This window comes from Zootoca vivipara, chromosome 3, assembly GCF_965207765.1.
Source record: "Zootoca vivipara chromosome 3, rZooViv2.hap1.1, whole genome shotgun sequence".
NCBI lineage: Eukaryota > Metazoa > Chordata > Lepidosauria > Squamata > Lacertidae > Zootoca > Zootoca vivipara.
The window spans coordinates 5,740,608-5,811,742 of NC_142586.1; the positions used below are offsets into that span (position 1 = coordinate 5,740,608).

At 44.4% G+C, this 71,135-nt stretch overlaps 2 protein-coding genes across 7 annotated transcripts; one reads left to right on the forward strand and one right to left on the reverse strand.

Annotated features, from left to right (window-relative positions):
• Window positions 1-3,006: 3,006 nt before the first annotated feature.
• On the reverse strand, window positions 3,007-15,706 carry CENPQ (centromere protein Q). Of its 2 annotated transcripts, none has more exons than XM_035110385.3 (8): window positions 15,566-15,706; window positions 12,222-12,279; window positions 10,569-10,698; window positions 7,512-7,580; window positions 5,720-5,849; window positions 4,851-4,970; window positions 4,055-4,132; window positions 3,007-3,593 (listed from the first exon to the last, which is right to left on the reverse strand). In XM_035110385.3, the coding sequence occupies exons 1-8, from the start codon at window positions 15,626-15,628 to the stop codon at window positions 3,468-3,470; spliced, it is 774 nt and encodes a 257-aa protein (XP_034966276.1). In that variant the 5' UTR covers window positions 15,629-15,706; the 3' UTR covers window positions 3,007-3,467. The 2 variants fall into 2 exon arrangements, with proteins under 2 accessions (XP_034966276.1, XP_034966275.1); XM_035110384.3 differs by lacking the exon at window positions 15,566-15,706 and adding an exon at window positions 15,169-15,304.
• On the forward strand, window positions 15,396-30,351 carry MMUT (methylmalonyl-CoA mutase). 5 transcript variants are annotated; one of them, XM_035110380.3, is made up of 13 exons: window positions 15,396-15,561; window positions 17,202-17,619; window positions 18,309-18,676; window positions 18,778-18,935; window positions 19,481-19,652; window positions 20,354-20,602; window positions 22,159-22,270; window positions 22,914-23,029; window positions 24,291-24,406; window positions 25,115-25,246; window positions 26,651-26,798; window positions 27,943-28,110; window positions 29,912-30,351. In XM_035110380.3, exons 2-13 carry the CDS (start codon window positions 17,241-17,243, stop codon window positions 30,038-30,040), a joined length of 2,247 nt encoding a protein of 748 aa, XP_034966271.1. In that variant the 5' UTR covers window positions 15,396-15,561; window positions 17,202-17,240; the 3' UTR covers window positions 30,041-30,351. The 5 variants fall into 5 exon arrangements, with proteins under 5 accessions (XP_034966271.1, XP_034966269.1, XP_034966268.1 ...); XM_035110378.3 differs by having other exon boundaries at window positions 15,413-15,561; window positions 17,188-17,619; XM_035110377.3 differs by lacking the exon at window positions 15,396-15,561 and adding an exon at window positions 15,581-15,721.
• The last annotated feature ends 40,784 nt before the right edge of the window (window positions 30,352-71,135 follow it).

Genomic DNA, 71,135 nt, shown 5'->3' on the forward strand with positions numbered 1-71,135 from the left:
CCATCTCGTCCTCTGTCGTCCCCTTCTCCTAGTGCCCTCCATCTTTCCCAACATCAGGGTCTTTTCCAGGGAGTCTTCTCTTCTCATGAGGTGGCCAAAGTATTGGAACCTCAGCTTCACGATCTGTCCTTCCAGTGAGCACTCAGGGCTGATTTCCTTCAGAATGGATAGGTTTGATCTTCTTGCAGTCCATGGGACTCACAAGAGTCTCCTCCAGCACCATAATTCAAGAGCATCAACTGGCAAGTTTGGCCCTGGAGTTCAAAACGAAGCAGAACAAAATATACAAATATCCCACACAACCCTCATATATCTAGGTCGCATACCTGGGGCTGATTTTCAACTGGCTGTTCAGATATAGGAAACAGCTGGAACACTAAGAGGCACTTTCAGTTACATAGATTTTCTGGGAGCAGGTGGAAGATGAGGAGGAAATAGCCACACCCTCGGAAGGAGGGACTTACAATACAAGCTTTAAAAGACAATTGTAAAGGTCAAAAAACTCAAGAGCCCTGCAAACGTGCCTCATTGCCACACAAGACATTTGATATTGCAGCGTTGTTTCTTGTAAGATATCCCATTCCCATATACTTTAAAACAAATTACAATGATTATTAAGGAATTATTGAGCAATTACAATGGTGTAACCAGACTTCAAAGAACTAGTCACAGTTCTACAGAGTCTTGTGGGAAATGGTCTAAACTGTGCAAATAGAAATACATTGTGGGAAGCAGAAGACCTCTGTGCCTTTGAAAGCTCTCCATTTCCCGTGTTCAAAACCCCATTTGTTCGGTTAAGCTCTTCCTAATGCAGCGCTAGCTTCTTCCCACAATCATTTGGGCCGGACTGAATCTGCTGAACAGAAACTGACTAGAATGTTATCAGTCAGGAAAAAGCTATGCATCTCTTGAGAAGTCATCTGTAAGAAGAGATCCTAAGTCTTATGTCTGGAACAGGCACATGGAATAATCCTGTGTCCATCTATTTATTTTTACCTTGTGAAAATTCCTAAACTGAAATTAAAGTTTGGAAGCAGGCCAGTTGCATACCCCTTCCAAAGGCAGGCAACAACTTCAGGAATCAGATATACCATTTCATTGTTCTTTAAAGCATTTAACTCAGTATCCAATTCTTTACCACAGATTTCATTGCAAAAGACACTCAGATAAGCTGATTAAATACGAGATGTAGGAAATATGGCTGATTTACAACCCGCTTAAAACTTATATAAATATGAATACTTCTTTTGAAAAAAGCAATTTTAACTTCTAGCTAAAATCTGTCTTACATATACCCTAGGTGTTGAAGTCTCATCCTTGGCAACCATACATGCACTTTTAGTTCCCTGTGGACCGCAGGCTAGAGCACATGTTTGTCATTAAACAAAACCAAGATCAGTAGCATGTAAACAAACTGCTTCGACAGTTCTCTTAGCTGTAGTGTTCTAGCAACATCTTTACAGGTGTAGCGCAAAGCTGTTTCTTTTATTCAGGTTTATTTCAGAAGATGCAGAGACACAAATATGCAAGCCAGAGATGTGATATACCTGTTTTGCTTGTTTTCCAAAACTGAATGGCACTTGACAATTAAACCTAAGAAAACAGAATTATAAGAAAGGAGTTATACCTTAATCTTATGGTTCCTAAACCTAAGAAATGCCAGGTGTGATTTTCCTTATTGAAAAGAACCAAACCCTGCTTTGAAAATAAAATGTAATCCTTTGATTTCAGTTTTCTCTCCCCTTTTGGCATTAGTTCCAATATCCATGAGATCCAATTTAACTTGAAGAGGGAACTGCAAGTAGGTAAAATTACGGTATATTTTGTAAAGATTGCAAGCAAGACTTTTTCCTCTTTTAAAATGCAGATAAAAGCCTAAATCATTCACAACCCTTCCCATTTGATATAAATGAAATCCTATTATTGTGCCTTACAATTTCCATGAGAAACACAGTCGATTTCTAGAGCACTGGGGCAGGAAGCACTGAATAGAACCCTGACAACTTACATTGGGGAGCTAAACAGGGAGTTGCTCTGCTAGATTGGAAAGTTCAAACTTGCTTATCCACCCTTCTTCTGCACGCTTACCGTACCTTCAAAAGCAGAGGCACTTGGCAGCTGCTCCTTCTGCTTAGAATCAGCAGAATATGACAATGACTTGGGATGGTGGGAGCCAAGCTCAATCTCCAGGATACTTACTGCAAGCTTCTCAGCTTCTGAATGTAGCACACAAAGGAGAGGCCAGGTTGGCTCATCCAATCAGGAAAGCCCCCCCCCAATAGTCCCTACCCCTTAATGCTGGTTGATGGAAAAGGAAGTGTCTTATGCAGGCATCCCCAAAGTGTGGCCCTCCAGATGTTTTGGACTACAATTCCCATCATCCCTGACCACTGGTCGTTAGCTAGGGATCATGGGAATTGTAGGCCAAAACATCGGGAGGGCCACAGTTTGGGGTTGCCTGGTCTTATGGGCATAGCTGTCAAGTTTTCCCTTTTCTCGCGAGGAAGCCTATTCAGCATAAGGGAATTTCCCTTTAAAAAAGGGAGAACTTGACAGCTATGCTTATGGGTTGGGGCACTGAGACCCCTTAAAGTATTGTGTTTTAATTTGTTGGAAGCCACCCAGAGTGGCTGGTGCAACCCAATCAGATGGGCAGCATATAAACAACGTATTACTACTACTACTACTACTACTACTATTAAAGGGTTAAAATGTCCAGCATGGCATGCTTAAGGTCATCCTCTTGCAATTAATCTTTTAGAACTCTACCCTGCTGCTCCCCCAGCCTGGGCTACAACTGGATGATTTGAAAGAGCCATAAACAATGCCTAAGCCTAACTTGTTCACACTTAAATCAGCTTGTTGATGAGATTAGTAAACCAAACTGCTGACTGGTTTTACCTGCAGCACCACATCATCTGACTTGAGTAGCCGAAGCCAACCCTATTTGTAGCAAGGATGGCTACACACAGTTACACAAAAAAATGTGACTGCATGTCACAAAAGTGAAGCAGATGCTACTTTATTCATATTAGACCCAGCAATCAATACAATACATATTTAAGTTTTTTATTTCATTATCTGGAAAAATAAATATAAATTTATAAAAGCAAAAGTCTCATAGAGATCTTTTGTGTATAGCTAGTCTCTTCAGTTCTTTGTAGCACTAGAACTGAAGAATATTGCACTCATTTATCAGGATTACTGCAATAAAAGGGAAATTTCTCATGATACAGGCAAGCAAGCTACAAAAATATATACATATTGTCAGATAGGGTAGTTAACTTTATCTCGTTCAATTTGTTATAAAAGTCTGCACAATGCAGATTGTAACAATTCATCACTTTCCTGAAGACAGTACCATCATAACCATGTTTTGAGAACAAAACATTCATGGAAGATTAAAGCACCAAGAAATAGGGCTAATCCTTGTTCTTCAATAAGTAATGCCCTTCAACTGACTTTCTTCAGACATCCACATAGTCATATGCCTGTTCTAGGAAGGCAAAAAAAGTCTTCATTTCTTCTGATTCTTGTATGGTGTTTATGTCATTAAGAAGACCTTCTTGGTTCCTGACCTTCAGAAGCTCATCCTACAGAATGTGAAAAGGGAGAAAGTTTAAGATGGTATGAGGAACACAAAGGATTTTCAGGTAGGAAATCAATGCCATTTCCAGCAAAGCTTCAGGTAGCTCAAGCATGCAAAGAGGACAGACAAAATTAAGGTGCAGCAAGCCTTAATACACAAGAAAAAATAGTTTCTGGACAGCCTTCCCCACCCTGGAACTTTTCTAATGTTGCTGGATTACAGCTCCCACACCGCTGACTGCTTGCTATGCTGGCTAGGATTGACGGGAGCTGTCCATCATCATCTAGAGGGCACCAGGCTGAGGCTGGGTTTAGGAAATACCATTTACGTAATCACTGTGTGAACAACAAGAAAGGTGCTGGTTCTGGAACAAAATAGAAAAGATACTTTTGCAAGAAGGGGTTTTTAAGAGCAACTTCCTCTTCACTCTCGGGAGGCTTCTGAAACAGCCCTCCTGCCACTCACCTGAAGAATGGGTGCTGTGAGTCGGTACTGTGCAACATCAGGAAGACCAAGATCATCACTGCCATTTGTCTGGAATAACTAGAGAGGGAAGAGAGGAAATATCTGCATCTGTACTGGATTTTTTTAAATGTTTCATCTTTTGCCACCCTGGGATCCTTTGAGAGGAACGGCATGCACGCACACATGCATATATCAAACATCTACCTCATTCCTCCCCTTGTGTACTTGTACTAAATCATATCTAATATGTTATTTGTAATATAGTTATGCCGCTATATTCCACTATTTTTAACTACAGTATACCTCCTTCTCAAACTGCTGTGTCAACAATATGCCTTCAGCAATCCTGAATTCATTCTTCCATAGACTCAAGAGTCTAGGCAGATGGGGCTCATCAACTTGGGGGGTAGTTCATCTAGGAGGACAACTCTGATCCTAAACCTCCACTGCCTTGCATTCCCATATTTGGGAAAGAAGGGGTAAACCTACACAAATCCAGACCTAAGACAGTTGGATGGCGCCTTATATGCCGCCTCCTGGCCACTTCTGCAGCCAAGCTGGCGTCAAACATATTGCTCTGCTTTCGTTTGGACCACCTCAGTGAGGCTGAGAGGCAGGTCTTGTCATCAGGACAGCCCAGGACCTGCATGCACACTGCCCAGGCTTGTGCCCCGGAGAGGTAACTTCGGTGCTGCAAACACAACAGTTTGACTTCATCCCCAGAGACACACTCAGTTGTCCTTTGACCCAGTTCATCGTGCCCAGACTCAAAATTCCATCCCCATCTCAGAGATACCTCATTTGCTGTTGCTTTCTCTGCAGCCAGCTGACATTTTAATTTGTGTATTTTTTTCTGGAGGCGTTGAATATTTCCATCATGGAGCTCTGTTGTTGATGAAACTTTGTTTATTTCTTCCTGCATTTAAAAGGAAAATGTAATTTAAGAAATATATTTAAAGCAAGGAACCATGTAGCAAACATTCCTCCAGGATTAGATAAGCTCCCACTGCTACATATCGGTTATGAGGCTGAAGCAGCTCAAGTATTCACCATCTTTCATGATTCATTCTACAGAATAGATTGCAAAAGATCTCTTTTCTACTTGAACAGAAGGAACACTTGTCTGATAATACATAATGGTTTATAATATGTAACCGGGGAAGAAGGGCTAATTTAAATATTAACTCTTATCAGTAATTTGTGGTGCCATGGTTGTTATGACATTTAAAGCAGTCCTTTACTCCAATTTCCACCTCTCTTACTTTGAAGAATGCCATAAAAACTGACAGCATGAAGCAGTTTTTGTATGATAACCAATAAAGATTTTGTATGATAACCAATAAAGATTGTCTAGGCATAATGACTTTGGAAAATACAATTGCTCCATCTGTACCAAAAAGCTTTACATTTTCCCTCAAAGAGGGGTGCAGAAGTATAGCATTACGGAATGAAGGGGTGAAATAATTTGAAATATCTTGCAATAATAACACAAAACCTTTATGAATACCAACTGAGGCACTACAGAGTACTGTGAGGAAGCATTCAGGTTTCAAATCACCTAAAGCTCATAATCTTCTTAATTCACAGAATGGATTAGTCCTTCGCTGTGCACTTAGATGATGTGCCATGTAAATCCCCAAGATGCACCCTCTCTTCCTTCCTCACCTGCAGATTTGCCAAACCCTCTTCAAGAGAAACACTCTTTTTCTTTTCCTCTGCTAGCATCTTATGCACATTCTTCAGGCTGCTCTGCTTCTCCACAGGAACTTTTAGGGTCTCAAAATGTTTGACAAGCCTTGAGCAAAACGATAAACAAGATTCTCACCTTGTGTAATATATATATATATATATATATATATATATATATATATATATATATATATGGAAAGGACAATACCATATTACTGTATTACTAGAGTTCTCACGAGCCTTGCTTACTTGGAAGTACTGAACAGCACAGAAATATTTTCTACTTTGGATTGAGGAGGAAGAGAAAGTTCAATATAATCTAAATGGTCAACCCATACGGCTAACTTCTGTTTTCACTTTATTCTCCAAACAACAGGCTAAAAGGTCTAAATCAGGGGTCCCCAAACTACGGCCCCCGGGCCGGATGCGGCCCAATCGGCCTTCCAATCCGGCCCGCGACGACCCCCGCCGCCCGCTGCCGCTGCCCGCTCTCACGGCACTCGGCGCAGCGACGATCTAAAAAATCGGCAAAAAATCGCCGAAAATCCTTTGTGCGCATGCGTATGGGCCTCTCCCGACCCGGAAGAGGTCATTTCTGGTGCACTTCCGGGTCGGGGGAGGCCCATACGCATGCGCACAAGCGATTTTCGGCGTTTTTTCCCCCGCCCGTGTGCGTGTGCGCATGCGCACGGGCGCGCACTCCCCCGCCCTCCGGCCCGCTGCGCGTGCACTCCCCTGCCCTCCGGCCCACCGCGCGGTCGGCGCGGCGGGCACCGGCCCGCCGCGCGGTAAGTCTGGGGACCCCTGGTCTAAATGTCTTTTATCACATAGACTGACCCCCACCCTCATGAGCAATCTGGCTCCATAATGACCTTGGCACCATCTAGCAGAAGGGTTTCAAAATTAAGGAACCCTGGAGCATAATTATCTCAAGGAAAGGTTTAACGTATTTTATTATGAGTGAAACTATATCTATTTCACCAGCTCCTTTGACAGAGCGGTAATAGGCTTCCAAGGGAAGAAGTAAAGCAATATAATGTGGGACCTAATCCATTGGGACGCCAACTGAGACATCCTAGCATTGGAACAGTGTGGGGAACCTCCGGCTTATGTGCATGACTAGGATTGCAAGGTCTTGGAGGTTGCCCATCAACCAATTTTGGCCAACCATATACACCTTTCCCAAGCCTGACATCATGTATGACATCAGGTACAGCAAAGTTCAAGATGCAGCTGCTGCAAAGGAAGAATAGAGTACCACAATGTGCTCCTCATTCTTCCTTTGCAGCTGTACCCAATCACTTGATGTCATATAAGATCTGATGATTGACAGATCCATGGCACCCCCACCTGTCAAAATCGCCCAAGGGGAGGGGGGCCTGGACACATCTGGATCTGGCACATCCCTGCATTGGATATTATATCTTATAGTGTTTATAACTCACTGTTCCTTGGAGAAGCTCTCCCCCATTTTATCCTAACAACCCTTTCAGGTAGGTTAGGCTGAGAGACAGTAACTTGCCCAAGGTCACCCAGAGAACTTCATGGCTGAGTGGGAATTAGAACCCTGGTCTCCCAGGTGTTAGTCCAACACACTAGCCACACCATACCTGCTCTTATACCTTTAAGGCTGAAGTCCTAAAGATTAATGGATGTATACCAGGGATTAAAAGTAACTGAATAGCATTTATGTATGTAAACATGTTCAGCGTCATGTTGCACAAACACCTGCAGTCCTTTCCCCCACTTGCTATGCTATAGTCCTTACCTTTTCCTGAGGCAATTTAAGTGCTTTTCAGTTTCATTGTTATTCTGTGTAGTTTCATACAGAAGAGATCTGGCAGGAAAGAGATAACATATTGATATTTTACTTCTCCCTTGCAGAAAAATGTTTGCTGAATTTGCTGCTGCTCTCAGATAAGAACTAGGTTGATCTGTTTTGTTTCCTGATAGCTATCACTGTCTGTGCATGATAAGGGTTAAGAGCTACCTTTCAGAGAGCACTCTACATTTTCTTTCTTTCTTTTAGTTTCTTTTATCTTCTTGTACTGTATTAAGAAAAAAGTTTATTAAAATTTTATAAAGAAAAAGAAAAAAGGAACAGGTGGGTCCAGCACTGTTCTCTTCTGGGCCTGTCATTATTCAACATTTTATAAATGACTTTGATGAAGGAATTGAGGAGATATGCATCCAATTTGCAGATGACACCAAACTGGGAGGGGTAGCTAACACTGCAGGGAACAGGATCAGGATTCAAGATGACCTTAATAGATTGGAGAACTGGGCCCAACTAACAGAATGAATTTCAATAGGGAAAATATCACGTTCTGCATTTAGGCAGGAAGAACCAAATGTGCAATTATAAGAGCCATGACTTGCCAGGAGTACTTGTGAAAAGGATCTCGAGGTCTAAATAGACAAGCTTTACAGAGTCAATAGTGTGATGCAGAAGCAAAAAAAATAAAAATGAATGCTATTCTGGGCTGCATCAACAGAAGTACTCCACTGTATAGTGTTCTGATAAAGGGAAGTTATAGAAACTGGTCTAATCTGCCTTTGTCAGACCTCACCTAGAGTACTGTGCCCAGTTCTAGGCACACTTTAAGAAGGATGTTGACAAGCTGGAATGTGTGCAGAGGAGGGTGACCAAGATGATCAAGGTTCTGGAAACCAAGTCTAATGAGGAATAGTTTAGGGAGTTCGGGATGTTTAGCCTAGAAAAGAGGAGACTGGAAGGAGATATGATAACCATCTTCAAACAACCAGAGGGCTGTCACATGGAAGATGGAGCAAGCTTGTTTTCCCCTGCTCCATAAGCCAGGATCCAAACCAATGACAAAAAGGGAGATTCCAACTAAACATCAGGAAGAACTTTCTGACTGTAAGACCTGTTCAATGGACTCCCTTGGAAGGTGCTGGACTCTCTTTCCTTGAAGGATTTTAAGCAGAGGTTGGATGGCCATCGGTCATGGATGCTTTAGTTAAGATTCATGTATTACAAGGGGTTGGACAAGACAACACTCAGAAGTGCTTCCACCTCTACAATTCTATTATCGTTAAATGAGGGTACAGACTGTGTGCCTGTAAGCACAGCAGTTGAGCTGTTCACTCATACCATTATTTTGCTGGCATGCAGGTAAGTTCTCTTGGAGAGAAGCTCTCTTGCAGAAAACCAAATACATTTCCTTCGTTTGAGTTCATAGTTACCGTGTTTCCCCTTTTTTAATACGTAGTCATAAAGTAAGCCATGGCAGGGTTTTTATGCATTCGCGAAATATAAGACATACCCCGAAAATAAGACGTACCTTCTTGCTTTCCTTTACAGCCTCGAGAGGCTTGAAACCAGTTGGGAGGGGGTGCATGAATTGAGCGCGTCACCAGGCGAGCCACGCTGGGAGCCTTTCCGCTCTTCCCAGGACTTTTTTTCCACTTGGGCCAAGCGCCCGGAAGGGAAAACCCCTCGGCGTCGGGAGCCCTGCTGGCCCCTTCCGCGCCGCTGGAATGTTGTGGGGCCGCATGGCCCGAAGCAGAGCGGCGGCGGGTGACAGGCAGCGGCAGGAGCCACGCCGCCGAAAAGTTCTGGGGCCGCATGGCCCGAAGGAGAGCGGCGGCGGGTGACAGGCGGCGGGAGGAGCCGCGCCGCCGAAACGTTCTGGGGCCGCATGGCCCGAAGGAGAGCGGCGGCGGGTGACAGGCGGCGGGAGGAGCCGCGCCGCCGAAACGTTCTGGGGCCGCATGGCCCGAAGGCGAGCGGTGGCGGGAGGAGCCGCGCCGCCGAAACGTTCTGGGGCCGCATGGCCCGAAGGAGAGCGGCGGCAGGTGCCAGGCGGCGGGAGGAGCCGCGCCGCCGAAACGTTCTGGGGCCGCATGGCCCAAGGCAGAGCGGCGGCGGGAGGAAGCGGGAAGTAAAGGGCAGAGCCAGGCAAAAGAGCTCGACACTTGCGTGTTGGTTCGCCCTGGTTCCCGCAGACCCCTTTCCGGCAGAAAAATGGCAGGGGCAACCGTGGTGGTGGCAGCATTAACGGCGCCAGGAGGAGGCGGTGGATGCAGTCCAAGGCAAGGCGCTGCTCCGCTCGCCGCCTGGCTCAGCTCGTTGCTGCGGGCAGCTTGTGTGAGTGGGTTTCTCGTGTCTGGGTCAGTGCGCCTGAAAGGGAAGGAGGGGAGCCAAGGAGGGAGAAAGCAGGGCGGGAGAAAAGCCTTTCCTCTTTCCTGCCTTCATTTGTAGCGCTGCTTTCTTAAAGCAGTGTACAGTTCTTACTAGTTGTAAGGAGGTACTTACAGTAATAATAATAAAAAGACACCCCCCGAAAATAAGCCATAGGCTTATTTTCTTGAGTAAAATTAATATAAGACGGTGTCTTAAAATGTGGGAAACACGGTAAGTCATGTGTTCCTTTAAACCACAAAGGGGCACTGCTTATATAACAATCCAGCCACCACCGCTAAAAGCTGAACCGTTTTGTTTCCTGTTTTCTGTCTCATCTCCACGCACATTGTAAATAGTTCCTGCATCAATAAAGCATTTGAAGTCCAGAAACTGTAAGTGATTCTTCCAATTTAATTCACCCAAGATATAAGGTCTGCAAACAAGTTTTATTTTCTAAAAGAGTGGAAGAAGGCTAACTGAATATAATGGGATGTAAATTGAGATCCCCATATTGCAGGGAGTTGGACTTAGATGGCCCTCGGGTCCCTTCCACCTCTACAATTCTATTATTCTAAGAACTATAGCTATTTACTGATGACGCAAATAAATGTATCAACATAGCTGAAGCCTCTCAAAGGAAATTAATCTAGTACTGATGTAAAAGTCTTTCATACTTACATTATTAACCAATGCATCATGGATTCCAACTGTTCTCTTGTGTTCTTTGGAAGTGGCCGCCATTTTGCTCTTTGGCCTGCAGTCACCTTTACTACTTTTGAAGTAATAGTAGACAGTGAAGTTGTTTCGGCTGGCAAAGAACAAGCAAGTTTGTCAATATCACCAATGTGATGGCTAGAAGTGCCCAGAATGCTGTGCCAACAACTTCTTAACCAACTTGCAGGGCAACAGAGTCACTGCCTTTGCAAATCACCCACACTTAATACTGCCTATGTGTCCCACCCTCCCCTTTGCATAGTAAAAAAGGAACCAGGAATGGGCCAGTGCCTCCTAAGCAATGGGGATCCTTTCAAAATTCCTCAATACTGTACACACCAACTCTGGCCTGGTTGTGCTAGAGCAGTGGTTTTCAACCTTTCTGAGTCCATGCCTCCCTTAACCAACCACATTCTTTCTGCAGCTCCCTTGTGGGAGCCACTTACACCACGATTCTGTTACAGGACATGTGTAAATGAGTATTTCTCCATTCTGCCCCGCCCCTTTACTGGCCCGCTTTTGGTGTGTCTTTAAGTGGGAGCACACGTGCCAAGGGGAATCCAAGCAATGTCACTGCTCTGCAGGGCTAATACACACCACATGGCAGTCCCAGACTGCCTTTCCTAAAATTAGTGTGCAGTATAGTGGTGGAGAGAACAAAACAAGATCACAAACAGAAATAATTTGTTATTACAGGGAAGGAAAGCAAGAAACACCCAGCACAGGATGGTCTTTTCCCAACTATCCCTGTCCCCATAAAGCTGGGTGACTATTAAAGAGGAGCAGGGGTTGCCTGGGATGAGAGGTAAAGATGAAGAGGGGGAAAGGGATGCTGGGAGTAGGAGAGGACACACCCTACTTTCAGGGTTCTTTTTAAATGCCTCCTTGTAGAACACAAAGCAGCTTGCTCCTCCCACCTGGTCATTCTTTGCTGAGGGGCAGGCAGCCACATGCCCTTCAATGAAGAAGTTGGAAGGAGCCCCCACTGGCTTGCACAGGTGGGAAAGGCTGTTTGAGTTTTGACCACAAAGCTGGTCAGGTTTAGGGTGCAGAAAAGTCCAAGGGAGAGAAAGAGAGCGGGAGAGAAATAGCCACCACCATAAAAAAGGATGGGGTGGGGGAGGTTTAGATTTGAAAGAAAAGGGGAAGTATCCTACAGAAGTTGGTAAGAGAAAAGGGGTTGTTACATTTTGACAAAGGAGGAAGGAAGGAGAGCAGAATGGAGCCTGCAGAGACAGGATCCAAACACAGAACACTGCCTCCTTTTAGAAAGGGTCTGGATAGGCAGAAGGGAACACATGGGGGAAATATCCAGACAGTAAAAAGGAGAATAATCTGGGCCAGGTTAGGGCAGGGAGGAAGAGGTCAGTGGAATGCTGGGATTCCTCCCCATGGATCAAACAGGCAACAGCCTCTTAGAAGTGTCAGCCATTTTAATTGCCCACAATACATCCAAACTAAACACCAACAGTGTGTGGACGCATTGTGACAGTGGCTTAATTTTTCATACACTTTTCATGTAGTATATCCCTACCTACAAATTCACAATTGTAACAGAGCTTTGAGATCTATCTCTGTGCTAATTAATAAGATTATGACTAATACCAATACTAATACCTTCAGAAGACTGTACTCTCTTCTGCCTTTGTTTCTTCTGAACTGCTTGCGCACCTTGCTATAGAGAAACATACAGAAAAACATTTTTACAAATGTAGTATACTTCCTGCCTGATTCACAACCCACTGAAGCCCACAGTGGCTTCTTTATGAGCACCATATCAAGTTTAAACATATTCTTAATGACCACGATTCTTCAGTGCACTCCCATGACCACTTATCTGACAGTAAGCCCCATCAAATGCAGTTGTACTTCCTTCTGAGTATGCAGGCACAGAATCTGCACTATACATTGCTTTCTCTCTGTTCTTCCAGTCAGCCCCTTCACTTTTTTAAAAAATAATTTTTATTATTTTCTCGGTTTACAAAAGAACATGCATTGTCTCTTTTTTCAGGTTGTAAGGTCTTTTCTACAGAAGTTACATTTGTTGTGAGATATTAGTGTTGAGTACAGTATAAGGTCAGGGAAGGGGGGAAAGGAGGGGAGATGAGGGGGTGAATCTTATTTTTTATAGAGTACGCGTGGCGTTTTGTGTCAGCATCAACGGGATACAGCGTTTGAAACTCCCATTGTTATAGTCACATTTTGCGACAGGGAGTACATTAGCTCAAGCAGTTCCTGAGCTCTGGGCGCAGTACTGCAACTAAGATTTCAGATTAAAACTGCAGAGTGGAAGGAAAGGAGGACCTTTTTCTGCCTCCCCACTTCCAGCTACTCTCTGAAGACTGGAGAAGAGACCCTCTTAATAATGTGTGTGTGGTGGGCAGGGAAAGGACTAGACCATGTGAAAAATGAACATAGTATTTTAGTATTTTAGGTGCAGTTCATTCATTTCCAGCTTTGTATTCTTGTTAATAAAAACTGTGCCTAGACATTCCGTTGTTGCGTCCATAACCTAGGTTTAAGGTGCCATTTAGCTCCTATTGTTCATATCTCAGTTTCTAACGCTGACTGGATAGGTTCTCTTTCTATTTGCTTGTTACATTTCCTTGGTAGTGAGAGGGATTAAGGAAGCCCAAGGTGTGGTTAATTGGTTGTGGTTGGCTGCAGTGAGGTTTGTCCGCATTTGTGAGGGGGTTGGGAGTGCTTGTTGGGTCAACTAAGCCAAATTGATTTGTATGTCAGTGGGTTCTTGTTGTCTTGTTGGGGTGTGATGTGATTAAAGGGGAATCATACTGAAGTGAAGGCGTCCTCTTCTACTTGTTCTCTTGTCAGTTTCAGTCTGTTGCTTCTGAGTTTTAAAACACTTTGCGCCCCATGTTGTATGAAGACAATATGGGCAGAATGCTCCATCCACAGTAAAAAGAAACCTGTAGTGTTGTCATCATACAAATTGGCAGTCAAAACTGAAACCTGCATAAGAATCCTACAACCATGCCAGGACATAAACCAAATATCACTGGCCCATGTCCAATAAAGAAAGATTTTAGTGAATAGCAGGTTTTTTCTGTGCAGCAGAAAGCAGAACCTCCTTCTCCATAGTTCCAGCCTCAAAACTAAGTCTAGGCTAAAGATCTTAACACTTGTGCATCAGAAAATACAGTGCAACTTACGAGTTTCTTGCAATAGGCAGGAGCTAAAGCAAAGATGCTCGTGATAACCATCCAACTTTCGTTGAATGACCGAAGCGATCCTCCCCACAAACATTTATGTACTGCTGGATACTTCTGCTGCTTTATTTAACAGCTGTATGGCTTGCCCAGTTGCACATCTCTGGAACAACTCAACCATCTAGTGGCCAGTTGAGTCTACCATCACTGTAATTTGGGCTTTCCTATGGTCATACTACATAGCACTCTTACAGCTATTTAGAGCAGGCTTCCTCAACCTCGGCCCTCCAGATGTTTTGGGACTACAGCTCCCATCATCCCTGAGCACTGGTCCTGTTAGCTATGGATGATGGGAGTTGTAGTCCCAAAACATCTGGAGGGCCGGGTTTGCCAATGCCTGATTTAGAGTGTACAAAGCACATCACATACATGATGTTATCATGGCTCCTACAATCACCTTCTAAGGCGGGTCAGTTATACTGCTGATGGGTGGGAGGGCGTTAAGGCTTGCATTCTTGAGTTTATGGCAGAGGTACAGCAATTCCATTGTACAGCAATACTGTGCTTCACTCATAGCTTGTTATACAGCTTCAGGATACTAAGAATGCAATCTTACTTACACACACACACACACACACACACACACACCCAAGAAACAAAACTGTGTACACGTAACACTCATCTTACTCAAGGGTTTGGTTCCAGAGGTCCACACGTAAACATGAAATCATGTAAACCAGTAACCCCTGCAACTCACTTCCCGCAAGGTGGGGAGGGTTGCTTACCAGGGGCTGGGAAGGTTGTGGGGAGGCACTAGGATGCTACCAGATGAAAACCCACCAAGTGAACAGGTGTGTGCATGTGGGAATAAATAAAAGGGGAGTGGGGACAAGTGGGTTCCCTCTGCTTTCCATTTCCAACCCGCCCACCCCAATCCGTGCAAGGCTGCGATGGCATGGGAAAGCAGCATTCACGTGAGAGTTACCTGCGCCGAACCATTCTGCACCTGGCCTATCCTGGAAATCTATCCGGGTAGACTCCAACACAGATGAAAGGGCGGAAAGGGGCTGGTCGTGCGAGTACCCCGCCTCTGAAGCGCTGGCATTCGCTTAAACAGCACTCCATCATCATGAGCTTCAATGCTGGACAGCATTTCTAGCACAACTCTCCGCCGAGCATGAATATGTATGTATACACACAGACAGACACACACACACACACACAGACACACACACAGCCTTGCCTCTTTATCATTCATGTGGTTTGCCATGAAACAGGTGAAAGTCTCCTTCTCATCGGTCGAGAGATGAACACCATGGCTTTATCCACGGAGAGGGGACCTCAAAGAGCAAAAGGGCTCACACTCCAACCACTGCACCGCACCGCCGCCCGCTTACTTTCCCCTCAGGCGTCCTCTTCGGCCGCCTCCCGCCAGCTCCCCCTCTCGCGCTGGAGGGGCCTGGCCGGCCGCTGGGCCCCGGCGCTGCCCTCGCCGCTCTCTTCCCCGGGCGGCGTTTCATCGCTCCTGACACTGAGGGAAACAGACGCTCGTTCCCCCTCAGGGCCGTTGGGCGGCTTCCCGTGCTTCCGCCCACTCTCGCGAGACGACGTTCCGAGAGCCGTTAGGCAGGGGACGGGGCCACACAAACAAACAGACACAGAAGCCCCAGGCGCCCGGAAGTGGCTCGCTAGAGCGGAGCCTGGCCGCAGCGGCGCCTGCGCGTTGCAGTCCGACGGCGCCTCCGCCCGCCCTCCGCTTCCCTCCCTGGCTCCGCAAGAGGCTTTAGCAGGTACCGTAATGGGCGGGCGAGAGGCGCAGCCGGTTTTCTCTTTCCTTCCTCTCCGCCGTCCTGCCATCGTCCTCCGCCTCCTCTTCAGCGTCTCCCTCGCCGATCCCGCTTGAGCCTCGTCCCTCAGTCACGGAGAGCCCTCGGGCGTTTGATTCCACAGGTGCCCCCCCACACGCCTCCTTTGGCCCTTGAGGAGAAAAGCGGGCGGGGATGACCCGATAAATCAGTTTCCCAAACGCTGTGTGTCCAGCTGCCAGTGGACTACAGTTCCCATCACCCCCGGTCGCTGGTCTGGCTAGCGAGGGATGATGGGAGTTGTAGTCCCCCCCCCAAAAAAAACCAGCTGAGGACCCAAGGTTGGGAATCCCTGGGTTAAATCCTTCAAGCGCGCGTGCGCGGAGGGGGTGGGGCGTTTTGAAAGACAGTACTGTACTTATTTTAACTCTGGAATGTTGCGTCGTCCTCTTTTCCTTTAATGACAGAAGCTTCGGCTAGGCGAGGGAACGGTATTCGCGTGGCAGCCCCGGCCCTGCCTCGGAGCCAGAGGGAGGACGAGGAGGAGGGTGCCTCTGTCCATGAGCAGAGTGCATAAGGGTTGTTGTTGTTTAGTGAGTGCATAAGGGTAGTGATGCTAAATAGGCACACACTTGGCTGTTCCCTTCTGCGCAAAATGGGGAGTCAGGCAACCAGAGGCCAGGAGCCCAAATTGAAGGGGGGACCTCAAAACAAAAGCTCATTCTCTTCTTTATCGAACTCGATGAAAGTCGAATATCTCTGAAATGTTAGCATTGATTAAAAAATATTACTTATAAATTCATGACCTTTTAACAAGTTTGCAAAAATAAGGCATTAACAAAGACATTCATGCCTAACATTCAAAGGGAAATTGTAGCTATGTGGTAACATTATACTCCAGACAAAATCAGGCCAGTCAGAGGCTCCTATGTCACGTGTTTAATGTTACAGAACAACTGTGCCTAGATAGTAAAATATGCCTGTTTGTTTGTTTGTTTGTTTAAAAATGGCAAGAGGCCCAATTCACCCCTAGATTATGAGGCACAGACTACAGCCCACTACTCAGCCCATTGTACATCTGGCACTGCTCAGAGTTTAAAACTAGCCACTCCAGTGCTTTCTTCCCCAGCAGCTGTGTTCCTGCAGTGGTGATCTAGATCGCGTTCTGTCACCCTTGAACAGAATGAGTCCATGGACTGCGCTCCCCATCCCCTCCAATATTCATATTCTGATAGGTGAAGAGAAAGGTGCTGCCTAGCTGCCTCCCCACTAACCTAGTAGTTGATCACTTGCTACGATAATGTCGGCACACAAACTGAACACTCCATGTCATTCAGCTGGTGGCAGGAAGCAGGCTGTTGTGCTCTCTCTCTCTCTCTCTCTCTCTCTCTCTTTCTTTCTTTTTCAAAAAAGGAAAACTTCAGTGCATAAGAAAAATCTGATTAAATTGCCTAAACGCCTTCATTGTGCAACAAGGCTAAGGGTGGCTGCAACAAAACAAACTTCAAAAAATAATAATCTGCAAACTTTATCTGTGCCTCCTTTCTAGCACACACAGTTTTTGATGCGACTGGTACTCACAGTCTCACTATGTCATTTTGTAATATTCAGATCTCAATCCACAGGCTGCATCTTAACAGCTGCCACTTCAGTAAAAAGAAATAATGTTACGTGCCAAGAATGGACTTCTGTGCCTCTGGCCCTCCTGTTACAGGAAAGAAGCAGGGCCACACCTCCGTGAGCAGTTTTGGCGCTCGCTCCATGGACAGGTACTCCACCCAGAGTGGGCGGCCATGGCCAAAAAGCAGTTAAAGGGCAAGAATCCAGAGGAGCTGATATGGCACACCCCAGAAGGAATCGCCATCAAACCGTTGTACTCTACTCGGGACACAAAGGACTTTCCTGAGGAACTACCTGGGGTCAAACCCTTCACCCGTGGTCCTTACCCTACCATGTATACCTATAGACCTTGGACCATCCGCCAGTATGCTGGTTTCAGTACTGTGGAAGAAAGCAATAAATTCTACAAGGACAACATCAGGGGTGAGACACAGGGCTAAGGGAATGGGGTGGGGGAGAATATTGTCTAGAGCAGGCTTCCTCAACCTCGGCCCTCCGGATGTTTTGAGACTACAATTCCCATCATCCCTGACCACTGGTCCTGCTAGCTAGGGATCATGGGAGTTGTAGGCCAAAAAACATCTGGATGGCCGAGGTTGCGGAAGTCCTAACCCCACTAACCTGGGAGTAAGCCCCATTGAATTCTGTAAGACTTACTTCCGAGTAGGCATGATTAGGATTGCACTGTACTTTTGGGACCAAAGTATTTCATGTATAACTGAGAGCAATCCTAGGCATGCATACTTAGAAGGAACCCAGGACACTTCTTCTAAGTAGCTATGGATAGGATTCTGCTGTAAGATTGCATCACTCTGCACCCTTACTTGGAAGTGGGGAGCACTGAGTTTGATGTGCAGGATCAGGCTTATAATTTATAAGGGTAGGTCTGGAAGCAGAATATTTGATCACTTGCAGATTCTTACATTAGCTCTCAATGGCCAGGTTTTTTTAGTTAGAAACTACTGCTAACATTTATTGTGCGATTCTTGTTCAAATGCTGCCAGAACATGTGTAGCTTGTGGTTCAGTCTGACCCTTAATTAGGATGTGTAATATTAGCGGGTTTTTTATTTTAACTCTTTTGTTGTTGTTGTTCTTGTTTAATGAGACTAGCTGGCCAGCAGGGTTTATCCGTTGCTTTTGATCTGGCAACTCACCGCGGATATGATTCAGACAACCCCCGAGTCCGTGGAGATGTTGGAATGGCTGGAGTTGCCATTGATACAGTAGAAGATACCAAGATACTTTTTGATGGGATTCCTTTGGAGAAGATGTCCGTTTCAATGACAATGAACGGGGCAGTAATTCCTGTCCTAGCTACGTTCATCGTAACTGGGGAGGAACAAGGAGTGCCACAATCCAAGCTCACTGGGACAATACAGAATGATATACTGAAAGAATTCATGGTTCGAAATACATATATTTTCCCTCCAGAGCCATCAATGCGGATAATTGCTGACATATTTCAATATACATCAAAGGTATTGTTGTTTTAATATCCATTAATTATCATTACTATGTGTAGCATTCATAGGTTGATGTCTCTTGTAGAACAAAGCTGTATACTTTTTTTTTATTGCAGCACATGCCCAAATTTAATTCTATTTCCATCAGTGGATACCATATGCAAGAAGCTGGAGCCGATGCGATTTTGGAATTAGCTTACACTATAGCTGATGGCTTAGAATACTGCAGAACTGGACTCCAGGCTGGTCTCACTATTGATGAATTTGCACCAAGGTACATCAGTCGGTCATCTTTGTCAGGGGGGATCTAGTGTTTAATTTCAAGACTGGGCTCTGGTTCCAATGTGTAAAATGGTTTGGTGCTATAGCAAGGGATGTACAAACCTTTTGTTCTTCTTATGCCGGAATCTGCTCTGGAAGGTTCCCCCAGTCCCCTGGAGGAAGAGATCTTGAAGGGGGGGGGGTCTGCAGAAGAGGAGGGAAGTTCCATTGCACAAGTGGAAGCCTGCTGCTTGAAATGGAACAACAGTGTTAGATACAACCTACCATTTCCAACCCCAGGATGAACATGGCCATCTGGTGGCTTCATGGGATACTTTAAGGAAAGATTGGTCTATCAGCCATGACTGTTGGTCATGATTAGAACTTTCTGCAAATGTACTCTTGAAAACTCAGCTATCCCTTTAGTATTTCAAAGACAGGCTGAAGGACACATCTTTCAATTTTGGATTCAAGAACATTGTTATTTATGTACTATAATCCACAGTGTAATCTGTTCCTTATTCTACTCTGTTAAGACCATTTGTGCTCTTATTCTAGGCTGTCTTTCTTCTGGGGAATTGGTATGAACTTCTACATGGAAATAGCTAAGCTAAGAGCCGGGAGGCGGCTTTGGGCTCATTTAATAGAAAAAATGTTTCAGCCCAAGGACACCAAATCACTTCTCCTTCGAGCTCATTGTCAGACTTCTGGGTGGTCACTAACAGAGCAGGTGCGAATCACATTTTAATCATCTACCCCAAGTGTAATATTCAGAGTAGTAAATACAGTGGTGCATGCTCACAGATAATAAAGCAGTAGCCTTTCTAACTGGGTGCCTTCTAACAGCTTCTGTTAAAAGACCAAGAGAGGAAGGAATGAGGCAGTAGCATTGACTACCTAATGTCGTTGCTAAATAATATTTTGCTCAACTTTCCTACATCCTGATATTTAATTAAATTTATTTTAAATGTACATGCTCTTTAAATGTATTTAAATGTGTGGTTAACAGTGGTGTACATTTAGGAGGAAGTCATATTTAGATGATCAGCAATTCTGAATACGGCCAAACAGTACAATTTCCACCTCCAATCTCCACCATTGAAGGGGTTTAAGATAAGGCAAAGGGGACCCTTTGCCATCAGGGAGGGCTTCGTTGCTGTGGTAGTCCTCTCTGCCCCAGTGGGGCAGGAATCTACCTCTGGCAGTGGCCTGTGGACAAGCCCCAAAATAGGGCATTTGAGGATAGAGACAGGACACTGGCAGGTTCGGATTGGCTGGATTCAAGTTTCTGTGAATCCCCTGAGAGGCCCAAAAAAGAAGAGAGCAGCAAAAAAGAAAAGGTAGGGGAGGCCCAGTTTTTTAATTGCTAATTACTGCACTCTGTATATTGGTGTACTATATTCCTTACAAATGCTCTGTTTTTTCTTCTAGGATCCTTATAATAACATCATCCGCACTACAATTGAGGCAATGGCAGCTGTTTTTGGAGGTACTCAGTCCTTGCATACAAATTCATTTGATGAAGCTTTGGGATTGCCGACGGTGAAAAGTGCTCGAATTGCCCGGAATACCCAGATTATAATACAGGAAGAGTCTGGGATTCCTAAAGTCGCAGATCCATGGGGTGGCTCATTTCTGATGGAATCTCTCACCAATGATCTGTATGAAGCTGCATTAAAGGTCAGTCTTTTGCTTTGGGGAGGGAGGCAAAGAGAAAAGGGAAGCTGGTACAGTGGTACCTCGGTTTAAGGACACAATTGGTTCCAGAAGTCTGTACTTAACCTGAAGCGTACTTAACCTGAAGCAAACCTTCCCATTGAAAGTAATGGAAAGTGGATTAATCTGTTCCAAATGGGTCCGTGGAGTACTTAAACTAAAAGCACTCAAACCGATGCGTACTTAAACCGAGGTATGACTGTAATTTAAAGCAGCCTTGCAAATAAGTCTTGAAAACTTATTAGCCTGCATATTTGCAGAGCGATCTAAACCCTTGATCCGCTGTGTTTGGGGTTTGGAAGGGACAGAAATGTTCCTCGGTCCTGCCCAGCTCAGCTACTTTCCACCATTGGTGAGGAATGTCCCGGTGCACCTCTGAACAGTGGGCAGGGAGAAGTCACCGCCACTGGCTGGCCGGGTTGATCCTTTGCCAACCCTGCTGCTCTCATGTGACTGCAGCAGATCCATTCTGGGCCTGCACCAGCCTGGGTGCTGGCATAGCAAAAGGATATTTCTCTCTCCCTCTGGTTTTAAGAAATGCCATTTGGAAGGGTGAGCTCCTGATTGTTCCTTTGCAAGTGGAACTCACTTTCAGTGCTGTAGAGTTCCTCAGGAATTTCCCCATGGGAACTACCCAGTGCATTGGGGAGGGTGTTTTGTTTTGTTTTGGTGTTTTGTTTCGTTTTTTTGGAAGCAGTATGCACTGAAACTGCTTGTGAAAGCAAGAGGGGGAACTCTGTGATCATCAGCTGAAGGGCAGTATACAAATTTAAATTTAAATAATAATAATATAATGCCTTCAATGGAAACTGCTTGTGTTTCAGGGTACACTCCTGTTAGTATATCGGGGTGTGAAGCCCTATATTCTTACTCTTGCCACTGGCTTCGGTAGAGAAGACAGCAAACAATCGTAGCTTTTTAACTACCTTTATTAGAGAGCGATGGTTAAGTGTGTACACCATCACTCTCAATCAGAAGTGAAAGTATAGTAAAGAACAAAGAACATCACATGACGAGTCAGGTTACATCCAGGCTCCTGCGTGGGGAAAAATACAGTCACATAAAGTAAACAATAGAGTCACATGTTAGCATCTGTGCCATGTAGAGGATTTATGCTAACATCTCCCCTGAATCCTGAAATGGAAAAAGATGCAAATGTGAGAGCATCATTAAGAGAGGTGAACAGACAGTTGTCATAAACAAAGTAGGACTTTTCTGCTGATTGGACTTGGGAGCATACCTTCAAAGGAGGTAGCTGTAACTGCCCATCAGCTGGGCAGTTTGCAACAATCCCCTTTGGACTTTGACACGAGAGTGTGAGAGTCTTAGGGAGCCAGCACACTGGCTGGCTGCAGTTCCCCACCACTGTTTTAAATGGTTGCATTTCATCTGTCCCAGTTTTGTAAGTAGTTTCCTTGCAAATAGCGGGGTGAGAGAATGTTGCTTTAATGGTGATTTTATTGCTAGACAGCCACATACGGAGAGTCATTAACAGTATCCAAATTTTGTTGTCTGGTTAGCTCATTAATGAGATTGAGGAAATGGGTGGGATGGCCAAAGCTGTAGCAGAAGGAATACCCAAACTTCGAATTGAAGAGTGCGCTGCTCGAAGACAAGCCAGGATCGATTCTGGTAAGGAAAGTGGACACAATTTAAACACAACATACACTTATGTAACTGCACAGACATATAGACAAGTCTTGAACATGAATGCTATTATTCATATATTAAGACTTAAGTTACTGTAACTCTAAAAACTCTAGTCCAAAATTAGTAGAATGAAAATGTAAAAATGTAGAATCCTAGTTGAATTTCAACAACACTTGCTAGTAAGATAAGTCTGTCAGTGTATGAAATAAAATCGTTTGGAAATAGTAGTACAGTGGTACCTCCGGTTACGAACAGGGTCCATTCCGGAGGCCCGGCCGTATCCCGAAAATTTCGTAATCAAAGGACCGCTTCTGTGCACACGCGCGGCGGAGGTTACACAACACGAGGTTCATGGGTCCCATTGACTTTTCTTTATTTGAGGTTTCCTCTCCTTTGCAATACGGATTGTGACATGTTCACCTGCGTGGAAGCATTGCAGTTTTTACATGCATGGAAGCTGAAAATCTTAGCTAAATTAAAATTTGAATGGCGCTGGTGAAAAAGCTTTCAGGTTGTGTTTTTCTTTTTAGAAAGCTGATTTCATGTTGCGGCTTGATAGAAACTTGTTTTAAGTTAGCAGTTTCTGAAATTTATTTTAAATCCTTAACATTTGGGAAATACCCAGGTTCTGAAGTAATTGTCGGAGTGAATAAATACCAGTTGGAAAAAGAAGAGACTGTTGAAGTTTTGGCAATTGATAACACTTCAGTCCGTAACAAACAGATTGAAAAACTTAAAAAGGTAAGTGTTAGAGAATTAAGAGGTGAAGGAATATTGACATCATAAATCAGCATACAGTGTTATTTTATATTTCTGTCAAACCATATTACAGTTAAGAATACTTCTTAATATGCTTAGGATCACTTTGACCTATTGAAATTATATGCATTTTCCATATTGCATGCTCACTTTCTCTCTCAGAGAGAATAGCATTTTAATACTGCTCTCTACTCCATTCTCTGCTGAAGCCCCTCTCTTGCCCTGTCTATGTCTTGTGGCTGGGAAAACCCAGCCAGATGAGTGGGGTATAAATAATAAATTGTTGTTGTTATGTGTTGATAGCTATTTTAAAAATTACATACTTTAATTGCTCATAAATAACACTTCAGAAGCTGAACAATTGACTAGCAAAGTCAAAGCTAGTGGCTTATTTCAGTCATAGCTGGAGGTTGTATAGCTAATAATTTATCCTGTTTGGGCTTTTTTACCAGAATTGGCAAATACATTATCAAACTACTATTGTTGATTTTGAACATGCCTGATTTTCACGAACAAAGCTTTGTTGCTTTTTGTTTCTGGACCCTTCATTTTAATTTAAATGTTACCACCTTCCTAAATAGACTGTTAGAATTGTGTTAGAAAACCATACTAAACCTGTTTAGTTTGCAGGCTGAACTGCATCCTCCCAACACATATTGGACAGATGATTAATGTGCATTGATGATAAGGCCAGGGTGTAATTTTTAGAACTAAATAATGGCATGTGTGTGCAATGCCTGGGTTTGTTCTTTTTTCAATAATGATTGGGAACCTTTTAGACTCAAGCAAGTGAACCTGCATCTCTTTAAGGCTTTCCTATTTTGGGGCTTCAGAACATATCTATTTGCATTATATCAAAGAGAATGAGAATTTCCTTTAAGGAGTGACATTTATGGCAAGATAGATAAACTGCTGGCACCAAGGAGATATACTGATATAGGTCTTATCGGAGCTCGTAATCTAATAAATATTGATTACATGAGTCTTCAAACTGTCTTTTACAAAACAGTCTCTATTATTTACTTACTTACTTACTTACTTACTTACTTACTTACTTACTTACGGTACTTAATTTATATCCCACCCTGTAACCAAAGCTCTCTGTGTGGCTTGCAATATAAAAACAGCACAAATTGTATAAAAGAAACAACTTAAGGCAGAGCCGGGGAGCCCTATAGAATAATGCTGCAAACAGTTCTTGGCTGTTGTAAAGTTTTGCTTTTGTGCCTTTCTTTCCTTGAAGGTGAAAGCTTGCAGAGATGAAGCTGTAGCACAACGTTGTCTTGCTGCCCTGACAGAATGCGCCGCCACAGGCCAAGGCAATTTGCTGGGCCTCGCCGTGGAAGCAGCACGTGCAAGGTAGCTATTGGGGGAAATACTGTGCATTTAACCAAAGGGTGGCCCAGAGCATCTCTCTAAGGCTCTGCACTAACTCCCTGTGGCCCTGCCTGCTTTGGCAGCTCATAAGTCATGTGTTGGTCCATGTGTGTGACTAGAGAGATGTTTTCGATGGCGGAAAGGCCTAGATTTAAAAGGCATTCAGCTGTGAACCCCACTATGGGAAGTCAGTCTCTCAGCCTGATTTCCTTTACTGGGTGGGGATTAGGAAGCTAAATCATCACTCTGAGTTCTTTGCAGGAAAACCAGAAGAAAAAGACAACAAATTTTTAAATAAAACCCAAATGAATATCTTAAGGGCGGACGGAAGCCCGAAGCAGTGATAGCACATATTTTGCTCCTTTATATCCTCAGTGGAGCATTTTCAAGACTGCTGTGGGGAGGATGACTGGGAAGGGAGGGTCCACCAGCCCCATTGTATGTATGCTTTGGGTCCAACTAAGGCGTCTCCTAGGAGCATTTAGCGTAGCTCTACTGAACATTAATACACCTTTCTAACTTCCGATATTGTGGAATTGGGGAAAGTTGAGGTTAAGTTTGCTGTGTTTACATTATTGTAGCATGAAACTATTGTGACAAGTGCCATTGAAAAAGGTGCTGACTTTTTATTTATTTCTGCTGAGGTGTGTTTACCCAACCTTAATGTTTGGGCTGCATACATTTTTGCAGATGTACAGTTGGTGAAATAACGGATGCAATGAAAAAGGTGTTTGGTGAGCACAAAGCCAGTGATCGCATGGTGAGTGGAGCTTACCGTCAGGAGTTTGGGGAGAGTGACGAAATTGCTCAAGCAATCAACAGGTAAGGTGCGCTGTTTCTATGGAATGGATTAAATCAGATGGTGTGCTATCAGGCTTTTAAATTTTTGCACGCTACAAAAGTATGTCCCATCTCACTTCCAGAGTTTTAGAATATTTAAACTATACAGTAGTTTGTAATTCACAGAATTTCTTACACTTCTCCAATTTACTGCACTAATGCTAGCTCCTTTCACCTCAGGTGTTTCCCCTGTGCCCCCTTCCCTCCAGAGCAGATTGAGGGGGGCACAAGAGGCAGGGAGGGAGCCCCATCACACAGGCGGAAATCCTTGCACTGGTGGGAGGCATTCATTGGGAGGCCCTCTGTAATTTCTGTGTTTCTTTTATCTCCATTTTTAATTGGAGGATTGCATTCTTTTGTCCACTTTATAAGTCACTCATTTTTATTTAATAAATGTTGTTCTTCCAAATTTTATAAAGTCAAATAATTCCCTTAAAGCTATTACCGCTTTCTACATGTCTAAAATGGGTTGGGTTTTGTTTTGTTAATGCTAGGTTTTCAACCTTATTGTGTTAGTTATGTTGGTTATTCAGGTTTGTTGTATCTGTTCTGCAAATTCGCTGTATTTATTAATTGATTGTGGGAAGTATTGTGAACTAGACATTTAACAAAATAAACTCATCGCCTTAATTTAAGGCTGTTGATGATGAGGAGAACCTGATAAAATTCCGGGCTGCGTTCAAAGTGTTACCAGTAGTACATAAAGCCCTTAACTCCTTGGGACCAGTTCACCTACAAGGATGCTTTAACCCATATTTTCCCGCTCAGCCGCTTCAATCTGCAGAACTGGCATGGTTACGGGTGCCACATAATACTTGTTAATAATAATATCCTGCAGTGTAGCCACACCTACATTTGGGAACTCCTTTCCTACTGACATCAGGCAAGCACCTCTGTTACTCTGTTTGGTAAAAACATGCTTGTTTTGGGAGACCTACCCAAGAGAATGGTGATGTGTGTTTTAATCTGTGTTTAGCGTATTGCTGATTTTATTTTTTCAATGTTTTGAAATGGTTGTTTTTAGTTCTTTTTACTGATACGGTAATTTTATTGTTTTTATGAAATAAATAAAGCAAGCTCAGCGTGATTTTGCATCTATTATCTTAGGAGTCACTAGAATTTTTTTAATGTATTCCCTGTTTTTCCTTTTGTTCCTGAGTTGATTCAATCTCATCATTACCAAAAGGAAGGTAAATGAGAGAGAGAGAGATTATAAAATTGTCGTATACACATAAAAATTCATGCTACTTATAGAATTCAAATGCATATATGGTAGATAAATCTTTTAAAATGGAAGACTTTTTCGTTGTAGTCACAGCTGTCAAGATACCCTTAAAAGTGTTACTTAAACTGTCTGCAACTTACAAAAGCAAATTCTAAATTCAGAGTTAACAAGTTTGTGGAACATGAAGGTCGGAGACCACGTCTTCTTGTTGCAAAAATGGGCCAGGATGGCCATGACAGAGGAGCCAAAGTGATTGCAACGGGATTTGCTGACCTTGGATTTGATGTGGATATAGGCCCACTCTTCCAGGTATGTAGTCTTTTCCATTCAAATTTTTATTTGTTTGTTTGCTTGCTTGCTTGCTTGCTTCTCCTAACAGTTAAAGTGTCCGGCACTTGAATAAAGGATAGTTACTTTCTGGTAAACCTTTAGAGTTACTACGGTCTCCTTGCATCGTGGTTGTGCTTCATTCCATAGGTTGTATCAACGGAATCCTTGGGAGTAGCGAGCAACTTCTGTGAGCGTGGTGCGACTTCCCCTCTCCCTGTGCATCTCCCAAATCTGCAGGTAGTGCAGAGGGAGAAGGGAAGGTATGTTGCACACTTGGAAATTGTTCTGGGTGCAGAGTTCTCTAGCTGGACGCAACCCTGCATGTCTATGCACTGCATCCATGATTATGCTGCCCAAGTGAATAATTCAGATTTGGCACAAAATCATCAGCTTTGCTTGTTTTTGTTTTCCTTTTTTGGACTCGGTTTGGTTGTGGGGATGTTTATTCATTTACATTTTGGCCCCACCTTTTCTCCAAGGATCTTGGGGTAATATACATGATCCCGCCACAACCTTTTGTTCTCGTAACAGCTTTCTAAGGTAGTCTGGGGCGAGAGGGACAGGCTTCAAATTTTATTAAATTTTCTGTTTTACAATTTAAAACACTCATTTTTCATCCTTAAGATATCAGTGACGTCCCTTCTTCTCTTTCCATGGCTCATTTTACATATCATAAATCTCTGCATATTTTACAAAAAAACTATGTCAATCAGTATTCCATTATTGCATCCATCAAAACTTATTTGCACTGTTGAATTTATATTAATGCTGCCAGCATTTTCAGCTGCACACTATTATTTCCCATATATTCAATAAACACTTTGCAATCTTTTCTCAACTTGAAGCCCATGGATAAGGCCTGAAGCATTCACAAAGTACCTCATGGAATCTCAGAAGCCAAAGAGGCAATAAGCGGTCTTCCACAGGTCATGTTAAGGATTGCAATTTTAATCTTTGCTTGACCTCATTTTTTTATATGAGTATGGTAACAGGAAACAGAGCAGAGGGTGGGGATTGTAGGGGAGGAGAGCAGAAGTTCTGTTGCACCCACATAAGTCACTCTATGCATTGATATTGTCCATCAGCCCCATATAGCTCCACTTCATTTGCTTTCTCTTCCTAGACCCCCCGCGAAGTGGCCCAGCAGGCGGTAGATGCGGATGTGCATTGCGTGGGTGTGAGCACATTGGCTGCTGGCCACAAAACACTTGTTCCTGAACTCCTCAAAGAGCTGCATGCCCTTGGCCGCCCAGACATTCTCGTCATGTGTGGAGGCGTCATCCCTCCCCAGGTACTGTGGCCACAAGATCGCTTGTTGTGAGATGATTTAATCGTTCCCAGTGAGGTGGGGTCTCCATCTACTTTCTCCTCCTCCTCCTCCTCCTCCTTCTCCTCCTCCTCCTCCTCCTCCTCCAGGCAAATTAACACCATTGAAAGGCAACAACAATAATAATTTATTATTTATACCCCGCCCATCTGGCTGGGTTTCTCCAGCCACTCTGGGCGGCTTCCAACAGAAACATTAAAATACACTAATTTCTTAAACATTAAAAGCCTCCCTAAACAGTGCTGCCTTCAGATGTCTTCTAAAAGTCTGGTAGTTGTTTTTCTCTTTGACATCAGATGGGAGGGTGTTCTACAGGGCAGGCGCCACTACCAAGAAAGCCCTCTGCCTAGTTCCCTGCAACTTGGCTTCTCACAGCGAGGGAACTGCCAGAAGGCCCTCGGTGCTGGACCTCAGTGTCCGGGCAGAACGATGGAGGTGGAGACGCTCCTTCAGGTATACTGGACCGAGGCCATTTAGGACTTTAAAGGTCAGCCCCAACACTTTGAATTGTGCTCGGAAACGTACTGGGAGCCAATGTAGATCTTTCAAGACCGGTGTTATGTGGTCTTGGCGGCCGCTCCCAGTCACCAGTCTAGCTGCCGCATTCTGGATTAGTTGTAGTTTCCGAGTCACCTTCAAAGGTAGCCCCACATAGAGCACATTGCAGTAGTCTAAGCGGGAGATAACTAGAGCATGCACCACTGGCGAGACAGTCTGCAGGCAGGTAGGGTCTCAGCCTGTGTACCAGATGGAGCTGATAGACAGCTGCCCTGGACACAGAATTGACCTGCACCTCCATGGACAGCTGTGAGTCCAAAATGACTCCCAGGCTGCGCACCTGGTCCTTCAGGGGCACAGTTACCCCATTCAGGACCAGTGAGTCCTCCACACCTGCCCGCCTCCTGTCCCCGACAAACAGTACTTCTGTCTTGTCAGGATTCAACCTCAATCTGTTAGCCGCCTTCCAAAATAACATTTAGCTATTGAAATATGCAAATCCTTCAGCAAATTATGGAAAGTGTTGTAGTTTATAGGTTTAGGGTTCACAGAACAACACAGTTGAGAAGAAGCCTCCCAAAAGCTTTCTAAAACTTCCAACCTTCTGATCGGCAAGCCCTAGGCTCAGTGGTTTAGACCACAGCACTACCCGCGTCCCATAAACAAGAATGTTATACAAATGAGTATACTGTACCAAGTTTTCTTATGTCATTTGTATATCACAAAAATAGCATAATCAATGTGGGGAAATATCTACAACATACGTTTCATTATTAGTGGTCAGTGGATAAGTTCTTGGTTCATGAATTGGTTTAAACAATTAGGGAGAAGAAGGGAAGAAAGGGGGGGAATGGCAAGTGGGGAGAGGTGGAATTTGCTTTTCTGCTTTGAGTCTCTTGACCTTGGTATAATTGTTGCACCTGCCAAGAGATTCCTATAGAGCCATAAATCTCTGGTTGTCTTGGAGCAGAGGTGAAAATGTTCACCACTTTTAATGATTTCATTCTTTATGTTAGATAGGATAACACCTAGAGCAGAGCTTGCTTGAAATTGTAGTCACTAGGACTTTGCACACATGACGGAGTTTGCGTAGCTGAGAGCATCACTGTTTTCCCCCATAGCTAGCATAGTAAGTTATTTTCCCTTCTCTGTGTAGACAACCTCCAGACCTGCCATTGCTAAATTCTGCTCTTTTAGCATGTGTTCTGCAGATTTTTACTTTACAAAGTTTGCATGCATGTTTTCTGTCTGTTTTTCTCCTGCACAGGATTATGACTTCCTGTATGACTCTGGTGTTTCCAATATATTTGGCCCTGGAACCCGAATCCCAAAGGCAGCTGTCCAAGTTCTTGATGATATTGAGAAATGCTTGGATAAGAGGCAGCAATCTGTGTAAACCTCTGTCTCATAACACACTTTATAGCTCATGGTGAATCTTATACTTTGTGTTGATGCATTGTGATGTGTTGATAAAAAGAAGCAATTCATGTTAAATCATCTACAATGTCTGGTTTTGCCTTATGCTTTCTAAGAAAGTAGGAAATCATCTGCAATATTGTTACATATGTATGTAAAATTTATCAAAGAATCTTAAATGAAATGAGTAAATTTTAAAATTTTGCATCTAAGACTGCATTATATCTGAAATAAACTTTGTATCTTTTAAAATGCAAATTAGAATTGAAAATAAATGTTACTGATACTGAACAGAGAGATGGTGAAATTATGTCCTGCTCTTTCATACTGTTTGTTCACATGCCACTTGCCCTTTCGGTCCAGTCTCATTCCCCAAGCTTTGTTTGCTTGTCGGATTGATAAATATCCTTTTCCTACCCCTGGTAGGAAAAATCTACCCTTTTCTTTTCCTGCTCAATAGCCTCTGTAGAGTCTGGAGCTGGTGGCCTTATGGGAGGTATGGGCAGTTTCCAGTTCTGTGACCTTATGAATCCTTTACTGAGATGACATGCACAAAACGGGTAGACTGGTAGAGCGACCCTTTTATTAAAAGTCCATTTTTTGTAAGGTTCTTGCTCAACAGCCTTAGTAGCAGTATCGAAGGGGGAGGTGTTAACAGCCCATTAAGCAAAGGTCTTTTCTTATTCTACAAGACACCTGTGCCTCTTGAGACTCCATCATTGACACCTGAGCTCAGCATCACATACAGTCCAACAAAAGCACAAAAACAAATGCCAAGTTCACTAACATTACAATCTCTTTTAACTGCATAACTACCTCCTCTGCCAGCTATTAATATAGCAAATTCTCATTTAGTCCATGTGCTCAAAATTCCATGAGATGCCTCATTTCTTGCTGGCAGGTCTTTTTTTTTATTATAAAGAACAGAGACCTCGGAATTCATCATAGGGATCCTGAAAGCAGTTTATTATAAACCTCATAGGAATTCCTGCCCTTGCAGTGTTTCCCTGGGAGATTTCATGATCTGGACTTTGGAGCAACGTTTTCAAATAAGAAAGACTTCTGCAGCTTCAGCTGTTGGATTTGGAACTTCTCCACTGCCTGTCTTTCTGAATGAAGAAACGTGTGCGTTATCCCTTCCTGGCCAAATCACTGACACATGGCTATGGTGGGATGCTTGGTGCTAAAGTAAACTTTCTGACTACAGCCGCACTGGAGGCGCTTTATTTCATGCCAGAAAGGTTTGCTGAAAGTATAGTAAATGAAAAGGGTTGTAGGCTGTTGAGGATTTAGCAAAAAGACATGGCAGCAAGGTAACGATGGGCGGTATTGATTCACTGGAGTGAAATATTGACCAGAAGCTGACTGCGGCATATGGTGTCCATGCGCTGAGGAATCCCACACTGATCAGTACAGCCATCTGTAAACACAACCACTTGTAATTAGTTACTAGCTGGCTTTTTATATTTTCTCCTTCTCTATCTGTTATTTCGAATTGGTGAGAAAAATGAAGGATTAGTGCCTTAACATTTAAGAGATTTTTAAAGAATTGGCTCTTGCATTCATTTTAGGCTGTCCATTCATTTTATCCTAAGACCCAAAAGAAGAAAATATGCCAGGACCTCAGCATCTCATAGAATAGCAATATATACACCACATGCTTCCTCTATGAGCCCATGTATTGTAAGATCTGAGAGTCTCACAATATACAGGCTCATCATTAAGTTAGTCCCCAGTATGTATGTGGCTGGGGAAACCCTACCAGATTGGTGGGGTATAAATATTTATTCTTATTAATTTTAATATTATTTCTTGTTAATACAATAAGCTTTCATACCAATGAATCTAATAACTGAAATACAGAGGAATAGCTCAATGTCTGAAACTCAAATCGAACACAAACTATAAATGGAGGCAACCGCACACAAACAGCCCAGTCCATAGCATCCATAAGTGCTTTGGCATTTCCCCAATATTTTGACAATAATTTTCAATCTGTAGGGACAAAATCAATGTCTGAGTCAAAGGAGCACTGTGTTCCTATTGCTCTTTAAAATACAAAAATACTCTGCTCACAACAACACAGACCCACACCATGCTTTTCTGCATTTGAAGTCCTGTTGAAGTTCTGCATCTCTTGATGCAAGGGCAGGAATTCCTATGAGGTTTATAATAAACTGCTTTCAGGATCCCTATGATGAATTCCGAGGTCTCTGTTCTTTATTTAAAAAGACCTGCCAGCAAGAAATGATGCAGTTAAAAGAGATTGTAATGCAGTTAAAAGAGATTGTAATGTTAGTGAACTTGGCATTTGTTTTTGTGCTTTTGTTGGACTGCACGTGTTGCTGAGCTCAGGTGTCAATGGTGGAGTCTCAAGAGGCACAGGCGTCTTGAAGAATAAGAAAAGACCTTTGCTTAATGGGCTGTTAACACCTCCCCCTTCAATACTCCTAGAACCTTACAAAAATGGACTTTTAATAAAAGGGCTGCTCTACCAGTCTACCCGTTTTGTGCATGTCATCTCAGTAAAGGATTCGTGAGGCCACAGAACTGGAAATTGCCCATATCTCCCATGAGGCCACCAACTTCAGACTCTACAGAGGCTATTGAGCAGGAAAAGAAAAGGGTAGATTTTTCCTACCAGGGGTAGGAAAAAGATTTTTGTCAATCTGACAAGCAAACAAAGCTAGGGGAACGAGACTGGACCGAAAGGGCAAGTGGCATGTGAACAAGCATTACGAAAGAGCAGGACATAATTTCACCATCTCTCTGTTCAGTATCAATAACATTTATTTTCAATTCTAATTTGCATTTTAAAAGATACAAAGTTTATTTCAGATACAGATATAATGCAGTCTTAGATACAAAATTTTAAAATTTACTCATTTCATTTAAGATTCTTTGATAAATTTTACATACATATGTAATAATATTGCAGATGATTTCCCACTTTCTAAGCAAGGATAAGGCAAAACCGGACATTGTAGATGATTTAGCATGAATTACTTCTTTCTATCAACAGATCACAATGCATCAACACAAACTATAAGATTCAAAAGCAATTGCAAAAATTACAATAAAATGTTTGTAAAATTCCGCTTTGGAGCGCAAAACGGCACGGATTGCGAGACACGGCAGGGTGCGGCTCAGCGGTGCAGCACGGAGAGGCTGGCAGCGTGCGGCTGTGAGCGGCTCCGGGGCAGCTTGGGGCGCACGGCACGGTGCTGATCGGCGGCGCAGAAGGGAGCGGCTGGCTGCTCGGCACAGAGCGCTGTTGCAGATCGACACCTAAAAAAACCTAAAAGAAAGAGGGGAAAGGCCAGCAAAAGTTTGCAGGTAGCCGAGCTCTTGATCCAAAGAGGGGTCTTGTTTCCGACGAACTGGCCGGCCTGGGTAGTGACGCAGCCGGGATTCCCCCAATTGCACAGGTGCAGAGCCTTAGAGAGATGCTCTGGGCCACCCTTTGGCTAAATGCACAGTATTTCCCCCAATAGCTACCTTGCATATGCTGTTTCCATGACTAGGCCCAGCCATTCTGCCAGAGCAGCAAGACAACGCTGCGCTACTACAGCTTCATCTCTGCAAGCTTTCACCTTCAAGGAAAGAAAGGCACAGAAGCAAAACTTTACAACAGCCAAGAACTGTTTGCAGCATAATTCTATAGGGCCCCCCGGCTCTGCCTTAAGTTGTTGCCGCCCAGTCTCTTCCTGCACTTCCTCCAAGTCAGGGGTAGGCAACCTAAGGCCCGTGGGCAGGATGCAGCCCAATCGCCTTCTCAATCTGGTCCCGGAATCAGCGTGTTTTTCCATGAATAAAATGTGTCCTTTTATTTAAAATGCATCTCTGGCTTATTTGTAGGGTATAGGAATTGGTTCAACCCCCCCCCCCCCAAAAAAAAAATTGTCCGGCCCACCACATGGGCCTACAAATCTTCCACGACCAGCTCTTCTGAAAGGAAAAGAAGAGAAGGTGGGGTTAGACTTTCTTACACACACAAAGAGAGGGGGGGGAGGGAGAGAGAGAGAGAGACGTTATGAACATATACATGGAAATAAACATTACCTTCCTGTTTGCTGTTCTCTTCTTTATCTAAACCTCAAAATAGGCCTCAGACAGAGACCTTTCCTAAGAAACCTTAGGGACTGGCTTTTGGGTTTTTTGAAAGAGGGTATGGCGGAGTAAGGCGGGGTGGGGGTGGGGGAGGGGAGGACTCTGGGATGGGGAAAACTTTGTTTCTTCTTCCTAGGCGAAGAGCTCATCTCAGCCTTGAAAGTCTAGAAAAGAAAGAGAAATGGGTCTCACAGCTAGTACTCTCTAATGCCTCTGAGCTCAAGAGGAATTCACTATCACCACAGAATGCAGATGCTGAGAGACATCCTACTTACATGTCTACCTTCTTCCTGTAACAAACGCGAAATGATCCAACCGTAGGAGCTCGCCAGGCCTTTTTGCACTCTGGTGACCATATATAGACACACTGCCTTTATGTCTTTTCTCACGCAAGAATCTTTCACTAAGTCCGAAAGAGGCCTTCTGCTCACAAAAGTGCACCTGTGGGCCTGAGCCTCCTAAATAGCTCTACTTTGGAGCAAGGTTTTCTGACCCCAGTGGAAATTAGTTCCTAGTGTAGTGATGGCGAACCTATGACACGCGTGTCAGACGTGACACGCAGAGCCCTCACTGCTGGCACGTGCCCCATCGGCCCATTCACGCTGTTGTTGTCCGTCCCCCCATTTGTTCTCCGGCTCCTCCTCACGCTACAGCTTGCCTCCACTGTTAAAACCCGGATCCTTTGTTGTTGTTGTTGTTGCTGGTAGCCAGAGATTGGTTTTTTAACCCTTTCTGTGCTATTTTTTCTGGCGCTTTGGCAGACTACGATTGGGCGTAACAGCGTTTGTTTTTTAACCTGTTCTGTGCTGGGGTTTTTGGCGCTTTGGCAGACTATGTTGGTGCTGCATGTTAGTTCCAGCGAAGGTATTATTCATCATTTATTTCTGTTCTCTTTCCCCCCCAAAAAAGCACAGCAGCGTTGGGGCAACCCCCCCCCCCACAAAAGCAAAGCAACTTTTGCACACACCCCAAAAAAACCTCCTAAACTTTGGTCAGCAGCTCCCCCCAAAAGCTCAACAACTGTGGACACTTTGTGATAAATAAGAGGTTTTTGGTTTGGTTAGGTTAAATAATTAGTTTTTGGTTTATTAAATACATTTATATATTACAATTATACATTTTTGTTATTTAAACTATAAATATCACGAAATTATGGTGTTTTCTTTCTCGAAGTGACACACCACCCGAGTTATGCTCGGTTTTTTTGGTGAAGTTTGACACACCAAGCTCAAAAGGTTGCCCATCACTGTCCTAGTGAGCATGCTTGGGTTTGTGGTATGAGGAACAGGACACTGCTCTCAAGAAAGGGGAGAGCTAGCTTTATTCACGTTTGCCACGTGTTGGTGTTTGTAAAGGGTAAAGGTAAAGGGACCCCTGACCATTCAGTCCAGTCGCGGACGACTCTGGGGTTGCGGTGCTCATCTCGCTTTACTGATCGAGGGAGCCAGCGTTTGTTAGCAGACAGCTCCCAGGTCATATGGCCAGCATGACTAAGCCGCTTCTGGCGAACCAGAGGAGCGCACGGAAACGCCATTTACCTTCCCACCGGAGCGGTACTTATTTATCTACTTGCACTTTGACATGCTTTTGAACTGCTAGGTTGGCAGGACTGGGAGTGAGCAACGGGAGCTCACCCCGTCGCGGGATTCAAACTGCCGACCTGATCGGCAAGCCCTAGGCCCTAAGTTTGGGGATGCCTGATCTAGGCCTTTCCACCATCGAAAACAGCTCTCTAGTCACACACATGGACCAACACATTACTTATAAGCTGCCAAAGGAGTACCACAGAGAGTTAGTGCAGAGCCTTAGAGAGATACTCTGGGCCACCCTTTGGTTAAATGCACAGTATTTCCCCCAATAGCTACCTTGCATATGCTGTTTCCATGACTAGACCCAGCCATTCTGACAGGGCAGCAAGACAACTCTGCGCTACTACAGCTTCATCTCTGCAAGCTTTCACCTTCAAGGAAAGAAAGGCACAGAAGCAAAACTTTACAACAGCCCAGAACTGTTTGCAGCATAATTCTATAGGGCTCCCCGGCTCTGCCTTAAGTTGTTGCCTTCCCAGTCTCTTCCTGCACTTCCTCCAAGTCAGGGGTAGGCAGCCTAAGGCCCGTGGGCAGGATGCAGCCCAATTGCCTTCTCAATCTGGCCCGGGAATGAGCGTGTTTTTCCATGAGTAAAATGTGTCCTTTTATTTGAAATGCATCTCTGGGTTATTTGTGGGGTATAGGAATTCGTTCACCCTCCTCCCCAAAATATAGTCCTGCCTACCACATGGTCTGAGGGATGGGAAAGGTTGCTGACCCCTCTTCCAGATCTTCCACGATGAGCTCTTCTGAAAGGAAAAGAAGAGCAGGTGGGGTTAGAGTACTTTCTTACACCCACAAAAAGAGAGGGGGGAGGGAGGGGGGAGAGAGGGGGAGGGAGAGAGAGACTTTGTGAACATAGATATGGAAATAAACATTACCTTCATCTTTTCTGTTCTGGGTCACGGGGGAGGAATTTGGAGCCTACAGGGAAACAAAGAGGCGCATGCCATAAGATTCTTTATCTAAACCTCAAAATAGGCCTCAGACAGAGACCTTTCCTAAGAAACATTAGTGACTTGCTGCAGGGTCTTACCTTTTTGGTTTTTTGGAAGAAGGTATGGCGGGGGTGGGCGAGGGGGAGGACTGCGGGGTGGGGGAAACATTATTTCGTCGGAAACGAAATACACGTCGAAACCTGGAAAACCTAGAAAAGAAAAAGCAAAATGTGAGAAATGGGGCTCACAGTTAGTACTCTCCTGATCCACATCCCCAAACTGGTTTTTGCATTCACGAATCTAAGCGCGCTATCATCACAGAATTCAGTTGTGCATCAAGGCCTTGGGGCACTACACACACACACTCCCGCCCGACAGTATTTTAGTTTAAAGGTTAATGGGCTAAATTTAGGCCACAACTTTATCGATTACAGCAATGTGAGTGGTATTGGTTAAGGCTTTGGCAATAACTATATCTGACTCCTGTCCGCCTTGCAGGACGTCTGGAAGGGAAAACCACCAATAGAGGGAACTCGGTCGATGGCGACCATCTGAAGCTCACCCCGGGGTCCCTGCTGGATCCTGGCATGGCCCTAGCCTCCCAAGCTGACTTTGGACAGGATCCAGACCCGCAGATTCCTTTACTGGAATACCCTTGGTACCTGGAGGGGCAGGTGATGGCCGCACCTCCCCTCCCCCACACTTCACTAAGCCAATGCCTAACCGCCAACCCTTACAAATCTTCCAGGATGAGCTCTTCTGAAAGGAAAAGAAGAGAAGGTGGCAGTTAGAGAGAGGGGGGGAGGGAGAGAGAGAGACTTTATGAAGATAGACATGGAAATAAACATTACCTTCCTGTTTGCTGTTCTCTGGAGGGGAGGAATTTGGAGCCTACAGGGAAACAAAGAGCCGCATGCCATAAGATTATTTTTTTAAACCTCAAAATAGGCCTCAGACAGAGACCTTTCCTAAGTAACCTTAGGGACTGGCTGCAGGGTCTTACCTTTTTGGTTTTTTCGAACAGGGGTCCACAGGGTAAGGCGGAGGTGGAGGGGGAGGTGGTGGGCGAGGGAGAGGACATTTGGAAGGGGGAAACTTTGTTTTTCCGTGACAGGCGAAGGGCTCGCCTCAGCCTGGAAAGCCTAGAAAACAAAAAGCAAAATGTGAGAAATGGGGCTCACAGTTAGTACTCTCCTGAACCTGCAGGGTCTTACCTTTTTAGTTTTTCCAAAGAGTTGTTGGTGGGGTAAGGCAGTGTTTCTCAACCAGTGTGCCTCCAGATGTTTTGGGACTACAACTCCCATCATCCCTAGCCAGCAAGACCAGTGGTCAGGAATGATGGGAGTTGTAGTCCCAAAACATCTGGAGGCACACTGGTTTAGAAACACTGGGGTAAGGCGAGGGGGAGGACTTGGGGATGGGGGAAACTTTATTACGTCTCAGACGAAATACGCGTCTGATCCTGGAAAGCCTAGAAAAGAAAAAGCAAAATGTGAGAAATGGGGCTCTCCTGATCCACATCCCCAAACTGGTATCTAAACCTCAAAATAGGCCTCAGAGACCTTTCCTAAGAAACCTTAGGGACTGGCTTTTGGGTTTTTTGAAAGAGGGTATGGCGGAGTAAGGCGGAGGGGGAGGTGGTGGGCGAGGGGGAGGACTCTGGGATGGGGAAAACTTTGTTTCTTCTTCCTAGGCGAAGAACTCCTCTCAGCCTTGAAAGTCTAGAAAAGAAAGAGAAATGGGTCTCACAGCTTGTACTCTCTAATGCCTCTGAGCTCAAGAGGAATTCACTATCATCACAGAATGCAGATGCTGAGAGACATCCTACTTACATGTCTACCTTCTTCCTGTAACAAACGCGAAATGATCCAACCGTAGGAGCTCGCCAGGCCTTTTTGCACTCTGGTGTCCATTGAGCCAGCAGAGGGAGGTGTCACAATGGCTTCTGTAAAACAGGGGCTGTCCCTGGAAAATAGGGACACTTGGCAGGTCTCCTGAGGTGCCCAGATGAGAGACCACCAGGAAACCCATGATATGGTGCTTAGAATTATACAGACAAAATTATTCCTTAAATAAATACATATATAGACACACTGCCTTTTTGTCTTTTCTCACGCAAGAATATTTCACTACGTCCGAAAGAGGCCTTCTGCTCACAAAAGTGCACCTGTGGGCCTGAGCCTCCTAAATAGCTCTACTTTGGAGCAAGGTTTTCTGACCCCAGTGGAAATTAGTTCCTAGTGAGCATGCTTGGGTTTGTGGTATGAGGAACAGGACACTGCTCTCAAGAAAGGGGAGAGCTAGCTTTATTCACGTTTGCCACGTGTTGGTGTGGGTAAAGGTAAAGGGACCCCTGACCATTCAGTCCAGTTGCGGACGACAGGGGTTGAGGCACTAATCTCGCTTTACCGGTTGAAGGAGCCAGCGTTTGTCTGCAGACAGCTCCCAGGTCATATGGCCAACATGACTAAGCCGCTTCTGGCGAACCAGAGCGGTACTTATTTTTCTACTTGCACTTTGACGTGCTTTCGAACTGCTAGGTTGGCAGGAGCAGGGACTGAGCAACGGGAGCTCACCCCTTCGCGGGATTCAAACCGCCGACCTTCTGATCGGCAAGCCCTAGGCTCGCGTGGTTTAACCCACAGCGCCACACACACCCCGTTGGTGTTTGTAAGTACTGCGAAATGCCTCATTATTTGCAAGGACTTTTCTGCCTTTTTAAAGCTCACTGTAGTCAGCCTCACACAAGCATAGCTGCCAAGTTTTCCCTTTTCTCAAGAGGAAGCCTATTCAGCATAAGGGAATTTCCCTTAAAAAAAGGGATAACTTGGCAGCTATGCACACAAGCAAAAGGACAGAGGCAGGAAAATGCCCATGTGGCAGCTACGGGGGCCTTGGGGAAGGGGGAACAAAGAAAAAGTGAAGAAGCTACACAGCACCTTCTGGATATATTTTGAGATTGAAAGTATATCCAGTATGTTCATGGGCAAAAGGACAGCTAACACTGCCCTTCAGCAGTGATGTCCAGTGCTTAATTTTTCCCCATGGAAAGGTTTCGATTTCACAAGTTCATTAGTAACAATGAATGGATGGAAACTGCAAATATTGCACTAGGCAAGCGTAGCAATTTCACCATTCAGTTTTGCTTATTTATAGCTAGTAAAATAGACACACTAAATTAGATCACTCTCTAGGACAGGGGTGGGGTACATTTTAAAATATTTGCCTTGAGACAGTCTTTAAACCTCTTTTGTTGACCACCAGCATTATGCTTTCGATTTTTAAGTTCGGAATAGAGTCGTTGCTTTGGAAGACGATCATCAGGCATCCGCACAACATGACCAGTTCAACAAAGTTGATGTTGAAGAATCATTGCTTCAACACTGGTGATCTTTGCTCATGACAGGCTGCAATTCCTCAAGTACTTGAGGAAACTGGCCACACCTGGCTGGCATCAGGGTAGCATGAGAACATGAGAATCATAGAATTGTAGAGCTGGAAGGGACCCTGAGGATCATCTAGTCCAACCCCCCTGCAATGCAGAAATATATGGCTGTCCCATATGGGGATCAAACCTGCCACGGTGGCAATTGTATTTGTTAAGAGGATGGAGGAAAGGGAACAGTTCTTCCTAAGGATCAGAATGAACGTGGCTGAAATTGCGTCCTTGAAAACACCATCCTGGATTTGGAAAATTGATACCAGGAGCCATGTGTGTAAACAGGATTTATTGTGGGGCAGGCTTTATTTGGGGGGTAAGGGCAGAGCCGAGTTATCTGTGACACAATTGGTCAGTTAATTAAGTATTTTTATTGATTTACTTGATTTGGAGGGGGCAGCTCCCCCCCGCCTCCCTGGCTACGCCCATGCCTGGCACATCGTCTTTGGTGTGGTGATGCTTTCAAGAAAGCAATTGCCAATGTTCATTTTCTTTGGTTTTATGAACTTTTATCGACTTCCAAGCTATATTATGTGTTAAAGAAAGCAATAATATTTTGTTATCATCATAATAGCTTCTATGGATAAATTTGATTGAAACCAACTGTTCTGGCTTGCCCAAGGAGAAGATTTAAAGGTCTATCAGCTTTGAAGACAGGAGCCTGGGATCGTTTTAGCAACACCATAGCTGTGTAGTAAAAAACAAGTAGGGAGTGCCTACTTTTATTTTTTCCTCCCTTTCATTCAATTCTAGAAGTCTCACAAGAAGGCAAAATTACCATGCCAGGCCCAGCGTTGAAATAAATGTCTGCCCTGATCCGTTGTGGCTGGTGCCATGCGGCAGAGCTGCACCCCTAACACGGGTGCTGCCGCAGCTTTCCTAAATAGAGCAGCGGTGAGATTAGGGCTGTGTGTGGACCCGGGTGTAAGAGCTGGATTGGCTCCACCTGTGTGTCTGCACAGCCCCAACCTCACTGCAGGAATGTGGGTGTCATGGCTGATGAACACCATGCCTCTTCCTGCTTCACATATTTGCAGCCCTCACCCTCTAACACAGGGAATAGTCACAAGTTTGATTCCCTACTGGCTGGGCCCTTGCACCTATGCAAATCCATTGGCTCTCGCCGGTCAGGAAAGACCTACCTTAGAGTATCGGGACATGATATTGAAGTGGTGTGCTTAACATTTAAAGTTTTGTTATGTTTTTGTATATGTTGGAAACTGTCCAGAGTGGCTGGGACAACCCAGTCATAATAATAATAATAATAATAATAATAATAATAATAATGGAATAAGGCCTTCCTATTTGCATGGGAGAAATGTTGGCTGGTATGGGACAGGTATAGGAGAGAGCTTAGTGCTCAGTAGGTGCAGGAACAACGTCAGCTGGAATCCAAAGGAGGAGGCACGTCATGCACATTTATAAAAAGTGGAACATGGAAGAAAACCATGTGAGAAAACTTAGTGGCGTCACTTAAGAGCAGCACTGCTTGTGGCTGCTGGTTTTCTCAGGGCATCACGAGGGTCATTGTGACATCTCCGTTGGGGCTCTAGAAGTCCTGGGGATCTCCTACGCTTGGATCATTCCGTGCTTGTGAGAGAAGTGAGAAACCATGTAAGTAGGATTTCTTTCAGCATATCGGATCCTCTTAATTGAGGGTCCGCGTTGCGCACACGCTATAGGTGATCGAGGGGGGGGGCCTTTAAAAGGCGGTGGCACATTGTTGGGGAGATTTACCTGGCTTCACGCCACCAAAAACCCGCCCTAGATTTAGGGGTGTGCTTTGGCCTTGCTCTGGACTTCGCTTGGTCGCCTGTTTTGGAACAGGGGCCAAGTAGGATTTTTTTCCTTTTGACAAATTGGCACTGGCCTCTTGGTTTTCGCCTACCTCTTAGCAAGCGTCACAACTTTGTAAGGGTTGGCGGTTAGGCATTGGCTTAGTGAAGTGGGGGGGAGGGGAGGTGCGGCCATCACCTGCCCCTCCAGGTACCAAGGGTATTCCATTAAAGGAATCCGCGGGTCTGGATCTTTTCCAAAGTCTGCTTGGGAGGCTAGGGCCATGCCAGGACCCAGCAGGAACCCCGGGGTAAGCTTCAGATGGTCGCCTTCGACCGAGTTCCCTCTGTTGGTGGTTTTCCCTTACAGACCTCCTGCAAGGCAGCCAGGAGTCAGATATAGTTATTGCTAAAGCCTTAGCCAATACCACTCACATTGCTGTAATCAATAAAGTTGTGGCCTAAATTGTGCCACAATTAGGAGAGTACTAACTGTGAGCCCCATTTCTCACATTTTGCTTTTTCTTTTCCAGGATTTCCAGGATCCGACGCGTTCTTCGTTTTCGGAGAAACAAAGTTTCCCCCCTGCCCCAGTCCTCCCCCTCCCCCACCACCTCCCCCTCCCCCACCCACTCCACCTTACCCCGCCATTCCCTCTTTGAAAAATCCCAAAAGGTAAGACCCTGCAGGTTTCTTAGGAAAGTTCTCTGTCTGAGGCCTATTTTGAGGTTTAAAAAAATAATCTTATTGCATGTGGCTCTTTGTTTCCCTCTTGGCCCCAAATTCCTCCTCCCCTCCAGTGGAGATGAAAACCAGAAGATATGAAGGTAATGTTTATTTCCATGTCTACACTGAGAAAGTCTCTCTCCCTCCCTCCCTCCCTCCCTCTCCCCCCCTCTCTCTTTGTGTGTATGTGTGTGTTTGTATGTGTAAGAAAGTCTAACCCCACCTTCTCTTCTTTTCCTTTCAGAACAACTCATCCTGGAAGATCTGGAAGAGGACGGGTCAGTAACCTTTTTCATCCCTCAGACCATGTGGTGGGCCGGACTATATTTGGGGGGAGGGTGAATGAATTCCTATACCCCACAAATAACTCAGAGATGCATTTTAAATAAAAGGACACATTTTACTCATGGAAAAACACGCTGATTCCCGGACCAGATTGAGAAGGTGATTGGGCTGCATCCTGCCCACGGGCCTTAGGTTGCCTACCCCTGACTTGGAGGAAGTGCAGGAAGAGACTGGGCGGCAACAACTTAAGGCAGAGCCGGGGGGCCCTATAGAATTACGCTGCAAACAGTTCTGGGCTGTTGTAAAGTTTTGCTTCTGTGCCTTTCTTTCCTTGAAGGTGAAAGCTTGCAGAGATGAGGACTTCCGGTTTTACCGCAGCCACGATTGGCCACGCTCCGGAGAGGCTCCGCATCCCGGGGTGCTTACAGGAAAGAAAAGGGGGAGCTGGAGGCTACCTGCCCCCCCAAAACCGAAGGGGTAAGAGGCGATCCTACCCTGAGCAGTCGGTGGTGTCCAGAGGAGCGCTCGGCATCCCTCGCTTTTAAAGCTGAGGTGAGGGGGAGCCCGGACACTGAGACGCGAAGACCATTCTTCCTGTAAGAGCTGTGTTTCCCGGCGCGGCAAGAACGGTAAAATTTCTTTAACTTAACTACAACATTGCCGGAGCATGGGGTGTAAAGAAAAGAAAAGAAAAAGACCACCACCCATGTTAAAACGTGAGAGAACCCCAAGAGAAGGGAGGAGGGAGAGGAGAAGGCAAGGTGTAACGGAGAGACTGTAAAAGGGGGTGGCAAATAAGAACGAAAGAAAACGAAAGGTCTGAGATTAAAATGCTACCGGAGAACGGAGGAGACCACAAAAGTGTATAAGAAAGGGAAGATTTATTGAAGTCACCAGTACCTGGGTTGAATTAACACACACGCAAAGAATCTTGTGCCAGCTGAAGGAGAACCCCAGGGATAGCTGCATCGTTGGTGGACGAAAAGAGAAGGGTTTTAGAAAAAACAAAAAACAAAATGAAGTGGAAAGCCGGCGGGCTGAAACAGTAGGAATAAGAAGCCAGATTAAAAGGGAGAGAAGGGGAAGAAAATGGCGAACGCTTAAACAACAAGATGACTAGGCAAAATAGCTGAGCAGAAGAAGGCGGAAACGTGGGGAGAAGAGGAACAAAGAGAAGCTAGTAAAGAGAAACGACCGCAGCAAAGGAAAATCCCAGCGAGTGACATCTAGTGGAGAAAAAAAGGAACTATAATAATACTTTTTAAAAAAAATCGGAGCAAGCGCCATTGTGTGGCAGAAGAGAGGAAGTGCAGCCCCAAAGAAAAATAAGAGCCACAAAATGCCAAATGGGACTAAAATCAAGAAGACAATAACAGGAGCAACGGGAATCTCCCAGCAAAGAAGGAACTCGCTAATGGAAAATGATACGGACTCAAAAGAGCTCATTTGGAGCCTCAAAGAGGACATGGGAGAAGTAAAGATGGACCTAGCTGAGATAAAGAAAGAAATGAGTGATAGAGTCAAGACGCTGGAGGACAAGGTAGAGAAATTAGAACAAAAAGCGGACTGTGATGTAAAAGATAAAGAGGAAATCAAAACCCACATGAAAGAAATAGATGAAAAAAGTACAGAGACCACAAGAGAAATAGAAGAACTAAAATTGAGAATACAAGCTATGGAAAACACAATAAAGAACTTGACCAAGGGGGAAAAAACTGAACAAGAAAGAAATGGAAAAAGCCAAGAAAGAAGTGGAGAAACAAAAGGCAGTCCAGGAAGCACAGATGGATGCACTTGCTATGATGCAAATGAAGATCAGAGAGAAAATATTGAGATTTAGAAACATCCCAGAAATGGAGAACGAGAGCACAGAAAAAAGGATTGCCATGGAATTATTGAAATGGCTAGGCCTGGAGAAAACTGGAATAGAAAAAGAAATAGAAAAGGCCTTTCGAGTTAAGTCCAAGAAGGCCAGGGCAAACAACTGGCCTATGGACTGTTTAGTATCCTTTAAATCTATGTGGCTGGTGGAGAAGATCTTATAAACGAAAGGAAAGAAAAAGCTGAAAATAGAAGGAGTAGAGACTGTGGTCCTGAAAGAAATTCCACCCTGCCTGATTCAAAAAAGACAAAAATACAACTTTTTGACAAAGCATTTGAAACAGAAAAAAGTAATTTTTAGGTGGGAATATCCAGAGGGTCTGTCCTTCTTCTATAAAGGAAAGAGAAGGAAATTTGAAAATGTGGGGGAAGCTGACCTTTTTTGGAGAAAATACTGGCAGGAACTGGGAGGGGAGAAGGTCAGACTGATTGAGGAACAACAAGAGGAGAAGGAAGATGAAGTAGACCCAAGCAGTTCGGAGGACGATGAGGGAGAAGAAGAAGAAGAGGAGGAGGAGGATGGAGTTGGAGAAGAACATCTGGATGAAGAAGGGACTGCCAAAGAACAGGGGGAAATATAAGAAGTAAGAATGCACTAAGAGATAAAGTTGTAGAATAGATGAGGAAAAAGTGAGGGAGGGGGAAATCTATTTTTTAGCTTCAACTAAGAGTAAGATGGTAATAACTCCCCATATATATATGTATATATTATATTCTTAAGAGTTGGAAGCCAGCTGTTCTTTTGCCAAAGACAAACAGAAGCATTTCCAAAGTACAAAGTTTTTTAGAGGGAGATATATATTTTTATAATTAAATTTTGAATAAAGTTTTCCAATAAAGTATATTTGAAACAAGATGAAACTCAAATTATTCTCATGGAATGTGAATGGGTTAAATGATAAAAAAAAGAAACAAGGTGGGTCACATAAAAAAAGTTAAAATTTAGACATAATTTGTTTGCAAGAGACCCACGTTAATAAGAGACATGAAAGGATATTGGTTAACCCAAGTTTGGGTAAAGAATTTATTGCAGCAGATGATAAAAAGAAAAGGGGAGTTGTAATTTACATAAAGGAGAAATGGGAACCTAAAATGATATGGAAAGATAAAGAAGGGAGGGTGATAATAGTGGAAATCATAATTGAGGGGGGGAAATGGATGATAATAGGAATATATGCACCAAACGGAAGTAAAGTGAGTTTTTTTCATAAAATAGAGGGGAAAAATGTTGGAACATATGGATAAACAAATAGTGGTAATGGGGGATTTCAATGGAATAACCAATCCAGAGCTGGACAAATCAAATAGCAAAGGGAAAAAGAAAGGAAACAAATTACCCAAAAACTTTTTTGATATGACAGAAAATTTGGAATTGATCGATACATGGAGATTTAAGCATCCAGTCGATAAGGAATTTACATTTTATTCAGCACAATATAAGACCGCAAGTAGAATTGATGGAATTTGGGTATCAAAAAACATAAGTACTAGAATTGGAAAAGTGGAAATTTTACCAAAAACAATATCAGATCATAATTCAGTAATGACATTAATAGAAGATCGAGAAATAGAAACAAATAAAAGATGGAGAATGAATGTTTTTTTGTTAAAGAAGGAAAAAGTGTTAGAGGGCACAAAAAAATTAATGAAAGAATTTTTCGAGATAAATTGTAATGGAGAGGTGAATTTGCGAACGACACTCTCAAAGTTTATTTGGCAAGGGAAAAAGCCTAGGATAAAATATAAACTTCTGACAGATAGTAAAGAAAGAGGAGGCTTTTCCCTACCAGATTCAAGGATTTATTATGAAGCAGCTACCTTCTGCTGGCTGAAAGAATGGTGTTTGTTAGAGAAAACAGAGGTATTAGATTTGGAAGGCTTTAATAATGTATATGGATGGCATGCTTATTTATGGTATGACAAGACAAAGAACCTAAGGGATTTAAAATCATGTAATTAGGAAATCATTGATAAATGTATGGAATAAATATAAAGACTTATTAGAAAAGAAAACCCCCCTTTGGATTTTGCCATTAGAAGTGAAGGCCCGGAAGAGGGTAAACATGGAGACCAGATGGCCAAAGTATAGAGATATTCTGGTGGAGGAAGGAGACAAATTAAAATTAAAGACGTATGAACAATTAAAAAGTGATTTAGATGATTGGCTCCAATACCACCAGATAAATGAATTGTATAAAGTAGATAAGAAAAATTGTTTTTCTCTAGAAAAGTCCAAGTTGCAGACAGAGTTATTAGAACCAAAGACAAAGAATCTTTCAAGAATGTATAATTTGCTGCTTCAGTGGCAGTTGAAAGATGAGTCAACAAAGAAAGTTATGATAGACTGGGCGAAAGATGTGGGGCACAATATTATGATGGATGACTGGGAAAGATTATGGAAGAAGAACATGAAATTTACTGCATGTACGGTTTTAAGAGAGAATATGATGAAAATGTTTTATAGATGGTATTTGACACCAGTAAAACTTGCTAAGATATACCATAATCATGATAATAAGTGCTGGAAATGTAAAAAAGCGGAAGGAACATTTTTCCACATGTGGTGGACCTGCCCGTTAGTAAAGGATTTCTGGGAAATGATTTATAACGAACTGAAAAGGATGTTGAAAAACACGTTTATTAAGAAACCAGAATCCTTTCTATTGGGCATGGTGGGAAGAGAATTACTGACCAAAGACACTAACTTGTTTTTATATGCCACAACGGCAGCCAGGATACTACTAGCAAAATACTGGAAGACACCAAAGATTCCTACATTAGAGGAGTGGCAAATGAAAATATTGGACTATATGGAACTCGCTGACATGACCAGAAGACTACGCGACCAGGGAGAAGAGAAGACGAAAGAAGAATGGAATAAATTTAGAATATATTACAAAAAATATTGTAAAATTGACTTATGAAGAGAAATATAAGCAATTATGTATGTTGCAGGTTGAGATTAAGGGAAAGTTTAGTGAAAGTCGAGAAATAGTAATTATAGATATGAAATATGAATAGAACCTGCATGTAAGAGATATGCAATGAACCGCCAAATAGGGGACACGGGGAAGTCTATGAGGGAAATGAAGTTAGAAACGATTAAGAATCTGATTTGTATCTCTTTTTCTTCTTCTTCTTTATCTTATTTGTGTATGATGCCAATTGTTTTATTGTTGGATTTTCTTGCTTTTTCTATATATAAAATAATAAAAAATATATATTTTTTTAAAAAATGAATTTGCGAACTGTATGGGAGGCCGGAAAGGCCGTAGCCAGAGGTTATTTTATTAAACAAAACAAAATAGAGAGGGTAAGAAGGGAAGAACAAAAAACTAAATTATTGGAGGAGATTAAAAGAAAAGAACATTTTTTATACAAATCAGGAAAAAAAGAAGTAAACCAAGAGATCAAAATTTTGAGAATAGAATATGAAAAATTGATTGAGGAAGAAATGAATAAACAAATAGAATTCTGGAAATATAGAAATTACGAGTGGGCTAACAAACCAGGAAAACTGCTTGCGTGGCAATTAAAAAAGAGGAGGAATGAGAGATTGATAAATAAAATAAAGATTGAAAATAGAGTAGTAGATAAGCCACAAGAGATTAGAAAAAAAATTGGGAAATATTATACTAATTTATATCAAAAAGAAGAAATTGACGAACAAGGAGCCCTAGAATTCGTGAAAAAATATAAATTAGCAAAAATTCCAGAAGAAAAAATTAAACTAATAAATGAACCATTTACGGAAAAAGAAATTAGGGAGGTAATTCAAAAAATGAAAAAAGGTAAAGCTCCTGGCCCAGACGGCATCCCAATAGAATATTACAAAGAGTTAGAGGAGATCATTCTAAGACCCCTACAACAATTGATGAATGAAATAGCAACAAAAGATGAATTACCAGAAAGTTGGGGGGAAGCGAGAATAACACTATTACCAAAAACGGATTCAGACCTAAATTCTCCAACAAATTATAGACCAATATCATTATTGAACTGTGATTACAAATTATATGCCGGGGTATTAGCGAATAGAATAAATTTAATTTTGAATGGGATAATAAATGAAAATCAAGCAGGCTTTGTTAAAGGGAGACAAACAAAAGATAACATCAGAAATATAATAAACATTCTAGAATATTTGGAAAGTGATAGTAGTAAAAGTGCCGCACTATTATCAGTCGATGCGGAGAAAGCATTCGACAACATATCATGGCGGTTTTTAGAAATTGTGTTAGGGGAATTAGAATTGGGAGATAAATTGACAAAGGCAATTGGAAATATATACAAAAAGCAAAAAGCAAGGATAGTGATCAATGGGAAACTCACGGAAGAAATAAAAATATTTAAAGGAACCAGGCAGGGATGCCCTTTGTCCCCAATTTTGGTTATAATCATTTTGGAAACATTAATGAACAGTATTAGAGGAGACGAGAACATTGAAGGAATAAGAATTGGGAAAAACAGATACAAGGCACGAGCATTTGCTGATGATGTGATCATCACAACGGAAAACCCAATAGAATGTGTACCCAGGGCAATAGAAAAAATCAGAGAATTTGGAAAATTGGCGGGCTTTAAAATAAATTGCAAAAAGAGTGGATTATTAGTAAAAAATCTAGAAAAAAAAGAAAAAATTAAGCTGCAGGAATTGACAGGGATAGAAATAAAGAAGAAAATAAAATATTTGGGTATAACCATGACAGCAAAAAGTATTGATCTATTCCAAGAAAATTATGAGAAGACCTGGAAAGAAATGAAAAGAAAATTAGAAATGTGGACCAAATTAAAATTATCAATGTTAGGGAGAATTTCGGTTATTAAAATGAACATTTAAAGGAATGGATGAAGTTAGAAAACAATTTACTATTGGATTTGGAAGGCGCTGGATTGGGATCAGGATGGCACTTCTACATGTTAAAAAATAAAATGAAAGATCACACTATATTTTTGAGTAACATAATAAGGAAATCGTTATATAGGATATGGAAGTGTGGGGAGCACGGGATAAAGATCACAGCGGGAGACAGAATGTGGATCCGGAAGGTCGCCCAGTATGAAAGCAGGATCCGGATCGGAACAACTTTTGTGCACAGACAGTTGCTTTCCTCTTTTACGGGTGCAACCTGTCAAAAGTAACCAGTGCATTGCAACATCGTAAACCTTGTAGCATAGATAACTTAAATAACCTTACATATAAACTTTATATAAACTTTGTAGCAAAATATAAAAAAGACATTGTAACAATTCCAACTATAGCAATAGTGCAAAAAGAATGCTCAATCTCTCAATATGAGGGCTCCAAAGCGTAATGTCCTTTTCAAATGTTGAACTGGATAAACTACATCCCTTAACGAAGGGAAGGTACTTGCTTCAAAACTTTTAGGTCAGAGTCTTTTGTCCACTTACTGGAAACAAGCATAACTGTGGTCTATTAGCCTCACAGAATTTGCAGCGAGGCAGGAAAATACTGCAAGTAAATGGTTTTCTGGGGTAAGGTCCATGTTATGTGCTCTCAGTGAAATGACAGCTTATGCGGACAGCGATTTAACCATTCCCCAGGTCACTTGGTGATGTTGAAGCAGAACTTGGTTGCGGTCTCTCAGTGGTGAGTCCCGGATCCGGAGCACTGCGAAGTCCGGCAGTGGATTCGGTGTCTCCAACCCTTGGCCATTTTTTCACAGACGTACACTGGAAGCCAAATTCAATTTCCTGCTGGAGAAAGCACACTTGCGTAGCCATGCCCCCATGTCAAAAGGGGGGGGGGAGGGTCCTACCCAAGACAGATTAGGCAAAAGCTTATAGCTCACCATTGGCTGAGGATAACTTGTCCTTTGGCCAAAATGGTCATCTACAGGCGTAAATAACTTTGAAATAATTTTGAAATAATATTTAAGAATAATTAAATAATTCAATGATTTTAATTTAAGTTAATTTAATTTAATAATATTTTAACCATCACCAGACAATCCTATAGGTATTCCTCCTTTTTTATTTTTGTTTGAAAGCTGACATGTGTGGAACTGCAATAATTGTAATATCCTGCATAAAGGTAAGCAAGCGTGGATCTGCAAAGACCCTTGCAATGACATGGAGAGACTGACCATTCTCTCTCATTCTTTAGAAGAATAATAATATTAAGTAAATCTAGATCTCTCAAAACTTTACATCAAGAGATATCAATCTCTATGGGTAGCTAAACATTATTAACACATCACTGGAGATCTCTGAAGAAGAAAATAAACAAAGGGTAATGATTTGCACTGAACCCTTTTAAAAGAACAATAAAAGTTAGCATGCAGAGAAAATATGTAACCAAATGTGGATTGATTTAAAGCAAGGTTTGCCTCTCCAAACCTGAAAATGAGACACAAACCTAAAAAATCAGCTGCCAATTAAGAGGTAATTTAATTAATTTTGATGGTTCACTCCTGGATTTTAAAAGGAAGTGAGCATATGTGTAAACCAAATCTAGCCAAATATAACCATTTTGCATTCTGTTTGAGGTTATCAAGGGATTTTTGATTTAATCTTACAAGGAGGTTCAAAAAATCACAAAAAGGTCCAAGAATGTAACATTATAAATAAAAACTCTAATGAATAATAAAACTCTAATGCCGTACTATTGGGAAAGGAATCTCCAGAAATTATCCAAAGGAGAAACTGAAACAGAAATATCCTGCCTTCATGAGATAAAAATACTTTAAATCAAGAGACAATGACTCCTGTAAGTAAGGAATATTATTAATCAAACAAGCTTGTTCCTGGAACTTCCTTCAGAGAAAAAAATCACAGTTAATTGGTGCTTGCTTGAGCATGTGCAGAGGACAAATCTGTGAAAGGAAAACAATGAGCCAACTCTCACACACAAAGAAGTAGGATTTAAACACCTTTCCAGACATGATAAAAGCTCACCCAGTGCTAAAAGAAAGAATTAAATTTTGGAGGGGAAAAACATTAATTTAACAAATACAGTTGTCACAGTGGCCGGAGTGGGCTACTTCAGAGTAACGACGCTACGCAGCTCTGCATTTTATTCTTTTATTGGTGCTGCGTATTTACAGTGCTGAAGTCATTGCTATTTACACGGAGTGATGTGGTCAGTCGGTTCCAGAACCTCCGAATGGCTTTTGGCGCGTCTTTCTCCAACACAAAAGCTTTGGCAGACCCATCCTCTTTCCCCTCCTCTTTCTGCGTAATTCCGGAGTTGGGGGGATGGGTCTCCCCCCCTTATTCGCCCCTTCCTGTCCCACCTGGGACCCTGGCTCCTCTACCTTGCCTGAGCCTCGGACACGACTTCCTGCTTCCCCATTGGAATCGGAACTCTCTCTGCTTTCCCCTGTGCTCGGGGATGGGCTTGAACTCAGGAGGGGAGGGACTTCGCGATATCCCCTGTCCCTCACATCCACCCCCCTCCCAAGCTCTCCTTCACCCCTCCCCAGGTCCCCCCCAGGTGTCGGTGACGACTGGAAGCCTAAGAACTCAGTGCTTTCCGAGCCCGTTGGTGTGAACACCTCCCCCCAGTCCTGCGAGCCCCCCCCCTTCCGCCTGGGAGGACGGGAATCCCAAAAAGTCCGTGGCGTCAGAGCTGGTAGGGGTAAAAATGTTCTGCCAATCTGCTCCTTCCTCTGACTGGGTGGATCTCGGTGACACCCATACCTCATCCTCTGGTTCCTCAAACTCCGCTTCCCAGCGCCATGGTGAACTGCTCTCCCGTGCTTCCTCCCCCTCCCCCTCCCTTTCCATGTGCCAGGGCTTGGGTCTATGGGGAAAGAGGGCGTGAAATTCTTCTACCAGGAATTCCTCCTGTATCTGAGTGGCTGGGACCCATTCATTCTGGGACGGTGGAGCATCCTCCCATGCCATGAGGTACTCCAGGCCCCCCACCCCCCTCCTTGAGTCCAGGATGGCCGTGGCCTCATTGAGTTGCTCCCTGCCTTCTCTCTCCCCCCCTCCCTCAGGGGTTTGTTCGCTGCCTCGGAGCCTGCTGCTTTCCCTGTACGGCGACAGCAGCGATCTATGAAACACTGGGTGCACCCTCATGTCCCCTGGCAGTGCCAGCCTGTATGCCACCGGGTTGACCTGTTGCGTGACCGTGAAGGGGCCCAACCTTCTGGGCGCCAGCTTTTTGCACCTCCCTCTGATGGAAAGGCCCTCCGAGGACAACCAAACTTTGTCCCCCACCCTAATGACCTCCCCCGGTCGCCTGTGGCGATCTGCCCCCTTCTTGTACGCTTCCTTGGCTCTCTCCAAGTGTTCTCTAAGCTGCTGGTGCACCGTCTCCAGTTCCTCTGCCCAATCCTCAGCCTGTGGGCCCTCCTCCTCCTCCTCCCCCTCCCTCTCTGGGAAAGATCTGAGGTCGCGCCCGTAATTGGCCTTAAAGGGCGACACCCCTGTGGAGACGTGCACCGCATTGTTGTAGGCAAATTCTGCCAGTGGCAGGCGATCCACCCAGTCCGTTTGCCGCTGGCTGACGTAGCATCTCAGGTACTGCTGCAGAATGGCGTTGACCCTCTCCGCCTGTCCATTGGTCTGCGGGTGTCTAGCCGTCGACAAGCTGACCTCCACCTGCAGGAGGTTCATGAGCCGCCGCCAGAACCTGGAAACAAATTGGCGGCCACGATCCGAAATAACCCTTAAAGGTAATCCATGCAGTCTGAATACGTGATCCACAAACAGTTTGGCTGTCTCCTCTGCAGAGACCGCCCTGGCACACAGTATAAAGTGGCACATTTTGGACATGAGGTCCACCACCACCAACACTGCGGTCTTGCCCCTGGAAGAAGGCAGATCTGTGATGAAGTCCATGGACACCACTTCCCACGGCCTGTGTGGCGTGGCTAAGGGCTCCAGCAATCCCGGTGGCGCTGCTCTGACCACCTTTGCCCGCTGGCAGGTGTCACAGCCCCGTACATAGTCTCTAACATCTTCCCGCACCCCTGGCCACCAGAAGTGTCTCATGACTAGGTGAGCGGTTTTGTCCCTCCCAAAATGACCCGCCGTTGGGTTGTCGTGCATCTGCTTGAGGACCGTACGTCTAAGCTGGGTGGTGGGCAGGTACAGTGCACCCTTGTAGAAAAGCAGCCCCCTGCGTTCTGCAAAGTCTTTTGCCTGCTCCCCCCCCCTCTCAGTTCTCTGAAGATGCGGTTGGCAAATTCATCCGCTGCCGTCAGTGCTGTGATTTCCGCCTCGCTCACCACTCCGCAGGACCATGCTGACGGGGGGAAAATGTGTCTGGGTGCCGGTGGCGCCTCCTCCTCCATGTACTCTGGCTTGCGGGAGAGGGCATCCGCCCTGACATTCTGCTCTCCCGGGATGTAGTGTATGGAGAAGTTGAAGTTCGAGAAGAACTCTGCCCACCGTATCTGCCGCTGGTTGAGCACCCTGGCAGTTCTCCAGAACTCCAGGTTCTTGTGGTCTGTGCACACCTGGATGGGGTGCTTGGCGCCCACCAGGAAGTGTCTCCAGTGCTGGAACGCAGCGTGGATCGCAAGAAGTTCCCGATCAAACACCGTGTAGTTTCGCTCTGGCTGGGTCAACTTCCTGGAGAAGAAGGCACAGGGTCTCCACTCTCTGTTGGCGTCCAGTTGCAACAAAATGGCGCCCACAGCTTTATCAGAAGCATCTGTCTCCACGCGTAGGGGCGCGTCCTGAACCACGTGGAACAGGTTCTGGTCTGAGGCGAACACCCTCTTGAGGCTTTCGAACGCTGCTTGCGCCTCTGGTGTCCACCTGAACTTCTGCTTGCCCCTCAGGCAGTCAGTGATGGGAGCCGTAACGCGAGAGAAGTTCTTGATGAACTTCCTGTAGAAGTTGGCGAAGCCTAGTAGGCGTTGGGCATCTTTGCGCGTCCTGGGGCTGTGCCAGTCCAGGATGGCCTGCACCTTGTCCTTGTCCATCGCCAGCCCCTTGTCTGACAGCTTGTAGCCCAGGAAGTCCACCTCCTTGGTGTGAAACTTGCACTTCTCCAGCTTCACATACAGGTGGTTCTCCTTCAGGCGCTGCAACACCTCCCTGACATCTTTCACATGCTGCACTGGGTCATCGGAATAGATAAGGATGTCATCCAGGAAGACCAAGCATTTCCTGAAGAGGAGGGACCCCAGGACGTGGTGCATGAAGGCCTGGAAGCATGCTGAGCCCCCTTGCAACCCGAAGGGCATCACCAGATATTCAAAAGAGCCCAGAGGCGTGAACATCGTGGTTTTCCATTCATCGCCTTCCCGGATCCTGATTAAGTTGTACGCCCCCCTCAGGTCTAGCTTGGTGAAAATCTTGCCCCTGCGCGCTGCTGTCAACAGATCGTCCACTCTGGGCATGGGGAAAGCCACTGGCTCTGTCACTGAATTCAGCCGTCTAAAATCCACCACAAGACGGCGCTGTTGCGTGTCTTTCTTGTCCACCCAGAAGACTGGGCTGCCCCCTGCTGCCTTGCTTTCTCTGATGAACCCCCGCTTGAGGTTCTTGTCGATGAAAGCGCGCAGATCCTCCAGTTCCTGGTCTGACATGGCGTACAGCTTGGCTGGGGGTATAGTTGCCCCTGGCACCAGGTTGATCTGGCAGTCAAAAGGCCTGTGTGGGGGTAGGTGGTCGGACTCCGCTTCGCTGAAGACCTCCTGCAGGTCCCAGTACGGCTTGGGTATCGCCTCACCCCCTTTGACGTGCATGGTGGCCACCGTGGCTATCGGAGGCCCCTCCCCTGGTTGGTGCTGCATGCAATGTTCCAGGCAAAAGTCCGATCCAAAAGTGATGCATCTCTGGTGCCAACTGATGGAGGGGTCGTGGCGCGCCAGCCAGCTCATGCCCAAGACGATGGGGGGGTCTGAGATGGTGGTGACGTTGAATGCCAGTGTCTCTGAGTGCCTTCCCACCGTCATTTTCATGGGGGGGGGTTTTGATGAGTGATGGCCCCTCCCAGCAGCTCTCTGCCGTCAATGGTCGCCACGTGCAGAGGAAAATCCAGCTGCAGAAGCTGGATCTGGTGCTCTTCTGCAAAGTTTCTCGAGAAGAAGTTCGCTGACGCCCCACTGTCAATTAGGGCGAGGACCGTCAGGGGATAGCCATTTGGGAGCGTGAGCGTCACTTCTAGAACCACTCCTGCTCTGGGAGGGGTGGGCTGGCTCCGCTCCTCTCTGTGCGGGTGGGTGGGCTGGGGCTGTTGTCTGCTGACTGTGCCTGGCTGCTGCCCCTTGTCTCCTGCAGCCAGGCTTTCCCGTTTCCCTGCTGTGGTGCTGCGTCAGTGGGGGAGGGCACAACCGTTCCCGCCTTTCCTTGCCACTCCCTGCGATGTGGGCAGTCTCTGACGAGATGCTGGGGGGAGTTGCAGAGAAAGCAATTCCCACCCCTTCCCTCCTTGCGTCTTGGCGCCGCTGGGGTTTGAAAAGCCCGCGCGCGCGCGCTATCAATCTGCATGGGTTCCTGGTCCTGGCTGGCCCCAGGCGTGGCTTGAAAGGGTTGTTGGGGGAGTGGCTTCTCCTGCGACCGTGGGAACCAAGCCCGCTTTGCGTGCATTGCTTGCTTGTCGCTCCACCGGGATTCCTGTCTCACCCCCACCGCCAGAGCCGCTTTGCTCAGCTGATCCATATTACTGGGCTTTGGACCTCTCGAGAGCTCATCCTTCACCTCCTCATGCAACCCCAAGTAGAACGCCGCTTGCATTGGGGGTGACTCCAGTTCCCACCCCAATCTGTGCACCAGCATGGTGAATTTCGCCCAATACGCGCGAACTGTCATATTTCCTTGGCGTAAATTATGAAGTTCCTCCTTAGTCTGGTCCATATGACTATCGGACGAATACATCGTTTTCAAACCTTCTAGAAATAGTTTGACATTCTTCATGCAAGGATTCTTTGTTGCGATTAACGGTCTTAGCCACTCCCTGGCTGCCCCGGTAAGGTGCTCCACAATAAACGCTACCCTGTGCTCATCATCAGGGAACTCATCATGGTGCAGCTCAAGAGCATACACAATCTCAGTCTCAAAGCCCTGATATTCCCTCGGGTCTCCATTGAACTTGCTTACTAGGGTCCCGGCTCTCCTTCCTGGCAGCACTTGGACTTGGGGTGCCCCTCCCGCCTTGGTTTTCTCTGCATCCAGCTTGTTTTGGAGGTCTACCGCCACCGCCCTTAATTCCTGCTCTCTTTCCTGTAGCGCTCTCACCTGTTCCGCAAGTTGTAGCCGGTCGTCCTGGACCTTCTTAGTCTCTTCTTTAGCTGCCTTCAATTCCCCCTGCGCCTGCAGCGACAGCTGCTGCAGTTCTTGCTGGGCTTGCTCCGCGATCTGCCGCCATCTCTCCGCCTCTGACACGCTCATCCCGGCAACTCCAAAGTAGCCCCAAAAAGGATTCGGAGGTTGCTGTCACAGTGGCCGGAGTGGGCTACTTCAGAGTAACGACGCTACGCAGCTCTGCATTTTATTCTTTTATTGGTGCTGCGTATTTACAGTGCTGAAGTCATTGCTATTTACACGGAGTGATGTGGTCAGTCGGTTCCAGAACCTCCGAATGGCTTTTGGCGCGTCTTTCTCCAACACAAAAGCTTTGGCAGACCCATCCTCTTTCCCCTCCTCTTTCTGCGTAATTCCGGAGTTGGGGGGATGGGTCTCCCCCCCCCTTATTCGCCCCTTCCTGTCCCACCTGGGACCCTGGCTCCTCTACCTTGCCTGAGCCTCGGACACGACTTCCTGCTTCCCCATTGGAATCGGAACTCTCTCTGCTTTCCCCTGTGCTCAGGGATGGGCTTGAACTCAGGAGGGGAGGGACTTCGCGATATCCCCTGTCCCTCACATCCGTGTTACTGGAACTCCTTCTGAAAATGGATTTTAGCCAGAGTCTGAAAAGGAAAAATTCTATGAAGAGCAATCAGAAGTAAATTTCTTACACTAAGATAGAAATCAGATTTAACTAGACTACATAGAGAAGAGATAAGACTCCCATGCTCACACCTATAAATGGGAAATAAAGTACACAACAAAAATCAGCTACCAATTCTACAATTGGAGACTCATTTTAATGCAAGCAGTGAAATCCTCTGGAGTTGGGCTACTGGCAATGAATTGGGTGGCTCTTGAAAACAAATGTAAACAGTGAGTTTTCCAGCATTCCCATTCTTTAACCAAATCTAAACCTATTAATATCTAAGTGGGTATAGGGCAATCATGCATTTGAAAACGAGGGGAAATAATTTATAATAAAAACAACTAAAACCTGTGGAAGTCTGCATCACTTTCAAATCAGAGAGTTGAAAGAATCAAACAGACAACTAAATTAGGTGTCTGACTGCAAAAAGCTGTTTCCTGTGCTTGCGCCCGCAGAAGCATTACAGCAGCTGCAAGGAAGATGACACACAACAGCTTCGACAAGGAAAGGAGGCTACTAGGATTTACTGTGCGCCTCCATTCCCTGTACTACAGTACTTATCAAAGGGCTGTTACCATAAACCATTTAATCGCAAGAACCAGCACATTAAATGGACTCTGAAAATTACTGTGAGGGCATAGCCAAATGAAACTGATAAACATGTTAACCCCAGAGCAAGCATAGCCCCAGTCATGCAAATGGAAGATGAATCTCTATAGCCATGAGGAACAGTTCCCAAAAATATACTGAACTCTGGCTCAGAAAACTGACCTACAGTGTATAAACACATTATTAAATCTGCTTTCTCAGTGGTTGAACAGGATGCAAGAAACCCATGTCCATAAAAAGGTAAGCCACTCATGACAGTGTGTCCACATCCACCGCCTCTCTACGTCTTCGCATGTCACCTGAGCAGCGACCGCAGGAGGAGGAGGGAGGCCAGCACTTGCCCCTGCAAGTTGCAAGTTGTTGAGGTGGCGGAGGATTCTGCTGCTCCCACCAAGATGGTGAAAGGCACGAGGAGCAGCAGCAGGAGAAGCAGCAGGAGCCATGCGAGGCCCACAGCAGTGGCAATAGCAAAAAACAAACCCATCAGGGACACAAGGAGGATGAAAAGAAAGCCATCAAAAAACCTTCCAGCTCCACCATCCCCGCTACACTGCCCTCCGTGACCAAGCCATCCAGAGGGTGGCAAATGGTGGCAGCAGGAGAGAGAATGGTAGAGCAAAAAGAGGAAGAGGAAGAAGCAAAAACAAAACAGCAGCAAAAGCAGCCCTGCCTCTAATTCCTCCCCAGCTAGCATTCCCTTCAGCTGTCCCTTTAAGAAACCCATTCTGAAAACCTTCCTCCCAGCCTTTTCATGGGGCAAGGAAGAGGTGATAGACTGGTTTTGAGCTTGCAAAGACCCATCGTATTTGAAGCTGACGGGAGGTCAGGAAACTCCCCCCCCCCCCGAGAGCTGAAATTCAGATTGAGGTGGCGCCTTGTCATACTTCCCTTGAACCCCCAACATTTCAATTGCATCTCGACACTTCTTCCAAATTGCGATTAACGCAATGGGTGCACGTGGCGGGGAAAGCAGTTGCTTTCCTATTTTGTCCCAGACACGTAAGTCCAGAGACCCCTTTTCACTATACCACGGACATTGCATCCAAATTTCCTGAACTAATTGTTCCAATTCCTGCAAAGTTGCAGTTTCTGTCTGACTAAAAATTTCCAAAACCTGATTCAACTCTTCTGCATGCTTAATTGGAGTTGACATCGAAAATCCCATACTCACGAGAAGCACGAATGCTGAGAGCTCAAAGACTATTCCAGTCTGGTATGAGAAGGGATGATTGCCAGATTGTTATCACGTTGCCTGGGTCACCAGATGTGGGGAGCACGGGATAAAGAACACAGCGGGAGACAGAATGTGGATCCGGAAGGTCTCCCAGAATGAGAGCAGGCGTCCCCTTTTATTGAAAATTTTAAGAACTGTCAATGTTTAACCAGAGGTGCATCCTTCATCCAATGACAATTGGTCAAGCCCCAAAGAGGTGGTGTTCTTGCATAGGTCACATCCTGCCAACACCCCAAAACTCCGCCATAGAGGAAGTGCCTGGTCCTCACATACTCCTCAGACCTCGCCCTGTCACATGCCTACTCCTTAAACATCCCCCTCCTCTCAATCTTGTGATTCTTGGGGTTTTTCCACCACTCTGCCATTTTCCTATTGTCTTCCTCCTCACCTGGGTCTGACCCTTCAGGCTTGGACTAGCCTCCCCTGTTCTAACCTGCTCTAACCAGTTCCATCAGGATCCTCCCAACTCTGGCCAGTCCAGTAGTGACCTGCTGCCCTCTAATGTCCCCCTGACCCAACTTGTGGATGCGTGTTTGTGCATACTGACGTACAGGAAGGTTTGCCAGCACTGTACGTTGTGTTTGATAGCTGAGGGTTTTGATAGCTAGTTTTTATCTAATGCGGTTTGCCAGCATCAATCTAAAATCACTGCTAGAGGAAGAAATATCAGAGAATATTGGAACCTAAAACGCCATGGTGGGTGTCGCCATTTGAAATAATATCAGTCAGAAAAAGAAACACGGAAGTAAGATGGCCAACATATAAAGAATTATTATTTGAAGAAACGGAAGGAGAATGGAAATTAAAAGAATATGATAAGATCAAAAAAAATTGTAATGTGTGGCTACAATATTTTCAAATTAGACAACGCTTTCAATTGGATAAAAAGGTGGGATTCGAAAGGGAAATGTCTAAATTAGGAAATTTTTTGTCAGAAGGGAGGGGAAAATATATTAAAATTATATATGAATTATTATTAGAGTGGGAAACCAAGGATGAAATGACGAAGGATACAATGATTAGGTGGGCCAAAGATTTTGGGAGGGATATCACAATTGATAGATGGGGAAATTTGTGGAGGCGGGATTTGAAATGTGTTTCAAATTATGATTTAAAAGAAAAAAATTTAAAGGTCCAATATAGATGGTATTTGACACCCACCAAGGTAGCTAAAATGTACAAAGGAGAAAGCAATGCATGTTGGAGATGCCTAAAGGAACCAGGAACCCAATTACATATCTGGTGGCAATGTGAGAAAATAAAAAAGTTTTGGGATGATGTATATAACGAACTGAAAAAAATATTAAAATACCCCTTTAAAAAAGATGCAGAAATGTTTATATTGGGATTGTTAAGCAATGAGATAAAGGAAAAGGATAGGTGTTTAGTTATGCACGCAACAACGGCCGGCAGACTACTTGTCGCAATCAATTGGAAAAGTGAAAAAATACCAAAAAAGGAAGACTGGATAGAAAAGATAATAACATACCAAAATTTATCAATCAAAGCGGGCAGGCATAAAGGTATAAAAGAAAGCAGTTTGGGGAAAAATTGGGGACCGCTAAAACAATATCAAAAAAGACAGATTGAAAAAACAAACCTTTTGGCAGATATATAAAAGACACAAAATTAAAAGATATCCAGTGAAATTCAGAAAAATAGGCGTGTGTATATAATTGGCAAAGAACAATAATAGACCAAGGTATAAGGTGACTGGAAGTCTTTTTTTTAATATAGGGGAGGGGGGAGGGATAGGGGATCTATTGAGAATTGGGATCTTTTCTTTTTTGTCTTAATTGATGTTTAAGATATAATTTAGAATGAATGATCAATTATTTTTATATATATGTGATTTAAATATGATTTCAACTTGATTTATTATGATTTGATTTAGTTTGATATTATTTGAAGAATGCATGAGTTGTGTTTATTTTGTGTTATGTCGATTTTGTGTTATTTTGATTTTGTGTTATGTTGATTTTGTATGTGTTTTTAAATGAAATAAAGTTTATATTTCTATAAAAAAAGAAGAAAGAAAGCTTGCAGAGATGAAGCTGTAGCCGCTCCCTCCTGCGCAGCCGATCAGCACCGTGCCATGCGCCGAAAGCTGCCCCAGAGCCGCTCACAGCCGCACGCTGCCAGCCTCTCTGTGCTGCACCGCTGAGCCGCACCCTGCCGTGTGCCGCAAGCCGTGCCGTTCCGCGCTCCAAAGCGGAATTTTCTGGTTTTGCCTTATGCTTGCTTAGAAAGTGGGAAATCATCTGCAATATTATTACATATGTATGTAAAATTTATTAAAGAATCTTAAATGAAATGAGTAAATTTTAAAATTTTGCATCTAAGACTGCATTATATCTGAAATAAACTTTGTATCTTTTAAAATGCAAATTAAAATTGAAAATAAATCTTATTGACACTGAACAGAGAGATGGTGAAATTATGTCCTGCTCTTTCGTAATGCTTGTTCACATGCCACTTGCCCTTTCGCTCCAGTCTCGTTCCCCTAGCTTTGTTTGCTTGTCAGATTGACAAAAATCCTTTTCCTACCCCTGGTAGGAAAAATCTACCCTTTTCTTTTCCTGCTCAATAGCCTCTGTAGAGTCTGAAGTTGGTGGCCTCATGGGAGATATGGGCAATTTCCAGTTCTGTGGCCTCACGAATCCTTTACTGAGATGACATGCACAAAACGGGTAGACTGGTAGAGCAGCCCTTTTATTAAAAGTCCATTTTTGTAAGGTTCTAGGAGTATTGAAGGGGGAGGTGTTAACAGCCCATTAAGCAAAGGTCTTTTCTTATACTTCAAGACGCCTGTGCCTCTTGAGACTCCATCATTGACACCTGAGCTCAACATCACATACAGTCCAACAAAAGCACAAAAACAAATGCAAAGTTCACTAACATTACAATCTCTTTTAACTGCATAACTACCTCCTCTGCCAGCTATGAATATAGCAAATTCTCATTTAGTCCATGTGCTCAAAATTCCATGAGATGCCTCATTTCTTGCTGGCAGGTCTTTTTTTATAAAGAACAGAGACCTCGGAATTCATCATAGGGATCCTGAAAGCAGTTTATTATAAACCTCATAGGAATTCCTGCCCTTGCAGTGTTTCCCTGGGAGATTTCATGATCTGGACTTTGGAGCAACGTTTTCAAATAAGACTTCTGCAGGTGCAGCTGATGGATTTGGAACTCCTCCACTGCCTGTCTTTCTGAATGAAGAAACGTGTGCGTTATCCCTTCCTGGCCAAATCACTGATACATGGCTATGGTGGTATGCTTGGTGCTAAAGTAAACTTTCTGACTACAGCCGCACTGGAGGCGTTTAATTTCACGCCAGAAGGTTTTGCTGAAAGTATAGTAAATGACAAGGGTTGTAGGCTGTTGAGGATTTAGCAAAAAGACATGGCAGCAAGGTAACGATGGGCGGTATTGATTCACTGGAGTGAAATATTGACCAAAGCTGACTGCGGCATATGGTGTCCATGCGCTGAGGAATCCCACACTGTAAAAACAACCACTTATAATTAGTTACTAGCTGGCTTTTTATATTTTCTCCTTCTCTATCTGTTATTTCAAATTGGTGAGAGAAATGAAGGATTAGTGCCTTAACATTTAAGAGATTTTTAAAGAATTGGCTCTTGCATTCATTTTAGGCTGTCCGTTCATTTTATCCTAAGACCCAAAAGAAGAAAATATGCCAGGACCTCAGCATCTCATAGAATAGCAATATAGACACCACATGCTTCCTCTATGAGCCCATGTATTGTAAGATCTGAGAGTCTCACAATATACAGGCTCATCATTAAGTTAGTCCCCAGTATGTATGTGGCTGGGGAAACCCTACCAGATTGGTGGGGTATAAATATTTATTTACTTCTTATTAATTTTAATATTTCTTGTTAATACAATAAACTTTCATACCAATGAATCTAACAACTGAAAAACAGAGGAATAGCTCAATGTCTGAAACTCAAATGGAGGCAACCACACACAAACAGCCCAGTCCAGAGCATCCAAAAGTGCTTTGTTATTTCCCCAATATTTTGACAATAATTTTCAATTTGTAGGGACAAAAATCAATGTCTGAGTCAAAGGAGCACTGTGATCCTATTGCTCTTTAAAATACAAAAATACTCTGCTCACAACAACACAGACCCACACCATGCTTTTCTGCATTTGAAGTCCTGTTGAAGTTCTGCATCTCTTGAGAGGTTTTAGGAACCCACCGGACTATATCCAAGTTGTGGAACTGGCTCCAGGCTATGGTGCAGGAAGTGCCAAATGGTTCTGGGCCGTAATGCCCCCAGCCTAAGAGGCAACATGGCCCAGAGGGCTGCATACAGCCAGATGAAGGCAATAGAAACATGGATGAATTTTCAGTTGATTGTATTACCTAGGACAGTGATGGGCAACCTTTTGAGATTGGTGTGTCAAAATTCGCCAAAAAACAGAGCATAACTCGGGTGGTGTGTCACTTCGAGGAAAAAACCCATAATTTTGCAATATTTATAGTTTAAATAACAAAAATGTATAATTGTAATATATAACTGTATTTAATAAACCAAAAAACTAATTATTAACCTAACCTAACCAAAAAACCCTTATTTACCACAAAGTGCCCAGAGTTGTTGAGCTTTTTGGGGGGAGCTGCTGACCAAAGGTTTGGAGGGTTTTTTGGGGGGTGCAAAACTGTTTTGCTTTTGGGGGGGATGCCCCAAAGCTGCTGCACTTTTTTAGGGGGAAAGAGAACAGAAATAAATGACGAATAATACCTTCGCTGGAACTAACACGTAACACCAACATAGTCTGCCAAAGCGCCAAAAAAACCAGCGCAGAACGGGTTAAAAAATGAGCGCTGTTACACCCAATCATAGTCTGCCAAAGCGCCAGAAAAAACAGCACAGAAAGGGTTAAAAACCAATCTCTGGCTACCAGCAGCAACAACAACAACAAAGGATCCGGGTTTTAACAGCGGAGACAAGCTGTAGCGGAGACAAGCTGTAGGAGGAGTTGGAGAACAAATGGGGGGGGAAACAACAACAACAGCGCAAATGGGCCGATGGGGCGCGTGCCAGCAGTGAGGGCTCTGCGTGTCACGTCTGACACGCGTGTCATAGGTTCGCCATCACTGACCTAGGAAAAGAAAAGAAAGTAGACTCTACACACCAACACTATTTGAATAACCTAGAAATCTGCCAGGCAATTATCCTTGTAGCTCTGTTGTCCAGCTCTCCTGGCTTTCAGGCTTCCCAGGTTCTATTTGGAGATGGCAAAGACCAAGCATGGCATCATCTGCATGCTCTGTAAGTCATGACCCTTTGCTTGGGCTGTGGACACATTATGTACAAGAATAATTCCTTGAGTTATGGCTATATAGAACACACTCACCTCGTGTGATACCTTTGTGTGTATTGCCTGACAACATTCATAAGCCTCCTTAAAGCATTCTCAGGGAAGCTTAGGACATTTCCATTGGTCACCAGATGTGGTTAACTCTCTTTGGCTAATAGCAGAGGTACACAGCCAGTGGAAACAAGAACAGTGTTTTTCACACCAGCAACACAGTTGGAACTCCTACATGGTATTATGCGTTTCAATTTACAGCCCAAAACATATTTATGGCCAGACTATATCCGTCCCTATTGTTTACTGCAGTAATGCTGAATATATCTTATCTATAAACTCACACAAAGGGTCTATAAAATATTATGCCCTTGGCCTCAACATGAAGTCTAAAGCTGTGAAACTGTTTCACCTTTGCCACCCTCCGGCGCTTTGTTACTCACTACTGTATTGGACTTTGAAGAGTGGGTTACAAGAAAGCGGATTACAGCCATCACAGACAAGGTCACCATGCTGGCGACACCAAACAGGAAACCCATCAGGGCATAATAAATGCAAGTTGCATCGCCCCCCAGCCAGGCATGGTTCCAGGCAGAAGCAATAGCCAGGGGATACATGCTGGTGGCCATTCCAAGATTGGTTATGGCCAAATTAACCGTCAGGAGCTCAGGTGACCTGAGATGGAAGGAGCTGTCAGAACTGTCAGGATGCCTGAAAGGAGGAGGAGGAGGAGGAGGAGGAGGAGGAGGAGGAGGAGGAGGAGGAGGAGGAGGAGGAGGAGGAGGAGGAGGAGGAAGAAAGCAGTGTGGTTTACAGGCATTCATAATCAGTCAACAAACCAGTGTGGTTCATCAGCCTGCAAGATGCAAAACTTCATGACCCACAGCCAATGAATACTATATTGCTCAAGGTTTAGAAGCTATAGTAGTCTTCTTTTTTAAAGAGAAGTAGGTATTTTATTCACAGGCCTTTCTCCACAATAGGTAATGTGTTACCCAAAGTAAAATGAAACAGCTTGTGAATTTATATCAGTAGATTTATGACTGAAGGACAGGTAAGGGTCAGATCAAAAGTGGATTCTATTTCAGCCACAAATCAGTCACTTTCTAGCATCTAGTCTTGATACCTGTGGTATGTTATCTTCAACAAGTTATTTTCTTGACATTGTAAAAGGTGAATTGAAATGTGCATACAAAAGAAAATGGTGGGGTTGCCTGACATTCCCAAGAATAGGTATCCCTCGAGTAGTAAGAAGTGGGGAGGGAGCGAAGGCTGTCCAGTCCTGACACCCTTGTTGGTGCAAATTCTGTGCTCAATCGCAGATTTTCAGACAAGACTAAATGGATGGAAGTGATCGTGAATATGGTTCTGGACACTCCCAAGCTTGCGATTCTGCAGGTGCTAAAACTTTTTGGACTCCTCTCCCTCTTGTTTACTAAGTTCTATATGATAACTCCTGGTAGTTTATCGAGTTAAATAATCCCTATACTGTAGTATGACCTAGTCCACACATAGCAAATGATCTCCATTTTCTTTCCCAGCTGATCTTCCCTTTGGAGCTTGGTGGGTGTCTTGGGTGGGGTAGCCAAGCAAACCATGGCTCAGAAAGGGTGCTGCTCATGGGGTAGCCATGGCTCAGAAAGGTGCTGCTCTGGCACATAACACCTGGCCACGGGAAAAACAAATCAAACATGACTTCAGGTTGGCTTGGCTTGCATGTAACATTAAGCCAAAGAGGTGCAAGCATGCTGGTGGTGTTGGAATATTGGGGTGTAAATCACCAATATTCTTACTACTGCCACTGGCTTCGGTAAAGAAGACAGCAAACAATCGTAGGTGCTAATCTACGTTTATTCAGAGAGTGTGTGTTCAGCCATCACTCTCCAGTCAGAAGAAAATGAAAGTAGAAACAGAACAAAGAACATCACATGACAGGAGATCAGGTTACAGCTTGAGCTCCTGTGTGGGAAAGTTACAGCAATCATATAAAGTAAACATTCATCCACATGCAGTATCTGTGCCATGCAGAGGATTTATGCTAACATCTCCCCTGAATCCTGAAATGGAAAAAGATGCAAATGTGAGAGCATCATTAAGAGAAGTGAACAGACAGTTGTCATAAACAAAGTAGGACTTTCCTGCTGTGGAACTCTCTGAGACTGGATTGACCAGCTTTGGCTTCCAGGGAACCAGAGCAGTTGCTCTGTTGACAGAAACAGTGTTGCGTTTGACAACCTGTTGTTGTGGCTTAGCCTGTGTGACTGCTGCCTGTTTTGGAGTTCTAAGCACAGCTAAATTTGCAATTGCTGTGTTGGCAAACTCCTGAGAATACCTCTTGGGTCCTCTTCTAATCCTCTCAGACCTGCGTGAGAGGTGCAAATCCTGTTTACTGAGATTCTCCCCCTCAGGACTTTTGGGAGAACTCTTACCAATGGTAAACAGTGGATCTAGTGCTTCAAGCACTTTCTCATCATCTGATGATGGTCTGTTAAAAACAGCATGAGTTCCTTTGTGTATGACTGTCTCCCCTGTGTCAGAGCTACTCGGGGTAGAGCCTTCAGCAAAGGAATCATCTTCACTACCACTTGTGTCAGTGTAGGAAGCATCAAAATCATTGGCACCTATGGGAAATTCATCAAGAACATATGTTTCTTGTGGCGTAGGAGAGTGTTCTACCTCTTGAGTAAGAATCACCTCATTGGAAGAAAGCAACATAACTCTGTATTGACCTTCCTCAAAACCCAATAGAATGCCTTGGACTGGCTTGCCCTCAAGCGAAGCCACCCACATTTTGGTTCCAAAAACCTTAGTGTTGCTCACATCAGGCTTATGTTGGAACAGAATCTCATAAGGAGAACACTTCTGTCCTTTAGGAACCTGTCTGAGCCACTGGTAAAGGAAAAATGAGATGCTTTCAGCCCACAGTTGTTCAGACAATCCTGAACTCAGCAGTTGCGCTTGCATGCCTGCTTCTAACTCAGTGTTAACCTTAACACATAAGTTTTTGTCCCAAGCTGCCTGGGTCTTGGCAAACTTGTGGTGAATGCCTTTGTGATCAAAAAGAGCTTGAAACTCCTGTGAAGTAAAAAGAGGAATGTCATTGGTCAATAAACATTCAATTTTACAACCATGTTTCAGTTCAACCTTAGCATGAAATTCAGAAAATTTCACAATAGCCTGCTGAGGCTTTTGCAGAGGATAAAACCACGTATACTTAGAGAAGTGGTCAGTTATCAGAAGATAAAATTTTGCCTTGCCAAGGGACTCTGGCATAGGACCAAATACACCTGCAGAAACAATTTGGAAACAACGTGTTAGGCCTTTCTTGGTTGGTTGCTTCTGTGTCTGCTTAGGCTCCTCTGGACCTGACAAACAATCATCAACAACGTTAAAGCATGCATCACTTTTATCATAAGATAATCTGAAAAGGTTATCTTTGTCTCTGTGTCCCGTCAAAAGAACTTCTCCATTTTTAGAAATCACACAGGTGCCCCTGTGAAAACACAGCTCAAACCCCTTCTCATCAATTTGAGAAACACTGAAAAGGTTTTGCTTCAGCTCTGGAACAAGATACACATTACTGATACTCAAATTTAGAGATTTCAGAAAAATAGTTCCTTTTCCAATGGATTTCAAGGAATTGCCATCTGCCTGTGACACGATGGAGTCCAGCTTTTCAAAAGTCTGGAACAGTCTCTTGTTGTTCACCAGATGGTGCGAAGATCCCGAATCTATGATCAGATAAGACCCGTCGTCATCTTGGTCATCAAGCTGAGTGAGCATTACAAGCATTTTGCGTGCTGTAGGGCCCTTGCTGCTGCCGCTGCTGCTGCTGCTGCCGCTACCGCCGCTGCCTCGCCCCTTAGGCCCAGAAGCCTGTTGTTGACTTCCTGAGTCCTTCTGGGGTCGTCTGCATGTCTTGGCTGTGTGCCCAGGAATATTGCATAACTGGCATCTGACCACAGTTTTAAGGGCTTGTGCAGTCTCTGCAGATGCACCAGGTGAGGGTGAGTAGCGCTCCCCGTTGGCCTCCGCCTGTGCGCGGGTCCTGTCCTCCTCATTAAGCAATGAAGCATAAATTCCTGCTGCAGTCATTTGCTGAGGGTCTTGAGCCCCCAGCTGGGCTGCAATAGCATTATAGGACTTGGGAAGGCTATTTAGCACTGTAAAGCAATAAATGTCGTCATCCAAATTGACGTTCCTGTCAACTAGCTCCTGGCGTAGTTGACGCATCTGATGCAAATGGGCTCTCAGGTCTCCTCCCTCCTTCAGACGCAAATTAATTAATCTCTGAAAGTATAACATTGTTGATCCGGCGCGCAACCTAAGGTGCTCGTCCCGAAGATGAGTCCAAACATCATAAGCATAGTCTAAGTTCCGAATATGAACCAGCTGTGATGGGTCCAAATGCAGAACTATTGTTGCCCTTGCCTGTGCGTTGCGATTCAACCACCTTTGGCCTGGCAAAACGGGCGGTGCGTTCTGAATCAACTCAATAAGTCCTTGCCGGATAAGAACACATTCCATTTTAACACTCCACGTTGCGTAATTTGAGTCATTTAACAGAGGACACAAACTCTTGGGTGTTTGATCTGAATCCCCGGCTTTAGCCATCTTGCTACTGTAAGCGTGCTGCTAGCTTCTGACTTCAAAGTACAAAGAAGCTGCAAATTAGGCTTTCAGCAGGCATCTGCAATTAAGCTGCCGCTTTGGAGGTTTTATTGCTGCTATAAATCAGTCCCGGTTACTCACTGCTCCCGTTGATAAGGAACGCAGACTATCCGTGCTTTTCCTCCCCTGGAACGCAGGAACCGGTGACTCCCAAGCAGGCGAAATTCCTCAGGATCAGCTGCTGCAGATTGAGGCCTGTTTACGTGCCTGTTTTCACGCTTTTCAGAGGTCCGTGGATCGGAACCAGAGCTCTGCAACCACTGTTGGAATATTGGGGTGTAAATCACCAATATTCTTACTACTGCCACTGGCTTCGGTAAAGAAGACAGCAAACAATCGTAGGTGCTAATCTACGTTTATTCAGAGAGTGTGTGTTCAGCCATCACTCTCCAGTCAGAAGAAAATGAAAGTAGAAACAGAACAAAGAACATCACATGACAGGAGATCAGGTTACAGCTTGAGCTCCTGTGTGGGAAAGTTACAGCAATCATATAAAGTAAACATTCATCCACATGCAGTATCTGTGCCATGCAGAGGATTTATGCTAACAGGTGGTACCTGGAAAAGAGTGGCCACTTTGCTCCTCTTCCCTCTGCTGTTGCACCAGTGGGAGATAAACCATGGTTTGGCTTAATGTTACACTGGAATTGGCCTGGTGGTTTGTTTCACTGCAAACAAACTGCAAGCTGTAACTCAGCTCTCCAACTTCTACTCTTGCTAGTTCATTTATTGTGAGCTGCGTCTTCTTGCCAGGGTTAGGAATGCTGATCCATTACCATCTTTCCTGTTGCACAGATCCGAGGCCAATAATGTGGAATTTTTTCCTACCTATGCAAATTAGGGCAATCTGCGTAGGACAATTTGCACCATAAGACTTGCTGGTGCCGTAGTCAGGGTGGGAAGCTTTGGCAATCCAGATGCTGACGAAATAAATCTCCCATCAACCCTAGCCAGCTTGGCAAAATAGGAACTTCTGGTAGGCCAGAGGTTCCCCACCCCAGCCCTAGAGAGTGATCTAATTTAGTGTGTCTATTTTACTAGCTTTTAATAAGCAAAACTGAATGGTGAAATTGCTAAGCTTGCCTAGTGCAGTATTTGCTGTTTGCATCCATTCATTGTCACTAATGAACTTGTGAAATCGAAACCTTTCCATGGGGAAAAATTAAGCCCTAGACATCACTGCTGAAGGGCAGTGTTAGCTGTCCTTTTGTCCATGGGCTACTTTCAATCTCAAAATATATCCAGAAGGTGCTGTGTAGCTTCTTCACTTTTTCTTTGTTTCCCCCTTCCCTAAGGCCCCTCTAGCTGCCACATGGGCATTTTCCTGCCTCTGTCCTTTTGCTTGTGTGAGGCTGACTACAATGAGCTTTAAAAAGGCAGAAAGGTCCTTGCAAATAATGAGGCATTTCGCAGTACTTACAAACACCAACGGGATGTGTGTGGCGCTGTGGGTTAAACCACACGAGCCTAGGGCTTGCCGATCAGAAGGTCGGCGGTTTGAATCCCACGAAGGGGTGAGCTCCCGTTGCTCAGCCCCAGCTCCTGCCAACCCAGCAGTTCGAAAGCACGTCAAAGTGCAAGTAGATAAATAAGTACCACTCTGGTTCGCCAGA

Excerpts from the sequence above, each read along its gene's own strand:
- CENPQ (XM_035110384.3), bottom strand. The coding sequence starts at position 15,291 with ATGAAACGCCGCCCGGGGAAGAGAGCGGCGAGGGCAGCGCCGGGGCCC. Across the intron at positions 4,971-5,719 it reads AGGGTTTGGCAAATCTGCAG|GAAGAAATAAACAAAGTTTC; the intron begins GTGAGGAAGGAA and ends TTTTAAATGCAG. Across the intron at positions 3,594-4,054 it reads TCACAGCACCCATTCTTCAG|GATGAGCTTCTGAAGGTCAG; the intron begins GTGAGTGGCAGG and ends CACATTCTGTAG.
- MMUT (XM_035110380.3), top strand. The coding sequence starts at position 17,241 with ATGTTACGTGCCAAGAATGGACTTCTGTGCCTCTGGCCCTCCTGTTAC. Across the intron at positions 20,603-22,158 it reads TGTATGAAGCTGCATTAAAG|CTCATTAATGAGATTGAGGA; the intron begins GTCAGTCTTTTG and ends TTGTCTGGTTAG. Across the intron at positions 25,247-26,650 it reads ATTGCTCAAGCAATCAACAG|AGTTAACAAGTTTGTGGAAC; the intron begins GTAAGGTGCGCT and ends TTCTAAATTCAG.